Below are 66,435 nucleotides of genomic sequence, written 5' to 3'. Positions count from 1 at the left end.
AAAAAAAAAATAATAATAAAAAAGTACACAAAAAACTACTCAATTACAGTAACGCAGTACAGTAAAGTAAATTCATTCATTCATTACTCTCCACCACTGATAAAGCGTTATCCCAAACCACAATTCAAATCTTAGTCCTTTTAATTAGTCTCATTTAACCAGTTCCTCATAAATAAAAGTTCTGCCCCATTAGGATCAGGTTTTGGTCTCCATGAGGACTACTGGTCCTGACAAGGTCAATGTTTATGTCAGACAAATACACACATACGCACCTACATTAAAGTGCTGAATAACCATTGCCCTTGTGAAGGTGCTGCAGATTGAAACGCTTACGTTGCAAATTAAAGTTCAACTGAGTTCAAAGGTGAAGAGTTTTTTCTTTTTTCTTTTTGTAAATCCTCCTGCTGTAGAAGCTCAGGCTGATGAGAAGAACTGAGAGAGAAGAACTTGCCTCTGAACATGAGACGTTTGTTTTACTATGCTGCCATCTACAGGACAGAAGAGAGAATGTCCTCTCATTGGACAGATGGGGGGGGGGGGGGGGGGGGGTCCCCTGGTGCTGTTATGGACCCTATAGAAAATTTAGATAAAGATAATAATAATACTAATAACAATAATAATACATATATTACAATGAGCATTAGGCAATAAATAACAGGATCAGAGAGACAAGACATCACACATGACACATAAATGTGCTGCTGTACAGGAAAAAAAACATCTGCCCCCAGAATAGAAATTGAATCGATGGTGTTGTATTTGACTTTATGTGTCACATAATTAAATGTAAATGATTTGTGATGGAAACTCTCTCTCTCTCCCACACACACACACACACATGCTCCTTTAGTTTCCACATTTGATAGCAACATGTCGCCACTTGATGGCAGTAAGAGATTATGTGAGGTTTTATAGTGATGTTATAGTTTCTATAAAAAGAAAAAAAGATAGTGTTTCCACAATCTCTCTCTCTCTCTCTGTGTCTGTCTCTGTGTGTGTATTTTAGTATTGAACAGACAAATAATTCAAATCATTGATAAATGTGACTTCACATTGTACAGCCACGGACACTCAATGGTCGTCAAATGTCATCTGTCTGCATGTTGGTTAAAAAATGTTAAATGTGGGTTTTTTACATTGAGGGATTTAAAGTGCTAAAATACTTAATATGACTTCCTTTTCCTGTCTCTGTGGCTAATAAAAATAGCTGCACTGCTGCACATGAACTCAGTGAACAGCGGACGAATACACGCTTTGTGAAATGGTTTCAGATAAACACGGACTTAAAGGCTTCCGATGTTCTTTTTTAAAACCATTAAGCATCAGCCGTAACTCCCTCACGCTCTCTTCTGATGAACTGTGAAAAGCACAGAGGGAAAGCGAGTTGAACTTGAGCGTCTTTCAGACTTTTCCATTGACAGCAGCGTTGAGGTAACGGCAAATGACAGACAGAAGGACACAGGAGAGTCTCCAGCGATTCTACACATGACTGTGAGGTGACACACGTCAAGGTGATCACTCATAAATCAAGACCAGCTCAAACATGAGAACAGTATTCATTCAGTTCGGACTGGAGGTGAGTCACACATTAGCATAGATGGTGAAATGATTAGTTATCCTTATGTAAGGATGACTGTCGTATTCTGGATGTGATTCACACAACAATAATGAGTGCACGCAGTAAACCATCCATTTTATTTACAGTCGTTGTCGTATGACCCCGATCAAACAAGGAGAAATGTTTGCCAAGAAAATGAACAAACCAATTCATGAAGGGAATCTTTCAAAAATGCGTCTCAGGAGGTTGTTAAATATTCGTTCTTCCCTGCGTCTTGACACTTTGTCTACTCAGCACAATACGTGTTGGAAGAGGCCCAGTCACAGGCCTCAGCGGGGGTTAGAATAGTGTTTCCACTCCACACACACCTGACCCGAGAGCTCGTAACCACAAGAAAAAGCACTGACATTTTAAAACAAGAGGCGTGAAGAACGCCAGAGGGAGTCGCACAGTTATGCTGTTTTGTTTTTCTTTTTTAAATGATCCACTGTCTCTGTATCATTGGCAGAGTCGGGCGGTTTCTCCACTAAGTGAATGGCAATTCATTAACAGCAAGAGCTAATTACTGTTATTACTCTCGACTAATTCAATTAATCTAAGCTATTTTTGGAGAGTTTAGAAGTTTATTAAGTGAAAAAAGCAGATTTTGTTCTTCCTCTGTCATATCACATTAACTCTGATTAAAAGTGTTTTTATTTTTTTATAGACCTTTGAGAATGGCTTTGACTGTAATCTTTAATTTGGCAGCAGTGGCAACATTTCAGTTTGAGTAAGCGTTTTTGTCCCAGCTTCTTCTAAGAAGCACACGAGTGATTGAAGTCTCAGACTCGGTGGCGACTCGTCAGCGTCGCTTGTACAGGAACACGTGTGAGTTTGACCCGCTGCAGTTCTTTTCACACCGGATGTTTGGGAGACGTCGAAAGCTTCCTAGTTTCCTACACAGTCAGTATGACTTATGTGTTAGAATATAATACTCAATAATACTTACAGAAATACATGTTCAGTGAGTGTGAAGTACTGCACGTATGCTCAAGCTGGACAAGGTGCTCAGTGCAGGCTCCGGTGTCACCACCAGGCTTTGACCTGGAAGCAAGAGAAGAAGCTGTTGCACACACAAACAACGCAAAATCCACAGAAGTCTGAGAAGGAGACTGAATATTTGTGCTGTCAAGAGTAAAGAATTAAGCATTTCTAAGTGCATCGATGGTAGAAAGGCACAAACTGGAGCTCAACGCGCTGACAACAAGCCACCGTTTATAAAAAGGTCAACCCTGAACTGTGGTTGGTATGGAGATAAGTCTGCCTCGCCATGCAATGCAAGGTGAGTAAAATTATCTTTCTGTTTTTAGTTTACAGAATGTAATGTGCTGTAAAGACGACTGTTATAAGAGCAGAAACACACAGGGAGGAGCCGACACATTGTGTGTGTGTGTGTGTGTGTCCCACCAGCCCACGGTGAACAGCAGTGTATTTGATGCAAATGGAATAACTTGAAGGGCTGACATTTACTTTGACACTTTGGTTTACAGTATGTGTTGTTGCCCTTTATATCACTTGTGTTCATTTTGAACATGGCTTCTTTGCCCCCCCCAGGTACCACCCCCGAAAAACTGCTAATAGACTCTGTAGTAGAGGATTTGTAGCTTTGACGCCATCGATGTGAAAAAGCTGAAATAGAAATGTAGAGTTAAAAGTTTTTTTTTTTAAATGACAATACATTGAGATCAGATTGAACACACTTGCAGCAGACTCGATGAAAACATCCCTCTCCCTCTATTTGTTAGCGTGAAAAAGAAGAGACACGTTCACGTTTGTTTCCTGTTTTCACTTCTGTTCATCGCAGCTGTGCGTCCATTTCTGTCAAACCACCAGTGTCTGTATCCCCGTGTCCCGATGTCAGGTTCCTGCAGTGAACCTTCATGACAGCCACTCAAACTCGGACTCACTTCCTAGTATATTTCCACAGCTCAAGCTGATCAGCAGGTGTGTGTGTGTGTGTGTGTGTGTGTGTGTGTGTGTGTATCTATACAAAACCCCACTCTCTCTCTCTCTCTCTCTCTTTCTGTCACGTTCTCTTTCATCCTTCTCTCTCTCAGATTGTCTTTCCCACTATCTATCGTTGGGTCCAGGAAACATCTGATATGTGTGCTGATGTGCTTGCCTCTCACTGCGTTTGCTCTTCTTCTGACTTTCCCACTGTTTTTTTTCTTTTCTTCTTTTTTCTAGGGTTTGATGCAGCTGTACAGCTCTGTTCTAGGCTCAGGGGCCCCCGTTCTCTCCGTCTCTCTGTCTCTCTCTGGGTGTTTGTGTCTGTGCATGTAGTTAAACCCAGCAGCTCCTCTCCAGCACACATGACTGCATAGAGAGGGTAATCAAAGGAAGGAAAGTGGAAGTTCCCCCACAGTCCTACTTCCTCCCCACATGAAGATCGCGACCTCGCTCGCGCTCTGACCACAAACCAGCTCATTACCCAGAGGCCTTTGCAATGAGTCTTCCTCGTCAAAAAAGCTGGCCGCAGAAATCTAAACTAGCACCTTCATTTCCAGATAACTGCAAACATACTTCTCATTTGCTCAGCAACTTTGAGGGCAGTTCATTTGCATAAGCTTAAACCTTCAAAATGTGGAAGTTGCCAATATAAAAGCTGCCCCATGCACCAGCTGAACATGTTGCATCACCCTGGTGTTTTGGTAGAACAGAAAGAGCCACAGATAGCATTAGCCACCAGTGCCATGACACCACTGTTGCCCACTCATTCTCAATCCCAGCAGCAACACACACACACACACACACTGCATCACCTCCTTACACACCAATCACACAAATCTCCGACTGCATTATTTTCACCTTACGTCAAACACAGGGAGCACAAATATGGAAGAAAAACAAATACGACTGCTGTGTGATCTATAGCTCATTTCTACAACACTTCAACTGGCCTTGTTACTTTCAAAGATATGGGTGTGTAACAGAAACAATCTGTGTGAACTTTGAAGGGCCAAGCCAAACATCCACTACTACCTGGCAGGAAAAACAGGAATGGGACTTGTCACCGGGTGATTGCACAACCTTGTTGAGGATTCACACTCTGGAAGTTCTCCCCGCTGTGTAACCTGAAACCCCCGAGGACGAGCTGCTCCACTCACGGATTCAAACACGTTCATAGATTAAAGTGCCAACTGATCTTTTGTCTTTTCTTGTTTTTTTTTTTTTAAAAAGGTCGTATCCGTTTTTGCATTTGTGTTTACATGTGTATTCATCAGTATCCGTTTTGTAAGAAGGGAAAAAATGATATCCACTGCTATTAAAATTAGATTCATGGGAATAGGACAAATACAAATAAAAATACTCCTGGTTTATTGGGCTGACTGTATGTGTTATGGTAGGTGTGTTTTGTTGAACACTGCGCTAAAGTGTGGATGGCAGTAGTTTCCAATGCTTTTCACACCAACAGGATCTGTGAAAGAAGTGGCACTGGCGGTGGAAGTGAACAGAGGAAGTCTTACAAGGCGAGTTACAAAACTGCCTCAGACACAAAATTATTATTATTGTTTAAAAAAAAAACCTCAGGCTGAATTCTGCGTTGCGTGTGCTCACTTCTCAGAAAACTACTCAACACAATTTTGTGAAATTAGAAACAGTGTGGTATATTAATTAGTGAATCCACCATACATGATGGAACTCTAATTCCAAATAACGGTTTAAAACGGCTTATTGATCAGACAGGTCAGAGTGTAACGTCCTTAATTTGACTAACAATTTCTAAGTATTGAGCTCTTATTATAAATCTAAAAATAGCACGCAAAAAAAGACTTTATTTCACACTCAAAGGCAAATGGCTGTTACCGTTCACTTGTCAAAGATTTGATACTGAGGTGTTACATAATGCAGAGTGGCTCATAAATTTCATACCTTTTACCTTTTGTTATATTTAGCTCTACTTGACATGGATTGTCTATAGCGTTAAATCTTTAAGTTGAATCACTACCAGCAGTGTGCATACATTTTTTTTTTTTTATTAAGTGGTGACAAAGACGTCAGCAAGAAGAGTTTAGAAAAAACTTCACCGTAAGATACTGTAAACTGTTACAAATGGCTCAAAATGAATGCAATTCTTTGTTGTGTTGTTTCTTTTTATTTCCCCGGAATATATGCAAGCAAAGGTTTGTACCAGAAGAACACACCACAAAGTAGCAGCAGGTGTATCACTCCTGTGTTTTGAGTCAAACAGAGATATGATCTGAGGGGGGAACAAACAATCAACTGTCAGGCAGGTAAATAGAAAGAATCGGAAGATGAAAAGATACAAGGTTGGGGTCTGTTCCGGCTTTACACATCTCAGTTTTGCTTTTCCGCCCTCAGGCAGCTTTGATTTTGTGTGCATTGGCGTATGATGATGTGCGCGCTTGCGTCTGTGTGTCTGTGTGTGCGATACACAGATTAAAGGAGTAAAGAGGGAGACTGCTCTGACATTTAGAAGCGTCAACACGTTCTACAGCCCACCTGTTCATAGACTGCTGAGAAACAAACTATAGTAAGATTTAGTTTGGCAGAATCAATCACTCTGACTCTGAAAATAAAAGTTGTATTGGTTAATTAATATTCAGCAACTGACGTTTTCTTGCCTCCTTTATACGTGTAAGCAGCCGTCAGTTTGAGACTGAATTGAACATTTGCTATCTAACCTTTCCTTCCTTTCCTTCTTTACTGTTTTTCAGGGAGGAGAGCCCACGGCTGCATCTCCTGGCACATTTTCTAATATCTAATTTTATTTTATGCTGCTTGTGTGTGCAAAATAAACACTAAACTTAGCTAAACTAAACCCCAGGTCCTTCACAGGCACAGACGCGCAAATGGACCGTTACCTTTCAGGATTCATGTTTGGAATACAGACGTTCAAATGTTAGCTGTGATTGGAGGGGAAAGGATGCTGCATAATACAACACAACTGAAATATACAAAGACCTGTGGTAATAAAGACATATTTTATGATGGATCACTGAAGCGTTTCATTTTAATAAAACACATCAACTCTCATGGACATGGGTCGACAGATCTCACTCAATATTAGCTTCACCTAAACCGCTCCATCTTTATCAATGATCTCCTGTAGCAACACTAGTTAATGTTTTCTAAAAGAATTCAAAACCAAAGAAAGGTGGAGAAGTCGCAGGACACATTAGTGGTCAAGTTATTTCTGTGAAACGTTTTTTTTTTTGTTTATGTTGCTTTAATAAAAAGTTCCTGATGTGCTTTTTCCCGCATGTCGTTGACAAGATGTAAGCACTGCATTCTTCTTCGTACAATAAATTCTTTTAATTGCAAGTTTAATTAAAGATACAATTTAAATGAAGGAAACTATATAACAATATACCTCACTTACTGTTCAAATGTCACAAAACAAGAGGGGGAAGTAAAATCAGTATTTAATTAAGAGAAACCCATGCCTCCAAAATATACATTGCATTCTTCACTGCAGTGTGTCTTCATGTATCGTCACTGACGTTGGAATAAAAAATAAAAACATAAAAACAAACAAGTAAATGGGGCTGAACATTTCCAATTTCCTTCACCTTCATAGGAAAAATGAAAGAATTTCAACTAATTTGCTAACTTTTGAGATAAATAAATTACACATTGTAGGACATTAAACATTACACAACCTATGTAAATACCTGAGAGCCCTCACATCAGAGAATTGTTCTCAACATCAGAGATGATCGATCGGCACACATTTTCAAAAAAAAAAATGTCAATATTCAGTGCCAAAATATACACAATCATATATTATTTCTTAAAAAATACATTGTACCTGAACCCTGTTTTATACATTTTTTGTAAACATTTTTTTTTCCAACTTAAAAAACACACACAAAAAGTTCACAAAACTAGTTGCATTAACATCTCAGCAGAAAATAGACATTTAGCAATTTACAAAACCATCCCCATCTGCAACAATACCACTGATTTTGGTTTTCAAGTAAAATCCTCACTCAAAAGGAAAGCTGACAGAAGAGGTTTTTGCCACACTTTTTTGTTGGGCTGTTCAGGGTGACCCGACTACTATTATTATTATTATTTTCATTATTATTCTTATTATTATTATTATTATTATTGAGGGAGCACCAAAATCTTATTTTAAAACATACATAAACCCCCAAATAAGGTCAAATGAGTATTTCGGTTCACTGATTACTTGATGAGAATTAACATAATACAATTCAAACTACACTGCCTGGTCAAAAAAAAGTCACCACCTGGATTTAACTAAGCAAAGGTAAGGGGTTGCTGCAGTTGGTCAGGTCTAGGTTCAGCAACATTATGTGCCCAAAGAATGAGGTCAGCTGACTACCTGAATATAATGAATGACCAGATTATTCCATCAATGCATTTTTTTTTTCTTCCTTGATGACATGGGCATATTCCAAGATGACAATGCTAGGATTCATCAGGCTCAAATAGTGAAAGAGTGGTTCAGGGAGCATGAGACATCATTTTCACACATGGAATGGTCACCACAGAGTCCAGACCTTCACCCCAGTGAGAATATTTGGGATGTGCTGGAGAAGGCTTTGCTCAGTGGTCCAGTGGACTATCCCATCATCAATACAAGATCTTGGTGAAAAATGAATGCAACACTGGATGGAATGAAATCTTGTGACATTGCAGTAGCTTATGGAAACAATGCCACAGCGAATGAGTGCTGAAATCAAAGCTAAATGTGACCCTTTCTTTTAGGTAGAGACTTTTTTTTTGGCCAGGCAGTGTATATGGCCGGAACAGTGAGAAGATCGTAATCTATATTTTAATTCAATGTCATTCTGTCCCGTCTTATTCTTATTTCCCACAGAGTAACATTTACCATCGCATGATCAAAAGGATGTGTTGTCAAATAGACGGGGCTTTCACACGAGGAATATATATACATGGATAATATAGAAGAGGAATGTATGGAGTCAATATGGGTGTAAACAATTTTCAGTGCCAATACCTTCCAGACGGTATGTTTCTATGATAGCTGGGCACCATGTGCGCAATAAAGAAGCGATTATGTAAACGGATGAAAAGCTGCCTTTTGATATTGAACATTGACAAATATCGCTGAGTTTGACCTAAGAGGATAATCACGTGTGTATTACGTGATGAAACTGACCAGTGTGAAAGCAGGACGCCAAACTCTGAGGGCTTCAGACAAAGTAATGCCCTGTTTTCTGTCAGAGACAGTTTGGTTTTTTTTGACTCGACCTACACTTTAATGCAACGACAAACACATCATACGCAGGGCATGGACATAAACCGCGTGGCAAACTGTACAGAGCACAGTCACATCCGAGTCAGATAGTAACTGTGGAGCAGCTGCACCTGGCGTCATGAATCAGAACTTGTAATGGGTGGGGGGGGGTGGAGAGTGCCTTCAGAGTAGAACAATGCTTTAAACAAGCTTTTCCTCACTTTCCCTCCTGTTGACACTGCCCTGGTTCTTCATTTCATCTGTAAAAGGTCATACATTTACATTGCTAGTGTCATACTGAAGCAAAGAGCAGGAGGAAAAAGTAGCAAAGTGTAAGAGACAGCGTGTGCGAGTGTGTGTTTGAGCAGTGGGATTTGTACAGGATCAGGTTACATTACTGCAGCAAGGAACTCATAAGACACACATCAAAGTCTTCTCCCCAATCCCTATAATACATTTTAGGCATTCAAGCTGTGCTTAGCAAAACATTTTAAGGTGCCACGGACAAAGCACCTCTGTGATGTTGCACTGTACTTGTACTTGTAATAATGTACAAAGGATGGAAAATTGCATTTAAAGCAGACATATTTATGCGGGTGTGTGACGTGCCAGAAAATAGCACCAATACCGCAGACCCCGGCCGACCCCGTTCCCTGAAAAACGAGCGTCAACACTTTTAACACACAAAGCCGTCCAGCATAAAACATAAATATAGACCGAAAGCATAACGTGAGGTACATCAGTGGTATTCATAAATCCGCCACAAACTCCAACCACAAGTTTAACTGCTTGATTTTGAGTAAACAAACAAAAAGAAAAAAAAAAGTTTCTTTACCACCCTGTGACATTTACGGCTGACAGCGCCAAACAAACTGTGACACTCAAAGCCGTGCTGTTTAGAGATTTGTGATAACACTGTGAGCAACACAACCTACGAGTCAAGATCTAATGATTTAATACCATTTTTGGGGGGGCTTACTGACATCTACACCGTGGGAACTTTCCTTCTGCTGCTATTTTGCTTCATCGGCATCGAAGTGCAAACCCAAAAAACAGAGGCTGATTGCTATGGAGAGAAATAAGTGGTAATAAAAGCACCAAATTCTGTTTCGTGATATAAAAATTGAATGATTTACAAATGCATGTCAGGTTTTGTGTAATTAAATGCCAAATGAATGGTACTTTCAGTTAAAAAAAAGTCAATTGAAGTAAACTTTTGCTATCAGTGAGCCTAACCTAAAATATTATTTATTTTGTCTATATGAATTTCAAAATGTGTCCTCGTTCACATTCTATACAAGATACAAATTCAGATCCAAGTGACATTTTTGTGAGAGAATTAAAAAAAAAAAAGTGTGTTACAGAATAATCCAATCTTAATATAAATAGAAGGTTTGGAGGTTTTCTTTTTCTGTGATTGTAGTACATGAATATTTACTTCATCAGAAAAGCAATTGTGGTAAAAGTAATCAAAAGTGAAGGAAACAAAAACTACTATCATATCAATATAATGTCAGTGAATGTGCTAAAGTCTTTCACATTATCTGACTGATACCATGTAGTTCCTAGGAGGTAGTTGTGGCTTTCTTGACTCTCACTAAAATGTCACAACTTTGATAGGAAAGAAATATTCACTAACAATGAAAACAATCTGATTACCACAATGAATTCATGTATACTGCATATCTGTAGAAACTGGATTATTGTCTGCTTTTACCGACACGTCTCTTCATAGATTTCTTTTAAAAAAAATAGCCTCTTTATCAAAAAGCCATTCAATTGCACAGCGCCACGAATCCATACTATTAGACTGAATTTGTAGGAAATAAACTTGTGCTGATCACGGTGATGTCGTAGACAAGAAACGAGTAAAGGAATACAATGCTACATGCAATAAGCTCTCTGTGTGTGTGTGTGTGTGTGTGTGGTGCTTTTGTGAGCGCCTTTAATGGTCTCACTACGTTTAATATCCTTTCCAGTCCTATAAACTTGCATTTTAGCACACTGAGCCCACAAGGTGGTGAAGGAACAATGAGGAAATGAGGCTTTTTCAAGTAAGAATAAAAAGAAGAATGGAAGAAGAACAAATACTCATATTCATTTGATAACTGCTCTATACAAAACACACTGATATTTTGGGAGAAAAAGCATGACTCCCTTCCTTCCTCTATTTTGAATTATTAATTAAATACATAGAAAATGTGTCTTTGGCCCAAACCTTCATATGATTGTTAAACTGTTCGTTTTCACATCAAGTAGCTTAAAAAGAAGTCTTTGATTGTGCTACACTTGTATAGTGCTATTCAACTATGCAGTCTTGGAGGTGTGGGAATGAGAATGGTAACAGGCTATTGCTCCTTTCCCTTCTTCGTCTCCCTCTTAGTTCCCTACCTATCCACTTAATGGAAGGTGTGCTCACCGCGGACTATGTGAGAGGAGAACTCATAGCGATCCTTGCTGCGGTGACCACAGATGTTGCACTCCAGTGGCTCCCTGTATCCGTGGCAACCCATGTGGATGGTATACATAACGTGGTCTAGGAAGAGCACCCGACAGTGCTCGCACTGGAAGGCCCGCACCTCCTGGCCATTTCTCCCAAACACGCGCACCCCTTCTTGGTTCAGCGGCCTCTCTGGGGTCACGCGCATTAGCCCGGCTGCCATTCCCGGCCCGACTCTCGCTATAGCTCCCGTCACCTGCTCGCCTGAGCAGATCACCGCTGAACTTGCTTGAGACCTGAGGCCAGGAGGGGCGTTACTTCCATGGTAGCCCTGCCTCTCCAGGGGGCTGCTGCGTGCTGAGTCAGCAGAGTCCACTCCACTGTTGCTGGGAGATTCCTCATGTCCTGACTGGTGTGGCTTGCCCTGCCTGGTTAAAGCAGTGGGGCCATTTGAGGTGGGATGGCTGGGGAAGTCATGGCGCTGGGGCAGATGTGGTGGCAGCGAGTCACAGTTTCCTGGATGCTCCGGTCGCTGGCTTAGGGGCATGACATGGTGGTACATGGGGTTGACAATGGGCACCACCTCGGCCATAGAAAGAGGCGGACCTGGATGGTGGAGCATGGGCCGAAGGGTGTCTGATCCCAGGTATGTAACAGCATTGCTGATGGTCTGATCCATCAGGTGGGCTGGCATCAGTTCAGCCTGCTTTTCATACTTAATGCCCATCTCATATCCCATGTCAGGGTAGCTGTAGCGAACTATCTTCTCACCTAAATGAAAAGGATTGATTGATTGACTGAAAAGTGTCACAGTTCAAGTATATACATGCAAAAAAAAGAGGAAGAAAAAAAAAAGGACATACTCACTTTAAGCTACAAAAAAGGTTGCTGAATAATTCACATGGCTTGAGGTCACAAAATGTCCCTCCTAGCTTGTCAAGTGTCTACCTTTTCTGATATTTCAGTGCTTGTTTTTCACATTTTGCACGTGTTGTACTTAATGCACAAGTCAAAGAGAGTGGAAAGCCCCATCCATCTAGTGCTGCACTCTTTAACCCCTCTAGGACAGGGATGCGGTGAGCTGTTTTCTTTCAATAAGAGCAATGGCAAAGTCACAGGTGTAGCTAACCACAGAGTGAAAAAAACATTTCCTTGCCTCAGTCACGTGCACGCTCTACTTGCTCAAGCTATTTTGCTAATACTGTGGCAAATAAAACCAAATTTAGGAGACATATCTGCAAGTAAAGCACGGCTGCTGTGTAACACTTCATAAAGCTGCACGGTGTAACGGAACACTACTACAGTATGGAAGGCTTGAAACTATGTCAGAACAAAACAAGATTTTAAAAGACACATGAGTACATTTGTTTCATCACTTGAAATTATAATATCATATTCATCATACAACTTGACTTGTAAGCATAACTAAAATTGTTTGTGACTACAGGCCTATCAAGCTGCTTCACCGTGGGGTCAACTTCCCACAGTGAAGTAGATGAAGCCACAAACTGTTAAGTCTTTATTTGAAATACCCACCCACAAACTTCTGAGGTGTGGTGCTCTTCCTCTTGCCCACGTTGCTATGCAGCCTCTCAATAACGGGCGGCCGGTCAAAGGTAGCCATGTTGTTTGCCTCTGACATGGGCCGAGGCTCTTTAGGAAGTTCACCTTGACAAATATGAGTATGGAGGAAAATTAGGAAGGGAAAGGACACTTTTGGGATGTAAGATTATTAAAATAATAATAATAATAATAGCAATAATAATAATAATAATGATGATAGTAATAATAATAATAATAATAATGACAATAATAATTTGATTATATTAATCATTTAGCTTTTGGAGGCCTTTGAATTTCATTATTGTATTTTAATCATAATGAAAGTCAGACTTTCTTAATACACATTTCTGTTACTTACATTTTTTACAAAGAACAACGCAAACAAGGGTCCTAGAGACCCTGTTGTGTATGACCTAGTTTTCTCTCACCCGCCCTACCCACTCTAACACACACACAAAGCAGCGGTGTCTTCTGATGTTGTTTCTACAGTACTGTGGTAAGTTATGTGTTGAACATCGGCCGTTTAACGTAGCGTTACGGCACCTGGGAAACTTAATCGGAGCTGCTTGGTGATTGAACGTGCAGACACGCAGTCAGTCAGCTGTTCGGGGAGCATTTGACTGCTGTTGGCTGAGCACGCATTTTCAATATGACATGACCACACTCGCAAGAAGCTAAGATGGTTATCGTGACGGTGAACTCCTACTGATCGTCCAGGTTTACTTTCAGAGAGTAGACTCCACTTGTGAAACTTCTCTTGGTGCTTTCAGCCATAGCGCAACTGTAGGAAGCCGTTTATCTTTATTTGCACTGTGTGTGCTTCTTTGGCCTCGTCTGCTCAGTCATGTCACAAAATGCATCACTCTGTGTGCAGCGTGGGAAAATTTGCCCAAAGACACGAAAAACAAAACAGAAAGAATTGTGTGGAGCTGATGAATCAGTGGGTCAAATATACACATAAAAGCATAAAAGTCATTTGACAAACATTACAGCCATGATATAATTAAATGAATATAAATATATAACCTCATACACTGATATTTTCCTCTAAAATCAAATGTTAAATGCACTTAATTACACATGGTTTCAGATTTAGTCAAATGTATTTACCTGTGTAAGGGCCAGTGTGGGCAGTTGGATCTAAGCCAATACCTTGCAGGTAGCTATGGCATCGCTCTTTATGCTCCTCCAGAGACGTGCGCTGTTTGTAGCTCCGCCCACAGTAGTTGCACTTGTGTGGTTTGCCAACTAAAAGTGAAGATATTCAATGGAAAGCATATTATTCTCATTCACCGCTCGGTGCGTAGTAGTACAGTCAGTAGTACACACAAACCAAAAGTGTCTGAGAGCCTCTGAGATCATGGGTGTTCCACTATTAGTGTGAGGATTCCACACAACTTATCGCCCCATGGTGGCGGTAGGAACAGAGTTGAACTGCTATGGAGGTGGAGTGATTCATTGTGCCATTTCTATTTCATTCAAATTCTTCCTATAGGCAAGTGGAAAGATGAAGACATAATCTTTACATCTAACTCCTTTCAGCTCTCGTCTCTCCTTCCACCCGGCTTGGCTCATCATTTTATGATGCCTTTCATGAGATGACTTCATTACACAAAAAAAGAGATGAGCAAAAGATGGATGGAAATTTAAACGCAAGCATTTTTTCAAGTTGTCAAAAGACTGGTGTGAACAACTAACACTTGATCCACTACAACGACTCATTTCCACTCAAACCACTGTGGTTGAAAGATTATACAGAGCCACAGTGCAGTGAGTTGCCCAGCGGTTCAGAGAAACCCAGCATACGGTATATACAGCGCAGTTACTCAAGTCATGTACAGGTCATCAGTGTTAGCGACCTTTACACAATGAAACCACGTGTGCCATTTCCTATTCAGGTAAACGTTGAATTGAAAATGTGTAAAAAGAAAAAGACACACAGATAAGACACTATGTCCCCCTGGAGGCTGGAGTGAGTGACAATTGCAATTCAACGGAGGACAACATTAACTTGCTATTACAAAGAGTTGTCCTGATGATCCAGTGCTGTTAACACTGTGAGACCAGATAAACCAAACTTGAGATGCATGGAGACTTTGACATACAAACACACACAGCTGTTCATCTTAGGACACACCACTCACTTCCATTCTTTTGGACAGCCTAAACAAATCATTGTCCCTAACCTAACCACAATTCACATCTTAGCCCTAAACGTCACCAGTTTCTCTGAAATTAGGTTCTGCCTCATTAGGACCAGACTTAAGTCTCCCACGAGGACTACTGGTCCTGACAAGATAGTGTAAATGCTATAAAAGGTCCTACAGACACACACACACACACACAGACAGACACACACAGACAGACCCAGTGTTTTTTTCTTAGAAGAGGACATGTTGACACACTCACGCACACACACACACGAGGAAGGTAATAGTTTACACGCTGATATAAGCTTCTCCCACAAAGAGGATGTTGTGTGTTTCCAATAACACGTTTCACAAGAACACAACTTACTCAGAGCTATCTGGTTAATTCAGATATAAATGTGACATTTTCTTCCCTGGACTATGTCCTCAGACATATGAGAAATAAAAACTGTGAAATTTGTTACAGAGTGGCGAGGCCAGTCATGGTCATGTTATTTAATCTTACATCACCAGGCTTTGTTTATTTTTTATTATTTTTTATCTTTTTTGTCAAATATGTTATTCAGTAGTCACGTGGTCCATAAACGCCATTGTATCTGCAGAACTTGAGGCTAAAAAAAAAAAAAAGAAAGAAAAAACTCCTTGTGGTGGCTAATGACAAAGGGTTTCAATGTTATTAACAAAAGGTGTATCTACAAGGTCACTGCGCTAATAATCGTTCTGGGCAGAGTAACTTTTACAACATGGAGGTAATTTGCTGTGCTACTTTCCTGCAGTGCAACTCAGAGTAGGCAGGATTTATTCAAGTGTCGCTCCCTTGTTCTCAGTGGTTCACATTTTCACACTCTTGCGTGTATAGACGTAACACATTACCCTAACCTTAACCATCACAACTAAGTGTGGACCAGCCAAAATGTCCTCACTTTCCCAAAATGTCCTCACTCCATATGGTGTGGATGATCTGTGGACATCACAAAGCAACACATACAAGAACACGCACACACACACACAGGGCATCTTTCTTTTTCATATATATATTGCATGTGGCCACCCACACATGGCATTGTGCAGATGTTGGATGGGCCTGAAGAATCCACCTTTCAACTGCTATTCTTATTCATGCAAATTGCCCACACTGTGTACTCACTTGACTGATTGTATTTGGCTAATAAATGGGAACTGACATGAGTTTAGATGTTCCGTTTTTTTGAAAATGAAAACTCAATCGCGCGTCAAGTTATGACTGTCCCGCAAATGGAAGACACTTGTGTTGTGTTGTAGTAGTTCTATCTCTTATCTTACATTTTCTTCTCACATAGCCTCATGTTTTGCTTTATTTTCTCTTTTGGCTACACCTTCCATGTCTGCAGCACCCACAGACTAATGAGTCCTCAGTCCCTGCATGTAAAAGAGAGTCAGGGGAGTCAGGATGGCACAACTTTGGCGTCATGTTCCTCACTTTTGTCACTCATTGACGAGGGGTGGAATTCACCACTCACGGTTTGACACGGGCAAAACCTTATTTGGACAAACAAATTCATCTGTACAATAAAAGAGGTGAAAATTAACAAGTGCTCGCACATGACAGTGCGACACAGATGTACTGTATATCAGTGACAACTTAATCACAGAATGATTAACCCAAAAAATGAACCCATGCATGCCCAAACACACACACTCATTTCCCCTACCTAAAAAAAGAACTGTGCATGAGTAAACCCCATGGGGGCATCAAAAGTAGAACTGACTTTATTGTCCGACCTTAATTTCAAACGTAACACAAAGGGGGAGAGGAGAGAGGAGCGAGGTGGGTTACAGTTGACAGACACAGCACTTGCGTTTCTCAACAGACAGATAGTTTCCTCTTCAGTGAATCAAGCAACTAAGCAACAGAATGTCTTTGGTACCTAAAACACTCACTGTCTATAACACACTATTGCACCTTATCTAGCAAAACAGTAACCAACCATAATCAAGGGGACAACTTTCTTTTTCAGGAGAAAGAATTATTTGAGGGGTACTTACAAGCCTATATAAATTAAAAAATGACTACATCCATCAGGTAAGAGGCAAGGCAGGCAAGAGCTTTTATGTGTCCTAACGTTACATGGCTTGCCTTTATGCGAGTATACTTTAGTCCTGACATCAAAGAAACCAAATAGGTTTCATAGTACCAGTAATGCCAGGACCAGACTGGGATGATGAAGTATGCATAGCAATTGAAGAATGTGGAACGTAACAAGTACATTTATTAAGGATAGTAATGACAAGGGTCTGACTCATCAATTCACTAAAAATAAAACAGGTTCCGTCCCAAGCACTACACGCATTATGGCTCGATCACTGGAGCACTTCTGATTAATGGAGTCTCATCTGGGTAAGAGAAATGGATGAGTAAAAACAGAAGGTAAGAGGGTGAGGAGGAGTCTTACCAGCATGTGTGCGCAAATGTCCAGTTAGAGCATCGCGCCTCCGACAGGCGTAGCTACAGAACGGGCATTTGAAGGGTTTTTCGCCCGTGTGCAGCTTGATGTGTCGCAGTAGATTTCCCTTCTGGGTGAACGAGACACCACACTGGGGGCAGTGGAATGGCCTGTCACCTAGTAGAGGAAGGCATTACCAAGTCAATACCACCCACCTGGTGAAGACGATTTAACAGACTCTTCCCTTTGCCCCATTTTCTTTAACAGCTGAGTGAATTATAACGCCTATCAGATTGTCCTCACATCACAACTGACTTTTCATCGTGGGACGGTGTAGCTCGGTACACTTGTGCTTTATATGCAGTTACTGTTGTAATGCAATAGCAAATCATTTGATCTGCAGGCAGATGGAAGGGAGAAATGTGATCCTAACGCTGTGACAACGACAGCAGCCGTGGCGTCAGTTGGAACAGGTTGCGGGGGATTCCTAGGATATTTTTTCCTGATAATAATTCCATGGCTAAACTATTGTCTTTCAACAAAAAACAAAACAAAAACAGAGAGCAGTCCACACCCATTGTTGAGGATAGCAAAATGGTTTAGGAGTTACTCAGAGGGGAAAACCACTGTGGCTTTAATTGTTAATGGCAACAATTATACCAGGCAGCTTCTACACTTTGAATGGCAGTTTGAAAAATACTCATAGGTACCACTTGGTTGTCGACTTCCTGCATCAGCTGTCACATTTGGTCCAGATAATCCATCCTGTATGTTGCTTGGGCTGCCAGTCATAGATTCCTCCATTACTCCTCCTTCCTCCACTGTTTGGTGTATTTCTTCTGGGGCTGGGCTTCTTTTGTCACCTACATCTGCTGTTTCTTCCTCTTGTTTAATTTTCAGTTCTGTTAAAAAAAAGAAAAGAAACACAGAGTCGCTTAGTTTACAGCGTCAAATGCAGAAGTTGGAACAGCTTTTACCTTCATACTGCTAAGGTTGCATGATGGAGGTGAACTAGGTCGGAGCATGAGTTCCCTCTGTATAATTGAGTGGAACAGCAAAGGCCCAAGAAGAACTGTGCTAGTCTCAGTATGTACTAGACTGACTGGAGGACGACAGGTTTGAAGTGCAATGGACAGGGATTGTGGGGAATGTATCACTAATGGACATGTGGGGGGGAGGCATTCTAGCAATTTTAGCTACTCGCCTCACAGAGAGATAGATTTATGGATGGATGGAAATGGTGAAGAGAGAGAGAAAGAGAAACAGGCTAGTCTGGTTCCTGGCTGTCCCCGGGTAGAAAGGGAGTGTCAGAGGCCCTGTAGCTTAGTCTATCCGACTAGCAATGGGAGACTGGCTGGATGACAAGGACAAAGGATTCTATAATGTTGTGCATGAGCATGTGTGTTCGAGGGTGTGTGTGTGTGTGGGGGGGGGGTGGTTGGCGGGAAAAAACTGGAGTTTCTAGGTGCCAGGCAGTAGTACTCACAAAATACACAAAAATGATAGTCCGGCAAAAAAGCATGCAAACATAACACAGATACACCTAGTTTCATTCACACTCAGTCTCTTACTAATAATCACTTGGGTTGTTCATTGCAAATACTTTTCCAGTCAAGTGGCAAAATGACTAATTGAAGCTCCTTCAGTGAATTATCCTGTAGTTTGACTATTATGTATCAATCACATGAGATAAAAGTTGAATATTGATTTTTGTGTTACGATAGGAATTTTTATCAAAAACAGCAAAATCTTGTCTTCCAAAATAAAGAAAACAATTCCTTGGTGATGATTTTTATCTAATTTATGCATGCATGCAAAAATAAAATATAACAGTTTTTTCCCAAAAAAATCTTGGGGAGGAGATGCCACATTTCAAACAAAAAACAACAACTACTTGACGATAAATTTGATGATGATGAATGGAAAGAAAAATTCAGTATGTCGTGAAGGTCTTTCTACAAATGATGTAGCATAAAGAATATTGCGATCCTACAGACTCGGATCTGCAGCAGCAACTAAGAAAGTTTGGAGCTGAGAGAGAGCGAGAGAGTGTGTGTGTGAGAGAGAGAGAGAGAGAGAGAGAGAGCAGGTGCAGGGGTGTGTGAACCGATGAGAGCTTTGTGATATCTCGAGGATCTTATTCAGATTATTCATTGCCGGAATAACAACTTATTCGGGTAATTCAGAAGTTGCCTTCTCTTGTCTGCATTGTTCATGAGGGCTGCGTCCTAGTGCCCCCTATTGTCGAGCCACCACTGCTCAGGTCACTAATTGGGTGAACACGGTCCAAATCCAGACCAAGACACCGTCTCATCCAAACCCAGACTTATTATTATAAATCATTGATGACTGCCACATTTTGACAGAGCATTTGTGTTTTAACTGGTGCAGCTTTTCTAGACTTTACGGCACTAGAGTTTTCAGGAAATCCAGACCAATTACATGTGTTGTAAATGACCATGTGGCAAAACTCAGCCGAGCGTCTGCTTTGCTGAATGTCTTGCTTTTTATTTTGGGACGGCCACACTGCCAACCTGAGATATATGAGTGAGCTGTGCTGCTTTTGTTCTTGAGAATAGAACTCATGTCTATTTTCACCAGGAGCAAGAAAATGACAGAGAAAATGATATTTCACCACAGTTTCAATGTCTCTATCTTTTGCATGTGCTACAAAGACAACACATCCTGTTTCAAAGTAAAAGCACTCTGCAGTTTCAGTTCCCTCAATCCATTCAGTTTCTCAACAGGCTTTTATTGTGAAATATTTGCAGGGCCAACAGATGCGCAACTTTGTACTTGAGCAGTCCCGACATAGGGTTGACTATGGAGCAGCATTTCAAAGTATATTATGGCATTATCAAAAGCAAACCCTGTGTTTTCTCAGGGTAATAGACTCTCACTCTCTGTGTGAACAACAGTGAGTGAGACACACATCCAGGGATAGATGAGGAATCAGGAAATAAAGACAGATAAACAGAGAAAACGTCTCTTGCACATGGTGTGATCTGAGAAGAGAAAAGTAGACTGCACAGTCTTAATCAAAAGAAGACTTTTCAAAAATAGATTTGAGTAAAGTCAAAGAAAAATTGTTGACCTAATTTAAGGTAATTCTTTTACATTAATATTTTAGTTCCTAACATTAGTTTTTTTTCACAAGGGTGGTTTTGTTTATCTCTTTCTTTTGCAGGCTTCTTTTATTTTTCAACTGACATGAGAAAACATGTTTTGTGTATTTTATTTTTATCATATTCAATGTTCAAATTAACAACAGTCAAAATAGTATTTCATTATACTAGTCAGTTGTTGACTACGCACACTGATGCACACATTTAAATATGCAGTATATTGGACATACTCTAGAATATACTTAACCAACAATACTTGTTCGACATTATGATGTGCTCGACCTTTTCTTGAATAAAATGTGTCTACCTGGACTACTCCTGCTTTATAGTTTTGTTTTTTCCTACAAAGCAATATCATGCTGAACACTGAGATTTAGCTGCTTTATGTGTCTGACATTGTTACTTTGTTCCCTAAGACATAGATATTTGTAAGAATAATGTTTTTTTCAGAATGTCTTACACCAAAAATGTATATTGTAGTTTTGTTAATGGTTGTTAAGGTTGCACATGGAAGGTTATCTAGACAAAGTCTGGTACTATCCACGCAAAACTTACTGAACCTGATGAACTTGTTTCGGGATTTACAGGGACAATAATCACATGGCGTGCATATGTGATTGTTTTACTAAAACCTGCAATCTGATTGCATCCATCACCTGTCCCCTCAGGCACTGGAGCCGCATCCGGCTCCAGAAGCCAGGAAAAAAGAAGCAGAAATTCAGGCGACATATGTTTTTTTTATAGACCAAACCGCAAAATCTCCACAAAGCAACTGCATTCTTCAACTGTATGCTGTATGTTTCCAATGCCACGGTTTGTGCACAACACTTAGACCAATACTCATGTCTTCAACAGCTGTATCCTGGCAACGCAGAGCAGACCTGAATGTCCTTGCAATTCAGCATTGCATCTTTACATCCATCTCTCCAGTGAAGCATAGTTGGAAGCATAGAGTGGTCAGAAGAGGATACACTTCAAAGGGCTGAAAAGCAGTATTTGGTTTTTAATTCTACCGCTCTTTAAAATACAGCATTTTTTATTTAACTGGGTTTTTCATAATCAATAAGAGAAACTTGATAGAGTTTGTGAATGATTAAAAGCTTTTTGGAAGTGGAAGCAATAATTCTTTATGAAGAAGAAAACATTCTATCACCCCAAAGCATTAACCTGATCCAAAGTGTTGCAAGTCTCCCCCCTTTTTAATTTTTATTACCAGAGTGCAAAATATCAGGACAACTGGTGTACAGTTTATGTTTTAACTAGCAATCATTTGAAATTTGACAGCACTCTGTGCTCACTGTCAACATATGATATGATGCAGCCCTTCTTTTGTAACAAAACCTCAAATGGCAAATCATGTTAAGCAACATTCAGAATGACAACAGGTCTTATCGGTGAAGAGTATCTCCCTGTGAAACTGTCACCCTGTCTGCCTCCCTGTGTCTCTTAACTTGTGGGAACCAAGCTTCCCTATTTCTCTCTCATTGCTGTTCTCTCGCTGAGTTTCCCCTTTTCTTACATTGCTACTTCATAGTGACATAGCTAAAGCTAATCTATGGCATGACAGTAATAAATAAGAAAAACTGATACGGGGCGAGACACCAAGTAAGGCACTGATCAAACCATCCGAATAACTGATTCATTAATAACTGATGTGCCCACATGATGCAACTAATGTGAACGCATCATACACTGTAAATACAATAATCATTTTGCAGTGAACAAGGAAAAAGAAGAGCATAGTACAATGAGTTCAGTGTTTTTCGGAGATATTCATTTAAATAGGTTTTCTATTTTATTAACTTTTTTCAAATAAAAAAAAAAATCCACTCCTTGGGCATCCTACATCCCCCACCTCAACTTTTTTTTGTGCCACAGTTACGACAGCTTACATGGCAGATGCCAGACTAGTGGTTATCAATACTGTAATCACAATGGCTCACCCTTAGGGGCGTCAGACACTGAAGTCTGAAGCAAAACAGTGTGGGTCAATCCGAAACGGAATTATCTGAATTCATCAATGCCCAAAGTGACCCTCTGAGCTCCAACCAAAAACACAATGACCACATTAACATGTTTATATTTATTGTTCACTCACCATCTGGGGAATTAGGACCCTGAAGAACTGTCTGCCCATTAGGTGTTGACATATCCACCAAACGTCTTGAGTTCTCCTTTCCAGGAGAGCACTGGCCATTACCTGGGAGACAAATAGAAACACAGTGTTCACAGTTAGCTACAATACTGTAGAAACAGTTGTGTAAAGCAAAACTAACCATGAATGATATAACTCAACCTTGTTACAGGCCTTCAACTCTGAATGGTCTCCATGTGACTACGTAAACAGTCTCTTCATTCACCTATGGGATGCTAATGTCCAGCAAATGTGGATCAAGTTGCATCCTCTCAGCAGTCTGTACAGAGCCCAGGCTATGGATAGCCCCGTGTCCACTCAGAGGGAGAGCAAATCAATCCCTTATCCCCTTACACCCCAGCCCGGTCAGGGTCACTAGAACAATACAGCAGCAACAGGCTAACACCCCTGCTGACCCAGGTGTCACATCCCTAAGGAACCACAGTAAGCCATCTTTCGCCAAGAACAGAGACAACTATGAAAGACTGTGAAGGAGGCATTGAGATAACTCTACTGTACATAACTTGTGTTATTTTAAGTACAAATTAAAAGGCTGCAGTAAACTGGCAGTGCTAAATATGTCTGCTATTATCTCTCATACATGAAAAACACATATCTGTTAGATCTTGTGTTGTTGTGACAGCTTCTTTAAACTTGACAACCTCATGTGTGGTATTGTTCTATTGTAGTGGCAGTGCTACTGAGTATGGCATACTGGGAGATGCTGTCCATGACACAATCCCTGGGCCTGGGCTCAGGTTGCACAAGTTGGGTTTGGAGGAAATCTCAGGTGACCGGCACTGGCTATCCCTTGGCAATGCTGTCCTGGAGACAGGAGTGGCCCAGATTTGTCATGAAGGATTTTCCATTACTGTAGCAGACGCTGACAGCTGCCTAGCAGCACCATAGCTAGGACTGACTCAAACATACACTAAACCATTTTTTTTCTCCGGGGGAGGTGATTTTTAAGTGTCACTTGCAAGATTCATTATAATATGGCTTAAATATTAAAATGTCACTAATGAAGTGTATTTGTTGTTGTCTTTTTAACCACAAAGAAATAGCACCTGAGGAAGACTTTTGTTCTCAAATGCTAAGGGTCATGGTCCTTGCTGACCCTGGACAAATAAAACCACATTATGTTAAGGTACATGCTTTTTACCCACAGCATTTTGATGATAGAAAAACACGACTGATACTGGCTTGCGTTGGCTGACCTGAAATTTTGCATCACTGTCCTGCATTTGCTGAGTCAATCTCGTATGAACATTAATTTCAGGATATTAAGCAGTCAAGATTTGCTGGGGGAAGGATACTTTGAATAACATGTCACACTGGGATCATTCAGGGTGCTGACAAATGGAAAGGAACAAATGCGCACACATGAAACTTAGGTAGGTGATATAAATGCTGACTTCATCGCTGGCTCCAAATGAATGTAGTCCTTCTAAGGTACAGTCATCTTCTCAGAAATCTAGTGAGTCTGGTGTTAAAATGTATTCAAAAAAAACCACTAGTATCTAGGTACAGGAAAAAAACAAGCTATGACAAGGCGCTCAAATAACCAAAAGAAATCAAGGTCAAGAGCTGTCTGCCTTGCTTTCGATGGTAGAAGCAAAATTATTGACTGAAAAACACCAACAGCATTGATGTCATACTGTTTGAGGAACTGGATTATTTTCCGGAGTGACAAGGTCCTCCTTTCTGGCTTGCTGGATACACACTGTGTGGGAGCTGGTTTTTCCTGTCAAACCCTGAACCTTCCTTAAGACACAGATTGAGAACACACAGATATGCACGCATACATAAGCAAACAAAAAACAGAGTTGGACAAATGACAGCATTCATTCACTACATGTTACATGCACGACATGGACCTTCAGAAACATTACAGAAGCACCTGCTGCTGCCAAGCCAAAGAGTGTCGTACAGTATGGTGTGTTCCATTTGTGGTAATCTACCGTGAGGCTGACCGAGAGAAGACCAAACTTGGTACTATGTAGATAACTCATTATGTCTGGAGAGTGGATTCCAAGAATTAGGTTAAAACTGTAAAAAAAAAATAATGGTGAACTTTGCCATATGCATTACTGGTGCAGCAGTTCTGTACATGAATAATACTCTTAGGCACACATCTCAGTCATACACCACTCTCCTAATTACAATCACGCTCATGCTGTACATGTGTTCACATACTGTCAGATTAGCTAATGTAACTTTTAAGATAAAACTAGCTAAAATAACAATTGTTACCAGCAAGTTTTAGAAACTAAGACTTATCGCTCTTACTACTATGGATGCTGTTAAATGTATATACTCATGTGGCTGTTGTTTTACTCTAGGAATGGAATTTGGTTGAAAATGCCTATTTTTGAGGCATTAAAATACTGTTTTAGAATGATAGGACTATGTTTTTCCCTCACATTATTGTGCAGGTTCCGTTGTGTGCCTTTAATGTGGTCTTGTTATTTTTTTAATTTGCTTTTACACAGGATACGTTTGCACCTGTCTGTACGACAATGTAAGCGATAAATGATCTGTATTTATATAGCGCTTTTCTAGACATGACGGCGACTCAAAGATGACGCTACAGTTTTATCATTCACCCATTCACACAGGACATCTATGTACGGTGCTTTTTCCAATTACATTTCTAATTCATACCCGTTCACACACTTCTGTTAAAAGAGGACTGGCTCTACCACTGATCCACCATCATGTTACCACCAACAAATTAGAGCAAGAAACATAAAAGTAGACTTTTCACATTCCTGTTTAATGAAGAAACTCTTTATTTTGTAGGAGTATTACCTTTATTAAATTGTCTGAGTGCAGACAAGTATTTAGCTGAGGATGAATGATTAAGTGATTAACAGACGGTTTAAATTGACTTTTAAAGCAAATCAAACCTTCAGGATTGTGGGTATAATGTACTAGGTTGTATGGGAAATTGGTCATGCGTGTGAGAGTGGTACAATCTACATGAGAGAATAAATGTAACAGCTCATACCGATGATGAGAAATGTGTTGTGTTTGAGGACGTAGTGATACCCCAGGTGGGAGAGAAAGATTGACAAAGATAGAGCTGATGTGGTAATAAATAATCATACATAAATGGATGGTTGGTTAGGTGAACGGATAGGCAACATTAGTACATGATATCTGATTTCCGAAAACAATTCAAAGAATGACGCTTGTACCTGATGCTTTCAAGGCCTCAAATTATGTCAGCAGCATTAACCAGGTTATCATGATTCTCCTGAAGTGGAAATATCGTTGCTGTCTCTTACATAGACAATTGACTGTATACACATTTTTTTGTGAACTTCTACACCAGATTTGGTGCAAAACCCATCCGTCAAAATAATTAACTACACAAAGATTTACATTAAGTTTAGTTCAACAACAGTTTTTTCACTGCTATGTATCCCACAAATATGCCCCCCCCCCTTTCTTTGAATCATTTTGAATAATTTCCTCTTTCATACACAATAAATAAATAGCAATCAAGTATAAAACTTTATTTATGTATGAGAAACTATTACTATAGGATTCATGCTCATCATAAATATTTGAGTGCTATATGATAGTGAGTAGAGCAACATGTTTTCATATTCAAGGGGCTGAAGGAGCCTATACTAGTGTATGTACAAGATGATGTCTGATACAACGGGTGCAACGTTTGACCTAAACAGCAGTTTCTTGTATCGAACAGCAAAACTATTACATTTCACAAACACGTGTGTTTTCCAGTTTCATGCTAACGCAACACACTGTTACTAGTTCCAAAACTGTCATGTCAGAAGCGACCCACAGATGGACAAAGAAAGGAACAACTTCCACTCCTTCCTCCGCCACCTCCCCAAACCCGCCTGCCAAGTGTTCCTACAAGAACAAACCCCCAATGGAGACCTAAAAGTCCCCATCGGTGTCATAAACAACACACTACCTTTTTTTTTTTTATGAATACTCAAGCAAATACAGCAAGTACATGGGGGGCAGGGAAGTTATTCAAGAGACCTGCCCAAAGGAAGCCAGCAAAGGGCATGGAGCACCACAAACTGCATATCCAGTATCTGCTGCATTCAACAGGATGTTGTTAATGCATCGTTTTCTCTCTCTTTAAGAGTTAAACAGGAAAAGGTCTAACCAGGGGAAAATCCCTCGAAATGTTTATTTTGCTGTGATTGCAATTTCTTCTCCTTTTGTATCAACATAATATCAATAAGGTAAAAACTCTGCTTATGTCGAAATGAGTTTCAATCAATGAAGCCACAAAAACATCATGATCTGCAGAGGCAGTCATTACAGTCGTCAACATCATCATCATCATCATCATCTTTAAAACAAAAACAACAAAGATGATTATGTGAAAACTGTCCAGGCTCAATGATTGTAAAGCGAAAGATGAGGACTTACGAGCACAGTGGCCATCAGGAGCCTCCATTTCAACTGCAATGGGAGCACTGAATTAAACAAAAAAAACAAAACGTCATTGTCAGTTTTCAAACAGTAAAGATTTCATGTAGATTAAGCATTCACAATCCATTCATCTGAAAAATACCAACGACTTTAAAATCACATTAAATGTACAACTGCTATGTAGCTTTAGATGCATAAACTTAGATTCATTTAAACCGAAACACCGGTCTGTGCAATGTCTTATTACATAGGACAATATATTTACAAAATAAAACTATTTTAAACACGTGAATAACTACGTCCGCCACAGAACTTAAAAATTATAGGTTTGAGAGAGACAGGTACATTTCCACTTTGTGTATCTTCTGAACATTTATGGGTAACGTGTTAAATGTCTCCTGCAACCTGTGAAGTTGTAAATAAGTTGTGCATCACTTGTATGCTGTAAGTGTTACTTTAATGAATAACACTCCTCAAAGTCTGATCTATCTTTATCTCTCAAGCCATAATAATAATAATAATACTAGCAATTTCATAAACAAATCTCAGGAAAGATGTTTGTTAATCGTCGATTCTGATCACACAACAAATCTTACTATAGCACAGATGCTGGTTTCCTTGAAGAACATAAGACGAATGAGCACATATCAAACATATATGCTTCTGGTTTCACGGTTTCTAATTGTGTGTCAAGATGATGTATTCTATATTAAGAAAACTGCATTTGGCCTCAGTTCATGACTGTGTCTCCTTCAGCAACCGCATGGAGAAAACTTCTCACTACTGTACAGTGACAGACGTTTTAACAGAAGTCTGTCGTTGTGTATTATGTAAATAAAATGTGAAGCAGAGTAAAGCAAATTTGACTTGAAATACATGTATAGGAAAAAAAAATGTGGATTCAAGTAATTACCTTCAAGAGTCTCCCCTGCGCAAAGGACTTGGTAAATTCAGTTAAGGACGAAGGGAGGGGGGTAGTAAGCTGTCTCCACCTCCCTTGAAAGAAATTAAAAAGTCAAAATTACCTATTTCGTTTAGTGATCTCGTTCAATGAAAGTAAACAAAAACCTTCTTAGGTGGGCAAGTTTCAACAACAGTCCGCAAAAAAAAAAGAAACATGAAAACCAACTGGACAAGTTCAGAGAGGCAGAACAAGGTTTAGGAAGAGCGCATCTACTGTGTCCTACAGGTGGCTGTCGCTGCGTCAAAGGCTCCTCTGCGCGCTTCCCGTTGAGTTTCCACTTCACAATCGCCACCGTCCCATCGAGCTGTGCACTCACTTTCCCCAAACTTTTGACATTTCATTACAAAGTCAAAAAGCTGTCATGCCGAGCCGCATTCAGTGCGCAGTGAACTTTTAGAGCAGGAGCACTGAGGGGGGGGGGCAGACTCAACAAGTTGGTAAGGGAAAGAAAGAATGAAAGAAAGAAAGAGAGGGATGGATCAAACTGGATCCACCGGTTCCAAGGAATTAGCCATAGCGGCAGGGAGCAGCCAAGCTATTTTCAACAGTCGAGGGAACTGGAAATCCGAGGGCAGACGTTGTCAAAAAAAAAGGCTGTGGTTTCGGCACAGCTTTACGCGCAGGTTGTGGAACGAAATGTACGTGTGATGACACATGAGTGGGTAAACTGCAGCGTGGATGGCCACCAGTCAAACACAAATGTCCCATTAGACATTTAAGGAAGAAATATAAAACAACTCCCCAATTTTTCACCTATTTTTTTCAGTCACGTTTGACACAACTTACTCTGATGTCTATATCCATATTTTATAATCCAATCTTTCTTAATGCCGGCTGCAATAAAAGGAGGGAGAAGTCGGTTGCAGATGCCCAGGCAAATGAAACAGGGAGCACAGGGAGCGTTTTACCTGAGCATCTCTGGATATAACCATTAGCTGCACAGGGGAATAAATCGACTTTTGTTGTTATTGTGTGCACTGGCACGCTGTGTTTCTTGTGTTTGAAGTGCTTTCTCCTCGCCTGCGTTGCCTCTGCGTGGCTTGACGTTGACTGACAGCTGCAATTCAACAGGTTATCCGATCACCGCAGTCTGTACAGCAGAGCCCGTCTGGTTTTCATTCATCACCAGACAGACGCTCCTCGTCTGCCTCTGCCGCTGCAGACATGCGCCCCGAGCCAGTCTGAAGCGTCTCTAGCATATTATTCGCACTCGAATGGTGCTGAATATCCGTGTAACGAAACAGCGATAGAATGATTAGTTAACGCAGGAAACAGATGCATGCACCCGTGCGTCTTCCGCTTCTCTTTTATTATTTACCTTAAACACGCCGGAGTTAAGATGTTCCCATGAACTTGCACACTGATCCAGACTGAATGTCTCGGCTTGAAAGAGACTTCATTCTAGCTCGACATGCGCCACGCAGCGCCGAGTGAAAGCTAGTTTGGTTCCGCAGCAGCAGCAGCAGCAGCAGCGAAAGCAACAGTTGTTAAATCCACCTCTGACTTCCTCCTCCATCTCTCCTCTAGAGCAGCAGTGGCTATTCTATTCTAGGTAGCTGGTCTGACACACACAGTCGTATCACAGTGAGTGTGGACCCGGTCTGTCTCTCTGCTTCTCAATCGATTAGGTTACATGAGGCCTCTTATTTCTGAGGCTGCAGCCAGGTTACATGCGGTGACAGAAACACAAGCGGCTCTCTACAAGTATTTCTGCAGGGAGTGTTTTCAGGAGCAGACAGCTTGAATGTGTGTTTTTTTTCCTTCCCTTTAATGCATTAAAGTGCAGCTGTAGTCTATTGTGCAACAACATCTTTACATTTCAATGCTTATTGTCAGTTATGTCAACTATAGTGTGACTATTAGCAGAGGGATGCACAGGCATTTTAGGGGACAGGGGCTCAAGTGAAAAAGGGCACCCCTTGTTATTGCTAATTGGGAAAAAACAAATAATTGCATGCAAGTTTGGCATTATTGCACACTTTTACTTGAGAATTGATGCTATGGACCATATAAACGTAAAATAAAAAATAAAATAATGGAAAAATAAGGAGCAGGTAATTCATTCATAATTATTCCCTCATTATTATGTATTAAGTAATTGAAACCTCTAAATTAATTAGGGATTAATTAGGGATGCACAATAATGGACTTTTTGCAGATATTCGACATGCTGATACCGTTTATATAAACATACATATAAATATAAATGTAGATATACATTTTATTCATTGAGCAAAACAAGTAGCATAACATACAAAGTAATAGTTCTAGAGGGCAAGGAGGTCATTAGTGAAATCGGCTTTAACATATTTTACATTCAGTACATTTTAAAGCCAATATCTGGAGTTTGCATGTTCTCCCCATGTGTGCGTGGGTTTTCTTGGGATTGGGATTAGGTGAAATTGGTCACTGTAAATTGACCGTAAGTGTGAATGTGAGAGTGAATGGTTGTTTGCCCTGTGATGGACTGGCAAACTGTCCAGGGTGTGACCCCGCCTATCGCCCTATGTCAGCTGAGATTGGCACAACACCCCCCGCGACCCTCCTGTGGAGGAGAAAGCGGTAGAAAATGGATGGATTGCGTTTGTTTTATTTATTCATCCCTATAAAATGAGGTTTTCATTCAATTCCAGTCTCTAGGATTTTCAATGTAGGTGAAAGGGTGAATTTTCAATCCTAAAGCAGAAGATGAGTAGCGGCACTGCTCTCCTGGTTTCAGTGGGGAGTTCATTCACTCAGGGAGTCAGGACAGAGAGTGGTCTTCACCGAGACATTTAGCTGAATTTAGCAGCTTAGAATGTGAACAATCAATTCGGAACAGGACTAGACGGTCCTTGGTTGGAGGACGTGTTAAACTAGAAGAAAACATGTACTGTCCCCATTTTTTCTTCTGTCTTTTTGTAGTTGAGTCAGTTTGGGTTTGGAAGAAATAATAAACATATTTTAAGTAGACCAAAAACTAACAGCATTAAGTGGTCCCTTCATTATTTTTGATGTGATGATATACATCTAATGTGACAGGCCCTGTCTATATTGTCTCAATATATACTGTAACTATGTTGATTGGGAGTTGTTTTCAATGTGTCACTCTAATCTTACCTTCTTCTTTTTATGAATACCAGCTTCAAATATTTGATCACATTAGAAGAAAAATTTAACAATATCCTCAAGCCACCAAAATCACATTTCCTCTTTGTTAAAAAAAATAAAACTTTAGCTCTTCTTATGTTGCAAAATATCACAAATGTATGTATCCCTGCTGTCTCCTTTAAATTACAGTTTAAATCTCAAAGAACTCAACTGGATGTCCCCTAAAAAAAAGGGCTGAGATGTGATATATATATAACCGCTGGAGTATAGTCATGTACATTTCTAAGACCGTGCCGAATTGAACATGTATTGTAGTGTAGTGGTGGCTATGGGGTTCATTGCAGTGAAACTGTAAAACATAATTAAAAGGTAAAACACAGTAAAAGTCAGAACTAATAGAGGCGATATACATGTGCATTTATACAATGGTTTTTGGACGGTCAGTTCACCTGAAGTACAACATCCCACTCGTCAGTTCCTCCTATTGTTTAGTTTCCCAGTGTTGTATGATGTCATGCTGTACATTGCTGGAGATCACCGCTTTCATTTTTGCTGCAGCTCCCCCATGTGGTAAACAAGGTGAAGTGACTCAACCAACAGGTTAAAGAGAGGTGAACAGAGCTGACAATGTTTTACAATATTTTGCATCTCTTTAATGTGATGCAGACTTTAACGTCTTCATGTTCATAATGTTGTTCACATGTTCTGTTTAATCACATTGGTGATTTTAAAACCCATTTAAATGTGTAGTGTACAATCACCTATGACCGATGGCATGTTATACTGAGACTAACACAAAGCAACTGACACTTTTAAATCCAATTTTTAATTATTTTAATGTTCTGTGGAGCCTCGACCATATGACAATAATCACTGTACATGCCTGTAAGTGGCTGAATAGTTCCCTCTGGTGTCTGTTTGCTGTCAACGTATTAAACAGTATACTATACATGGTAACAGTACTGCATAAAGCCAACATCAGACTCATTTCTCAGACCTTCTCCAAGGTTTAGAGAGTCAAAAAAGGGCATTGTGAGACCATATTAAAGAGGTGGGAGTTTGTAAAGACACAAAAAATATATTCAAAGTTCTCTCTTCTTTCTCTTTACTTTTTCTCATACCCACTCATCCACCCACAACGAGAAGCACCACCATTACATTTGGCACATTTGCACTAAAGCATGTGATCAACAAATAAAATACCCATCAAAAATATTAATACTGTGTGGTCACTTAGCAGCCTTATAATAACATGTTTTTTTTACTGACTTAACAGGAACACCTAAAACACAGTATTTGCAGCAGTGTAGTCACATTTTAATGGGATGTTTTTCTTCCACTTCCTAAAAGGACTTTTCATAAAATAATTTGCCAGAGCAAACATTAATAATAAGCATGTTGCATTTCTCTCATTATATTTAGAGAAGGAGAGAGCAGACTATGAACTATGAACAACCACTTTATTGGGTACATAGGAAACGTAATAAAGTAACTGCAGTGCTACCCGGTGTGATCCTCTGCTGCTGTACACCAATGTATGGAATTATCTTGTGCATACATTGGTTGTAAAGAGTGGTTATTTATGTAACTCTTTCCTTTCTCTCATTTCAAACCAGTAAGACCATTCTCTACTGTCCTACTGTAACAAACAATGGTCATTTCTTATATTTTCTTTTTTTGGACATTACCGGTAAACCCTAGATATAGTAGTGCATGAAAATCCTGTTTAAATCAGCAGTTTTTGAAATCGTCAGACCAACAACCAAGTCACGTTTATTAAAGTAACCAGAATCACTTTCATTTTCACTCTTGCTCACATCCTGTTTTTAAATGTAATATCAGCACTGTCCATGCAAGATACAACCTTTTTCAATGTGTTTGACTATTATTTTAATTGGTATACCTTTCATTATTTACTCTAGCTTTAAAAAAAACAAAAAAACAAACATTTTTTAAATTGTACCCGTAATATAAACTCAATTTAGTCAAAAGTGTCTACGCCACGCTCGACAGTAGAGTAGACAAAGAGTCTGCGGCACGGTGCTTGTTCCTTTTCCACAATCAATTTTCAGTTTCACACACAAGAACAAACACTAAAAGCAGCCTCAAGACCTTTTCACCTCAAAAATCACAGGTTCATTTACTGCACAAATCTGTAGTAATTGGTCATATTCTCACACCTACATGTTCAATTTTAACCCCCCTTTTTTTTTGTCTTACTGTATAAATTCACTGATTTTGTGTGAAGGGCATTTAAAATAAAATTTAGAGAATGGATTGGATCCATTTACCTTCTACATTGAAGAATAACAGAATTATAGTATTAAACACAATGTGCAGATTGAAATATTATGAAATCCTTTTGTATTCTGTTATCAAATATCAAACATTATTTCCGGCAACCCAACAAGATTAGAATAACTGATGTTAGGACGGACAAAACATGCTTCTGAAAGTGTTTCACTTTCAGCAGCAGAGACAGCAAATCTGCAATAAACCGAGAGTGAAATGCAAAGACCTTTAAGGGTCAAACAGCATCTCTGGTGGAATATCAAGGAAAACACAAATCAACCTACAGGAGGAAAACATGTAATGTGTGAAATGCTGGCTGAGGCTGACAGATGGCACTGGTGTTCTATCAAATGCTCTGTAAAAAAACAACAACATTTAACTGTGCATAACTTACAAAGGCTGTAACACCCCCACAAGCATATTTAAAATCTTGCAGTGCAAAGCATTTAAGAAATAGTACAAGCACATTAAGGCTCCAGGGTTTGAGATTGTAACTGTGGGATACTGAACACTAATATAAGATGTCTTTGTTTGGGCCTGCAGTGTCAGAGGAGGACATTTAAAGGTGGTTTGTATATATAGTTCTGACTTTTGTAGGCATTCTTTTAACATTAGGACAGGATGGTGGTGTGGTATGGAAACTGTGACTTCAATTGTTCTACTGCTTTATCACCATAATGTGGTTTTGTCCCACATAAATTAGCGTTAGACTGCAGGCTGAGGACCCTATAGCGTAAATTGTATGTTCCAAAAATATCACCACGGTCCATATGTAGCAACTGGGGAGTGAGACTGAACTATGCAACTCAGATTAATAAAAATAACCAACACTGTGGAAGTCAAACAGATGCTTTAACGTATAAGACTGTTCACAGGGTTGAGACTTTAGAGTAAACTGTACTAAGTTGTTGTTTTTAAACAACGACTGATTGCTATTTGAGGATCAAAAAGCCTCAGCTGTAATCCCGACTCATCAAACGAGGCTACATTTTTCCAGTCTTCAGCTGTCAAGTGTTGGTGAGTGCCCAGTGCAGCCTCGGAAGGCCTGTTCTTGACAGGAGCACTGTTACATCCCATTCGCCTCATGTTTGCACTTGTTTTTCATGAGATGCCTCTCTTCTCAGATCTTAAGGGTGGTTATCGGAGTTGCAGCATCTCTGTCAGCTCCAACTCTGACATCTCTCTTTAACAAGGTGTTTCCTTTTGTGGAGCTGCTGCTCACAGGATATTTTTAGTTTTTGGCTCCTTCGGTTTAAGAAAATCCGAGGAGATCAGCAGTTTCCAAGTCACAGAGATCACATTTCTATAGTCTAACATTTGTTTGGAACATTAACTGGAGCTCTTGATTTACGTCTACATGATTTTATGCAGAATTGCTGGTGCGTGAATTAGCAACATATGTTCCCTGCAAGGGAATGTGTGCTCAAGGTAGAGACGAGTAAACATCTGAGCATCACTGCAGCATTCCACTGCATTATCACTAAAACTATGAGGCTGAATTTGGAAAAAGTACAAGAGCCAAGGACTTCTTTTAATACCTTTATTGCTCGTCCACTGTTGAATGAACTTGACATTTGGTGCAGACATTCATCTCCCCCCTAAGGTCAAGTCCATCCAACGGTGCACAAGCAATTTAACTATTTAAATCCTTGACTCATATACATTTTCAAATTTTGCTTCACAGTTTTAGAGATATTTTAGCAAAGTAAAGGACTGGCAAAAAGTTTGTATAAATGTATGTTACAATAAATGCATTCCATAACTGAAAGAAGACAGGGTTGTTGTTGCCTGCAATTACAAACAGTGTTTCCCACGAGTGCAAAGTAGCAACACCTGTATGTGTTAGTCAACTGTTCCTGCTGCTGCAAGTCAGAAACACGTCACACTCAGTCCCAACACCTACACCACATTTTGGTCCTGATCTGGCCCTTCCGACAGTCGCGTGTGCCTTTCGATTTGAGGCTGGTTTGAACAGATTATCTGGTCAAATGATCCTGGAGTGTGAGGGACTAACATACGTGATTTTAACATCATTGGATGCATCAGATTCTTCCGGATTTCAAATTGTAAGTATTAAATGTTTCATATTTACAACTGAACAGCGACTGGGGCGTGAGCACAACACCGCAATAACCAATGAGAGCGAGTTGACCGGGAAGTTCGATGTGTCTGTGGTCTCCCACGTTTTTAAAATCAAGTCAAATTTGAGAATCCTCTAGAGTGGGGGCAGGCTTAAGTCTATTAAACAAAAACTGACAAAACCAATTGACAGTAAAGTGTTCATCAGACCACTGCAATATACCAACACAACTCAAACATCTGTTATTTTAGCAACACACTGTATGTGGTAGTTTGTGTTTGTGAGCTACATTTCAGTCTCCAGGTTCTGTGGTAGGGCAGAGCAGTTTATAAGGATCTATTCTCCTAGCCTTTATGAGTTAAAAGCAGATATTTTCACAAGCTTACTGCGCTTTTGTTCATAAATCTTTATTTAATGGAACTGAATGCAAAAGTATTTAACATCAGACAGTGCAGATGTCCAAGAGAAGCCCACTTGGACTGCTTTTTCGTTGGCAGACCAATTATTCTGTTCTATATTCCTTATATCCATATTTTTTATCACGCTGTTCACCAATATACAACAGATGCTGTAAGTGGAAGCCATGAACATGCATTAAGAAGAAAATGTTCAGACTGTTTATCAGTATTATGTAGAACTCAATTTATAACTTAAATCTTTGCATCAAGAATCCGTCCTTTGACAAAAAACAATCGGCGCTCTCTTCCTTTAGTGCGACGCGTTGTATAGTTGGATGCAGACAAAATAAGCTCAATGGACTGTTTAATTTATTTTCACCATGTAGACACTGAGCTGTGAAATTGCAGAACAGCAACCGAGGCAATACAGAGACTAAGAGAACATTCACAGCACAGAGGGTCTGCCCTCAGAGCGTACCTGCGCCACTCTTTTCCCTTTCATTTATGCTGTTTGTTGTTGTTGTGTGTGTGTTGATGTGTGACTTGTGAGTGGGCCACTAAATTTTAACTACACACACACACACACACGTACAGACATAAGTCAGCCTTCCTTGACCTTGCTTCACATATTAGAGAAGGGAATTACCGAAAACATTACACATTACACATGTGCGACATCTGCATCCAATCGCACATGGTCTCATAGCGCAATAATTAATTGGATCTCCTTTTGCTGATTTGACGATCACATTTACATAGAAGTGAATTCAATGCCCAGCAAAGGCTCAGCAGATGCAGCCAGAGGCTTCGACAGCAAACAAACCGAATTGCCATGCAAAGGCAGATAGCAGGCAGTAAATCACGGGCCAAGGTCAAGAAGCTCTTCCAATTTTTAAAAACATGAAGCGCCTACCCACATATGTCACAACCTTTTTCTTTTTGTTTGCTGGCAGACCTTGGATTCCAGCCACGGCAGAGGATCTCACCTCACCTCTCCGTCATACATCTCTGGCAGTATTCATTACTCTGTCCCAGATTCATCGGAGCTCCCTGTTGACAGTACACCCATTTCATTTCCAATGATCACTGCTTTTCACCTCAAAGAGCATGGGCTGTAATGGCCCTCCAGCAGCACAGCAGAGCAGAGCAGAGCAGTGCACTAATATGATTCAGGAGTTTAAAGACACATTTATGCTGCTGCATTCCCCGTCACAAGGTGAAGATGACAGCTTGTGACCAATTAACCTCCGAAGAAGAAGATTTTGGCACATGAAACAAAACATGCATGTAATATGGGACTTTAATTGCGCAACAATTACAGACAAACAGTACGTGTTTAAAAAAGATCAAGGGGACCAGACGGAAAATGACTTCCATAATGATATCAGATTTGGGACACAGTGGAGGGAAAACATATTTCAAAAGGTTTGGAGAAAATCTCATTTGGCATGCTCAAGTCAGTGGCAGTATCGCTCAAGGGCATAGGATGAACGATGTCATTACACCAGCATAGTGAATTTGATTGGTCACAGCTCAGAGCAAAACGACCTCAGAGTACCTCCCTGGTTTGTGGTGGGACTGAATTAGATCAATGAATTATTTAAATGAGAACATTACCAAGGGGATAGCATACTATCGTAAGGTAAAAAAAAATAAAATGTATATATAGTATAGTATAATGAAATCATAGTGCATGCAGGATATCAATGAATATAGAATAAAGAAAAGTAAACAAATGTGCTTCCACGTTAAATGGTACAATTAGTGTGCCAACATGCTGATATGCTGTAATCATTGCCATTTGGATTGCACTGTAATTTGGTCAATGAATTTAACTCATAGAGTTATTTTTGTGTTATTTTTAAACTACCATCCATGTTTTCTGGATGTGTTCCAATAAAGTGATTGATAAATAATTGTACTGTATGGTCATTATACGAAAACAGCAAATCTAATGGTGGCCTAATCTTTGCATACTGTAGCTGCAGATGAAACAAAAATGTGTGTATTGTGTTAGAATAATAAAAATAATACTTAAGATTTCAAATTCATAATAAAAATAGCAATTGGAAGTCATGAACATGCCTTAAGAGGGGAAGGTGCCCTACCATTAATGTTCAGACTGTAACAATAAAATGTACAAGTCAATTTATAACTTGAATTTTTGCATCAAGAATCTGCCCTTTGGCATACATTTAATAAAGAGTTACACATTACACAATTTAGAAGCAGTTTTATAAAACAATACAATTGGGAATTTCATATGTGCAAATGCTACTCTTGTGCAGTCACACCTTTCTGCATACAGTACAAGAATTAACACGGGCTGGTTTCTGGGTTAAAAGTTGATAACGTATTTGCATGTCTTTGTTTGGAGAATTCACACTTAGAGTTGTGCATGCAATAACCACTGAAACCCTTTTGGAAATTCTGTTAAGTGGGGGTGTTTACTATCGGTGGACCACCATTTCCCACACAGGAAATGACAGGTTTCCCTGCCACACAACTGGCACATATACTGTTATCACAAGTGAAACCTACCCACATTCTTTTCTTGACTCTCCTTGCAGCGTCTGCAGCGTGTGTGTGTGTGTGTGTGTGAGAGAGAGTGTGAGAGTGTGAGTGTGTGTGCCAAACACCTAACACATGCTGAATTACCAGAATGTTCTAAACAACTGTCTGTTTCTGTTTCCTCATTAAAATCATTTCACATACTTAATAAAATAGAGTTAAGCCATCCTTTTACAATGAAACAATATCTCAAATGAATGACACATACAGTATGTAATTTTATTCTTTAATAAATAAGTCACTTAACAAAAGTTTTAGCTTTGTCACACTACAGGTGTGGTAGGCTTGAATGTCGGTGGACATTTTTGTGCCGTGCTGCATTTGGACGCGCTGAACTCTGAAAGATTAGCAGGTGATTTTGTATGTCTCTGGATAATCTTATAAATGGTTTAGAAATCCAGGTGCCCGCATAATCTGTTCATCAAATTACACTAATCTTAATCCTGCTGCGATAATTCCTCAACTGCAGCATGCTAATCGGATCACTGTCACATTTATATTTTTAAATAAAGATTATTTTAATGCAGAGCATAAGAATAGTTGTGCTTGCAGTCATTAAAAAGGGCCAGTAACAATGGTTTCCAAAATTCAGGTTAGACTCCCACTAAAATGAGAACATATATCACTATATATATATAGATATATATAGATATATATATATATCTATATATATATATATATATATATATATATATGTACGTATATATATATATATATATATATATATATATATATGTACATACATATATACGTACGTATATATATATATATATATATATATATATATATCTTGTACGGCATTTGAAAACCACAGGATCCCTTCGACCATTTTTATTTAAGAAATAATCAGCCAAAGCTCCCAGACCTTATTGTAACTGCAGCATCTCACTATAAAAACATACACATATTCTGACCGGTTGCTACAGAATATAAATAAAGCAATGCATATGCGTTTGTCATTAAAAACAAGCGTATCTGCTTGCATCGTAGCTGACTGCATAATGCTGAGACTCACAGTTAATTAGACCTCAGGAAACAGTAGAATAACTTGTCCCATCGTTGTCAAACAGTACTGCAGGAATTCCAGCGACACGCCATCCAGATGAGTGCACTGTTTTTGTGTGCAGCAACACATTCAATGTCTTTGTGGGTCAAGTCATTGGCTTTGTGACATGAGATAACTGTATGAATACATCACATGCGACTTTTAATTTTGTTGTGCAATGCCTCGTTGTCACAATGACAATAACGATTGTGAATAAAATAGAAGTTCTAAGGCAAGATGGAAACATTTGTTGCACTCTGTTGCAGCCTGAATGGGTTCCAAGCAGTTGGTGACAATGATGTCAGTGATCCATGAAAAGTAACACCTGCTCCTTTCACAGACAGTTGTCTCCAGAAATTGGAAGTGATGTTTTGAGAACAGTAAAGGGCTCGTCTGACAGAATGGGCATTGGTCGCTAATAGACCATAATGATGTGCTCTTGCAACTTTAGCATAAGCTAGACTAAGTGCTCTGAAACCAGACATAATTATGGATGCATTAGCACAGTGTTGCCTTGCAAAGTGCCACTGAAGCATATGTGAAAACAATTAAGAGGTGTTTTCTTGGCACAACAAAGGACAACCAATCATAAGCAGTGTGACAATAGGTGTCTCTTGGTGCTTTGTAAATTTGAATAGCATAATAATAATAACAATAATAATTACAATAGGTCCTCGCACCACTGTGTGAGTGCTCGAGCCCTAATAAAAAAAGAAACCTGAATGAGACACCAGTTTTGCACAAACACAAAGCCAATGCATCATGACACTTTTGTTGTCAGTAATAAAATAACAGTGCTGTGGTCCTGTGGACTATTTTTATATCTTTCATCCAGATAAATGGTTGGATGTTCACTGAGGATTTGCTGAAACGATGTCAGTGTGACCAGCCACAGCCATGTGTCACGTTCACATTCCTGTCCGAGAGCACAGAGAATGAAGACCTCATGAATCATATTCTGCCAACTGTGATGGGAGAAAAATGAACCAAGGGCTCTCAGGAACGTCTTTGATTAAAACGATGCCGTGTGTTAAATCACTGACATGCTTTGTCTGGCCTATGAAACACCTGCTCGCTCATGTTCACCCCTGAAAGCCTGTAACGTGTCATAGGACAAATGCAACATTTGGATAACAAGAATGAATGATTTTATCTGTGATATAATTAGAAGTGATGCTACATCACTATGAGATAATTGCATTCGCTGACAGAAATGGCCATACGTTACCGACTTCCCCTTATGTGCGCTCACAAGGAAATATGCTACAGCTGTCACCGTTACCACGAGGTGAGAAATGTAGCATGTTGGTCTCACATTAGCACACACCCTCTGTCGACTTTATCCTGCTCAGACAGATTGCTACAGTGCGTCTGGTGTACCTTTCTCTCCGCTGCACTGTTAGCTTCGGTAATTGACTCTTGCAGTCTCCACTGAGCCGTCCACTATATGGCCTGTAAGGCTCCTTTCCCAATTACAGACTACAGCTCCTTGACAGGCTGAGGTGGATGACCACAGGGGGAAGCAGGGTGTGATGGTGAAGTGCAGTATTATTAGTCTTTAGATATGAAATGGAGTGTGAGCTGAATATGGACACTCATCCACACATCAGTGGCCTTCTCCTGTAAAAGTACAAAGTTGGTGTACAGGTGCCACAGCTTTGAGACAGGCATGGGGATCTGCTGCGCCCAGAATGCAGTGTTGACGTATTTGTAGTTTAATCAGTTAGGTGAGTCATTGTTGTACAAGTTTAATGTGAAGGCAGAGGCACTATCTGTCCTGCTCCATTTGTCTGCCGTGCAAGGCAACTGATTTGTGTGGAGAGAGAAAGGTGTTTCTTTTTTGGCCACCAGGTACAGCTCAGACAGACGATGATAGGGCGCGCATTGGTCAGTGGCAGCCTGTCAAAGATAATGACCGTCACTGTTATAGCTGTGTTTGCCAGAGGGACCGCCTGAGTAATAGACTTTGTGTTTTGTATGCATGTGGCTCACTTGTCTACTTCCAATAAAGCCATTTGTATCCTTTTCAACCTAAACCGCAGCCTTATGTGAAAGTGAAGGATGACTACGAGATGTGTCGTCTTATTTAAGTTCTGGCCACTGTCTCCTGTGGACAACTGGGGAAGTTGTTAAGAAAGATGAAGAAATGATCACCCAAAAACGCTCTATTAGCCCGATTAAAATTCATAATACATGGATCCAACATCCTAGTTCACAATTGCTATAAATATGGAAATTGAACATTTAACAGTTTAATTTAAATGTATTTTAACTCCTCAGCAATCGCCTTGTCCACCTTGAGTATACGCATAGAGACAATGAGATGTGTCATTTTTCAGCAGCTTGTGTTTTCTCCGATGCCAATTGAGTTTGTTGCTGGTGAGAACAAAATGTAGGAAAGGTTTTCAGTAAAACACTTCTAGCAACGCCTTTGTCATCTGCGAACTCAAGGTAGCTGCTCGCACGGCAACTGCATCACGGTGAATCAAAGACGGTGACTTTTCAGTTGTATTTCTATTCCTATATCAGTCACAAGCCAAGGTGAAATACAAGGAGAACCACAAACAGGTAGATGTAAAGCCCCAGCACAGTGTACGACACAATGAATTAAAGTATGGAAACAGTTACTGTGTGGGTGCTATAATTAGAGCATGATACACCCCACAAATGTAGTGATATCACTGTGTGGATTCCTATATAAATCCAGGCCTATACAGTGCAGCTTAGGAATCACTCCTCGCATCATGTATAAAACCAGCTTCACGCTCATTTATAGCCACCCAAATCCAACCCCAGTCCACAAGACTACACTCCCGGTTAGCCTCCGAGATAATAATGAGAAAAAGCAGAAACATTTTAGCTTACAACATATGTGAGCCACAGATTGCTCTGGACGTTATTACTTCTTGGATGGACCGTAATCACCGCCTCCATCAGCCACCCTCAAAAAGAGAGTGTGAGAGAGAGATGAATGTTTTTAGTTTAGCGCGTGTGAAGCCCTAATGGTACATCTAAGATGTGCGCAAACCAATTAGGCTGGCTGACCTTACAGATGGTGTGTCAGCTTGTCAATCTCGAGGAGAGGGGAATGAGAGGCAGCTCTTATCACCGCCTACCTGTTAAAGGGGTCGGGCGACTGGATGAGGAGGATGGAGGGAATGATGGGGAGAGGTTATTAACGGCAGAGGAAGGGGACGGTCAACCAGGAACATGTGGCCATCAGGACAAAAAGGTCCAATATTATATCAGTATGTCGGGAACTAAATCACTACTAAGTCCTGCAGTACCGTTTTGATCTTGAAAGTTCATTATCGCCACTGCAGCAGTGAAATGTTAAAGGTCTGCCAGCTATTTCTAGCTTGAACACAAGGTTACGAAGGGCTTAAGATTATAAAGTACATAAGTACTTTTTGTTTTTTTTCTTTTTCAACAACTTTCAGACCAATTTGTCAGTTAAACGGGTCCATAACCATACTTTAAAATGTAGTCTCAAATAATAGTCGGGGGTTATCTGCTCAATACGAAAGGTTCACGTGACTCCATTTGTCCAGAGGAATAACTCATTCTAAAGACTGTAAAACTCTATTCTAAGGATTTTAACAACACTTTCTCTGCAAACTGTTTTGTTCAAATCTATGATGGGCATAGTAAAAGGGGTTAAGGCACTAAACCCCTTGACAATTTTTATTTAAAAAAACGTTTTTCCTATATTTTGGTTTAGATGGATGTAAAGAAACATGACTGCCACATCTTATATCACCCTGCCTCGTGATTATTGTTTAGTTTGATGATGATGTCAAACAGGGATCATTAAAAGGTTTTGCATTATTCAAAATAATTATCAAGGGAAGCCTGCTTCCATAATGTGCCATGAGACAATAAAAATCAACAGATATTCTGACCTCCATAATTTCAGATGACTTTTAATCTGTAAAAAAGTTACATATATAAATCAAAGCACAAGCTTTTGTTGCTTGTATGTTCCTGGAGTGGCTGATCTCTACACTGCATGTTAAGTTATTATTAAGGGTTTGACTTGTTGAATTACTGATATATTTTAATTAAAGCTGACATTTGTAACTTGCATGCTCAGTGCCCGGGTTTTTTCTCTCCGTTCAGGCCCATAAAAGCCTCCGAGACACATTAATAGCATTTATACGTTATTTGGTGGTGACACTGATGACATCATTAAAATAAAACAGAAATATTGACCCAATCAACACACCACTACATCAGGCTTATTGCAGCTCACTAGAGAATGCCTCGCTCGACTCTCCCACTTCCCCCTTTTCCTTTTAAGTGCATTCTGTCCCCGGGGGCCCCGTATAGACTTTTCTTTACTCCTTGACCATGATTCTTGTCAAAACTAGACGAGAAGATAGATCATTGTTAAGACCAGGTGGTGACAGAGTCATCTTCCCTGTCCTGGTTGTTAGCACATAATGTATCACTGTTGTCATGCTCTTTCTGGATCTGGTGCTTCACGTGTCGGCAGCACCTGGACACTGCCATAACTATATCACCAAGGACACAGTGCAGCAGAAACATTCAAAAATATTAAATGTAAACTGCCAAAGTGCAAAAAGTCACGACACTGTGGACTTCAACTGTTATCCATTCCTAACTTTTAAAATTAGAACAGCTAAAATGATTTTCCCATTTTACTGCTTTGGGGAAATCTTTTTGGCCGATATAATTTAAAATAATAAAGTAGCACATGATTCAGTGGCCATATTATGGTCATTCTGCCTTGTAAGAAATGGTACTAGTGGCTCTAATGACTGGCACGTTATTAGCTTTGGTGCGCCTCATGACCAGATGAACGGATAGCTGTAGAGGGTTGTGCCCTTGCTTTTATTTTATCTCAAAGTCACTCAGTCCACTGGAGTACCAAATGGCAATAATTACAAAGAATCTTGCCATAAATCACACAAACATGGTTGGAAATTTGAACATGTGGCTCAACCTAAAATTAAGAAACATTATTTAAAGGCATGGCTGTGGCTAATAAAAATGGAAGTGCAAGAGGCGAGCATCTTTCTAATGTGTCAGTAGGGGGCAAAATTGATCTAGAATCTGGGAGTTAATGACCTCACACCAGCTGTGAAAAATGCCCTTTTGCATTTGGAGGCTTTACAGAAAAAGGACAAAACAAGCAAATGCAGGGATTCCATGTATTGCAGTGATGCACGGCTACGGTACCTTTTGAAACACAATGTCACAACAACCTGGGTTCCTGGGTTGCTAAGTTACTGTGATTTTCTTATTCATGTCTAAAAACAGCGCAGATATCACATCAGCATCTCACGAACATGCCAGGCAGAATCCATCGCACTGTGTTGAAGGAAGAAAAAAATCAAAGCTTTAATCAATAAGATATACCTAACAAAGAAAAGTCATTGTGCAGAATGAAGACAATAAGGGAATAACAAATACTCAAAGACAAAGGAAGTACATTTTGTCTCTTACAAAAACGGTCTGCGGCACTTGACTCATGCAAGTAGTCTTTGTAAAAGAGAAAGAAAAAGTGACCCCTACTGTTAAATAATAAAAAACATTAGTTATGCACACAAATGGCAAATCACCAATGGATTTGTCTTACTTGACTTGTAGAATTTGTATATAATATAAAGTATATATTTAATAATAAAATAAAAACAAAGAATAATGATTGATGATGACAATGATTTTTTTGAATGGCACTTTTGGGCATATAGATGACTTGTGATACAGAGGTCTTGACTTTGAACTGAAATACTTTTAAAAACATTAGAAAACTCCGTCAAAAGACAAAATACATAAAGCTCACATACATCTAAACAAATCACAACAATACCTGATGACACTGTTGCTTTGCTATAACTCAGGAAAATTATGAATTATGAAAAAAAAGTTCTCTTTTACAAATTGCACAACATATGTTGGACATTTTTTTTGATTTGTGAGTTTGAGACTCTGCACCTGATATTACTGCTAGTAAAAATAAATAATGGGCAATCCATGCTAAATACTTGATATTAATTTAAAGATGTGTGGCCCTGCAATGAACATTTGGTGAGTCTTCGTTAAGAGTAATATCTCAAAAATGTAAATGCAACTGTGCTTTTCACGGCCCTCCTTTTATTTTCACCTTAATCACAATCCTGTTTTGGTTAATTTGGTTAACCTATAGTTACACAAGGCAATTTAATGCACACATTTTCAATTCTTATCACTGCTATAGTTGCATGCAACTGAATTCTTGCTCCCTGGCTGTTTATTGCTTATGCATGAGAAATGGTCAGCTAGTAAACTGAGCTGACACCGAGTCACTACATTTTAAAGGCAGCTGGAGTCCAGCCAGGAGAAAATGTAGAGGTCAAACACCCATATAGTCAGCCCACAGGCGAGAATACACTGCAAGTAACATCTGGTTTTAATTAGTGAATATTTGTGTGGGGGTAATGTATGCAAAAGCACAATAAAAAAAATATTTTTTATTTTTAATTAATTGTTTGCCAGGTACTTTGGCCCACCTTACTGCACTGCCGATTTTATTGCTGTACTTTGATATTGCTGCAGCCAAGAGAAGAGGGTCAGAGGAGACGTCAGGAGGAGGAAAAATAGACATTTTCCACCACCCACAACAGCTTTCCCAAAATGATGAAGCGGCCGTCTCTGGGACTTCATAAAGGTGAGGAGGCCTGCCCACTGTGTTCTCAGTGGCTCTGTGCTGTGTGGCCGTCAGACTAAAAGTGGGATGGAGTTCAAGACGATTTTGCGTTAACTCAAACAAACATCGCTTTCTTAGCGTCCTACTACTGTCCATTGTTAGTGCAAAATACAAAAGGTTAATGACATGAAAATGCTAACGATAACGTCTGTGACTTGCAGTGTACTTTTATGTTAGTGGAAAACATAATGAGCAATGTTTATTGATGATCACTGGGTTCCTCGTGGATGTGCTCTATATGCTCTCATTTCTTTTCTGTTTGTTGCACTGGAGTCACACTGCTTAGTGTCTGATTCACCACACACTCTAACACAAGATGAAGGTTTCAAGACCTCTGTGCCCCTGGGCTACGAATCTGCAAATGAGAGTGCTTACTTATACTTAAGAAGATGGAGGAACTGTTGGACAAACACGTGTCCAAGCATCAGCAACGAGCAAAGAAATATCTGCTGGAGATTCACAACAATACTCGTGTCCTTTTATCCATACCTCGCTTACTTTTTGTTACTTCACTAGACTTGCTCTTTTATTCTATTTTGACTTTTCCTATTTTGCTTTATTTCTATAATAAGTAGTTTGCTGCGTTTTCTATTCTGTTGTGCAGTAAACGACACAGAGCACCCTCCTCATCTCACTGCATGTTTTACTCTGCATCCCAGTGACAAATAAAAATCCTTGAATCCTACTTAACTGAATCCATACAGCTCTGATTAATTGCCTGTCATGTAACGTTACGTGGATGTGAAGCCACAAAGGTTTAAATACCTTGGAAGTTTTCGACAAATCACTTGACGAAACAAGACTTAAAAGAGCAGATCCCGCTGCCTTTTGCTGAATGTTTTTAATCTATCGTGCTAATGACACTCAGCACACCTTATTGCTCGCTCCTGTGAGTCTGATATTTCCAAGACCTTCTTGGTCAACATTTCCTGCTGATACCAGTTTCGCCCAGTTACAATGCTGCAGTATTAAAATGACAGAGGAGCAGAGATAACCATCTCACACCATCTGGAGAGCTACAAGAAAATTATAGGCTACAACTTTGCCTGGGGAAAAAAAGATTAAATGTCCTTGTCATTTAACATTTGCCAGTTTCCTTCTTGCATCCTTTAAGTTAATCTGCTGCACATGGAGTAGAGCAAAAAAAAAATAAAAAATTTAACCAGTGTTAAATCTTATATAAAACATTGACATTAAATCAAGTTTTCCTTACAGTACATGAAGCTTTATCTCATCGAGGTCTCTTCATTCTGGAAGAATGACTAATAACTCTGCCCTTGACTGCACTTAAAAAAATTATTGTCATCGCTTCCACATAAATAGGTGAAGATGACAAAGACCAGTGGCAGATTCAGAGGAGATCCATGCTACATAACCCTGAAGCCTGGGGCAATTATTATTTAAGTAAGCATTGACAAACGTTCATTAATTAAGTGTTATATCACCAGGAACCAAAGGCAAAGGTTTGATTTTGACATCGGTGGGAATAATAAAAGCTGTCTGCAAAGACCCTTAGGAGGTGTGGACTTTTAGATTCTTTTAGATTCAGACTATAAAACAGCTGCATTATTTTGCAGTCCATAAAGGTCAACAAATATGATGAAAAAAGTGCTGGAAAAAAAGTGCACTTAGGAACCAAAGCTGGCTACAACTGCTTCATTTGGGCAATGATTGTTTCTGATTTGACAGTTTTAACTGATCATCGACTGTGCTTTTGAGTCACTACATTTTGAAGAACAAATGACCAATTCAAAGAGTGTGTGATTTTTACCTTGTATTTATAACTTAAATAACAAAAATACATGATTACATAACACAACTCTCATTAAAACTGTTGACAATTCCAGGATGGTACTCAGGTTGGATCCCAGAAAGGTCAACACATAGGTTTATCTCTGAATATTCTGCGGGTGCTATAGTGTCGTGTGTATAGATTAAAAGAAATGTCATGTTCTTGTACATTTTGTTCCATACTGTATATCTCAGCGCATGCTTAACTATGTATACCTGGAATTTTCCTATATCATTTGATGTTTAGTTTGACGTGAATATATGATGTGCCTGTAAAAAGACTGACTAAGGATTACCCAAAAGAACTTGTACAAAGAAGATTATCCAAAATTTAGTATATATACAGTATGGCTGATACTCCATTACAGACAAATGTATGGAAGAACAGATATAAGCCCAGCTAAGCTCACAATATGCACCTAATTTGAGCCATGCCTGTATTTCTTCAGTGTTGAAGAGACTCTGCTCAAAGAATTCACTGTTTTTCAAATGTCTGCAGAAAGAAGATCCTGTGGCTTTGTATGGTGTGTACTTGTTGCCGCTATGTCTTTCATAATAGCATCAAGAGAAGTGTCTTTTATGAGACATGCGGGAAAATCTCTTAAGGCAATACACTTATTCTTTCAATATGTGCCAGCAAGGAGAACTTCAGCTCAGTAACTAAGTCCACGCTCTGCCAATTTCCACTTTGAGGACACAGATGAATTGAGAATCCCAGTGCATCAGAGGAAGACACGAAAATGTAACTTTACCTCCTGGGGTCTGTGATTGGAGTGTAAGTATGCAATGCAGAAAAAGTTTTGTATGACTTATTGGTGTCTCACAGTCGTATCTTATACTGCTCCGGAAAGGTTCTCATCTTGAACAAGCTCACTTTTAGTTATGGTTATCAGTTTGAACCTGCTACGATCTTCAGGGGCGATATTGCAGAAAATCACAAATACTGCACATTTTCTCCACAGATCTCCTGTACCAACTCCTCTATTTGCACTCAATAAGCTTGCTACTTGTGCCAAGTATCCGGTTATGGGTGAAATGCTGAAGTTTTGCAATGGACAAAAAATAAATACATTTCACATCTACCAAGTGCATAAATTTGGAATGCAAAACTCTCGTCCATAAAAAAAATCTCATATGGAAACACAGTTCCTGCCTCACTCCACCAGTGGTTTGAAGATATTCCAAAAGCTGCTGTGTGTTCTGTTCAGTCTCCCCTCTTCTAGCTGTTTTCATGTCCGTTTCTCATCGCAGAATCACAGAATCTTAATCTCCTCACACTATTCTGGTTCAAAACAATATGGTTCAACCGTCATTCCAGATAAACTTTTTTTTATTCACTGATTATCTTTACTGTGTACTGTGATCTTTACAGAAGGAAGGAAGCAAGAAAGCAAGAAAGAAAGCCAGAAAGCAAGGAAGCAAGAAAGCAAGAACAAAAGCAAGCAAGAAAGAAAGAAAGAAAGAAAGAGAAACCAACTAATTTAAGTGGTAATGAACCATATAAATGTTGGACTGAATTGCCTGACCTCTCCTCAGTTAGATTAATTCATCTTCATGCATTGTCAAGAAATCAAAAAGCTGGCTTTGAATAGCCTCATTTATTATTTCAGAGGGACATCGGGAATTATTGTGTGATTCAGCAGGAGCGCTGCTGGCTACCAAGTAAAATGTAGCACCTATGAAAAGTGCTAAAAGAAGAATCATCTTGTGATTAAACTCACATTGTATTTCACAGGGGATTGACTGTCTCAAGCTCTGTAACCCTTTCATGACAAAGTGACTGGGCATGCTGGACATTGACGAGGAAGACTTTAGAGAGAAATAAATGTGATGCAAAATATGGTGAGTATGAGTTGTATGACAACCAATCTGTTTATTTTTTTCATTTTCACCACCACAGTCATCAGCAAGGTCATGATAAAAACAGGCTGTTAAACAATCAGCAACCCAAACGTGCCACGGAAATAAAACAACAATATCGGTCAGTATTGGTCCGATACTGGTCAAAATCACTGGATTGGATATCGGACAGATGAAAATGTAAAATCCAAAAATCTTATGTCACATGCTTCACGATACACAGACTGTAAAAAATGTAAATACAAATCAGCAAAAGTATTTTAGCTGAGTCATGGTTGGGCTGTTTATTTCTTCTTTTTGGGAGAACAACGTTTGTTACACAATTGAAGATATATGTCTTTGAAAGGACTCAGCAGAAATGTGTAACAGATTCATAGTCGTGACCGTATCGGACTAATATTAGTTTGTGATATAGGTGTAGTCATCCATCCACCCTTCTATGCAACCAACCAGTAAACTAACCTCTACTGTACACTCCGATATCTCTGAAGAATTCAATTAGAGGGAAATATTGAATTACGCTATAACAACCTAATGTGGGCTAATGCTCCGCTTTAATTAGAATTGAGTGAAATAGAATTACTAAAAAAAACTCTTTAATTAGCCATCTTTACTCGCCAACCATCCCGCCAGATGCCTCTCATCAGCCCCATACTAACGTGGCAGATGTAGCTTAATTATAATTAGTTTCCCCAGTTGTCTTCAAGTGGAAAACCTTTTCACCTCCTACCTTTCCCTCACCATCTACCAACTTATAAAGCTGATGAATAGACAGAAATCTGTACCGTGGATCCTAAGGGGAGGGAATAATCATGAGAAACTGGAAACTTTTTACTTCATGTGTTTGTTTTTTTTCTCATCTTAAACTGATTAGAAAAAAAGCTAAAATGACAAAGTTACAAAAACCCATTTGGAGGGAGGTGTGCCATCTTTCAAAACACCGTCTCTCATTTTGCAAAGACTTCACAGGACAAAACAGCACATTAATATTCAGTGGCCACATCGCCGTCTTAACCAAACCATGAAGTGATCAAATCTCTCTCAAACCGAGGACGAAGAAGGGTATGGGAGGTTGACAGCGTATACGAGGAGGCCTTGTAGAAATCTCTCTGTGAAGAGAGATAAAAGGGGAAAGTAAAGCATCGGATGTTCTTTGGGTTAATTGCATTTGACATCTATCCTTGTCGTGTGTGTGCCTCCTTTGTGGTTGCACTCTGTAAGACAGGACAAAGTGTGGGATTGGGTGCAGATGAAGAGAGTGCATTGTCAAGGTGTGTGTCAGAAAAGGGCTATTGTAAAGGATGTGTAGATCTCACTTTGATTGTGATGAATGGATCCTGTGCATATGTAAGTGTGCATACGTGAGACAGAAACTTCTTTTTGAGGAAGTGGTTAGGTTAGGTTAGGGTTATTCTCTCTTGCTCTTACCCAATTTATTTAAAAAAAAAAAAAAGCAGTAATGTAAATTATATAATATTATATAATATTACAGTCCAACAATGGTCCAAAAAAAGGTGCTACTTTGTTACTTAAAAACCTAAAGGCAGTGTAAAATATGATATAGAGTTTAAAATAGTTTGACAACTACATCATTTTAATTAAAGTGTGGTGAATATATGTGTTATTTCTTTACATCCTTAAACACAGCAAATATTGTCCAATATGCTTTGCATTTTAATAACCAGCAGATGTCACAAATAGACTATATTTAGCTGGGCTGAAATGTACATGGTGGAAAGGTTGTGTGTGCTTTAACATGTGTAGCATTTTCAATACAACTAAACAAACAAATCAATCTTCAGCAAAAGGTAAGCCAGGGTAGCTAAAGGGAGTGATACTTAATCCCAGTCTGATAGTGACGAAGAGATGAAAGATTATGTGACATTATGGCAGTTAGTAGGCTTTAAAGGCATCACTGTAATATCAAAATGTCAACCCACGTTGGTGCTGTTGGACTCTTTTTCTCTCACTGTATTCTGATCTCCTACAGCCATAGTATGTATACTGTAGATGTATATAGGTTCAGTCTTGAGCAAGCAGGAAGAAAACTGTGCAGAGCAACTGTTTAAATGTTAATTAAAACACTATTAGTATGTTTTTTCACAAATACATATTTCACTTAATTTCCTTCACAGCAATGATATTCCATGTTGATATGGTCTCAGTTAGTGTGTGATTTCATCATTTCATTTTAGTGGTTTAACCCCCACATCTTCAACTGCTTTATCCCCCACGTGAGGGGGCACTGTTCCAATCTTAGCTGACATAAGGCGAAAGGCCGGCGGGGGGGGGGGGGGAACCCTGGACAGATTGCCAGTTCATCACAGGGCCACGTATAGAGAAAAACAACCATCCACTCACACCTACAGTCAATTTAGAGTATCCAATTTACTTAATCCCCATATTGCATGTTTTTGGACAGTGGGAGAAAACACACTCACACACAGGGAGAACATGCAAACTCAATGCACAGGAGAAGGATGGGTTTGCAGGTTGGGAGGAGGCTTGAACTGGTAGCTCTGAGACAGGGATTTAGGTATAGAGGCATTTAGTGGCCGGAGCAGCACAGAGTGAAGTCCAAGGGAACTGGGTCATTAATGGATCCACAGTAGAGCAGCAGGGTGTAGGAAACACTAACCTGTGTCTATATTTGGCAAAGTGAAAGTGGCAAGGCTGAGAATGTGTGGAGGTTGTTATGGAAGTAGTCTGTACAAGTGTGTTTGGCTCAAACTCACCTGTCTCCACTCCCATAACCCACACCACTCACCTGCACAATGAGGGAGAGAATACTATAATTAAGGGAATGGCAATCGGTGAGCGGGTTATAGGAGATGAAGGGCATGACAGCGGCATTAAAGCCAGTGCATTAGCAGCACTCAACAAGTTCCACCTAAGTACCCTTAATGGAATATCATTTCTTGTGTTTTAAGTGTGTTTTAATGACATGCTAGCTACATGCATGTTCACAATTAAAGGTTTTCCAACGTCAAGGATAATGTGTTTTTGTTCCAGCTGTCGCATTTTGAGGTAATGCAAAGTGATAATGCATTAAGGGCTGCAGAACCGAGAGCAACAGACCGATGGCAGGGAAGAGATAAAGAAAAATAAAGCACAGCACATAAAGCACGTACTAATCACCTATTTTAATTCAAAATAAAAAGCCTTGCTATTTTCTTTCAAAACCAACAATTGGTTTAATGTCTCTGTATAAATTCAACCCTTGGCCAAAAACAATAGAAGCCCCCCCCCCCTCTTCTGGTGATGCTTTCTATATTCTGTTACCTATATTCGCATAAGATTTTATTGTCCAAGTCATTTATGTGGTCCCATTTGCATCAAAATGATATTGGCATCCGTGGCTGGACAGCTGGACATTGCTGTTACCCACAAATCCCTGCAATATATCCTGCTGAGGGAGCAATAATACTTTCAGTTTCCTCAGAATTATTTTCAGGCAGAATAAGTCTGACTCCCTCAAGCAAGGCACATGGCAGATCAGACTGCAAATGAAACTGAATGCAGATCTGTTCGTTCACGGAGCTGCGAGGCAGCAATGCACAATATTTAATGTTTTCACAGAGAGACTGAGACACTAAGCGCTGCATTGAAGTCAGCCAGACCGAATTTCTTTTTCTGTCTCATCAAACCACTCTCCGTCCCTCACTCATTCTCTCAAATAACCTCGCAGTCACTCACTCGGTCCCGCTGTCGATCCAACAGTTACACTGGCTCACTTATTCAGAGCAGCACATTCACCAATTTGTGAATCTCATCATTTTCTCACTCACTCCCCCATGTACTCCTTCACTCCTACCTGCATACTTTCATAAATAAACCAGTATTTAATAAAACCTGGGTCCCTGACTTTTTTTTACAACAATAATTAGATTTGGGTACAAATGGAGTGTAATAAATGCTCCGAAAGTGATTAGGTGGTGGACTTTCCATTTTAGCCCACTTGGAACTGAATTTTTTCATCTTTTTAATGTGGCAAGAATTTATATGCTGAGTCACTGGAGTCATATTCAAAACTTCCTCAACACTGGATCTGAATTAACTGCAAAACCTTCACATGCAGCTCACAAACACGATAAATAGTGGCTAATATGCATGTCTGTGTTTTATTTTATTTTTATTTTATATCTTTTATATCACTCCCAAAAACAATTTTGGTGTCTATACAGTCCACTTAGGAAGTGTCATTAAGCTAACACTGATCAATGACTTCATAAGCAGAACTGAATGACTGCAGTGCTTCCATATCTGCGCACTTTTCAGAGCATACACACTGTGCTCATCCATCCAGTGAGCTGTCGATTAGAGATGTCAGGCCAAAGCAAATCTGTTTCTTTACAACAGACAAGCAGCAGAAATTACTCTTTTGGATGAAGGAATTATTTATTTATTTATTTATATTGTGCCAGTGAGGAAGACTTTCTGCTGGTTGAAATCATTGCAGATTAACGCAAGCTTCCACTGGTGGTACTTGGAGGAAAAATCCGAAATACTGTTCTTCTGTTTGTATCAGGTTATGTGATCGGAGTGCGTAGAAAAAGACCTCGCACTCCATCTTAATCTAATTTCTCTACACCAGTGTGTGAGGTATATGTGAGGAAGAGGAGGATGATGAGAGAGAAAATGACCTTATTGAGAACAAATCTGCCTCCTGTGAAAAGTCCATAGCTGACTCTGCTGTATTCTAACGTTGGCGATAATGGTGTTATTTCGAGAGCTCAATATTTTCTCAGGTGGTACTTGGTATAACAATTTTGAAAAGCACTGACTTAGATGAATCTGAACGAGGGATACCAATCTCCAAAATAACACATTTAATCTCACAGATGAAGGCAGTAACTCATGTGCGCTGTGATGTAAAATTGCAGATTTTCTCTAAGGATTTAAATCCAAGGAGTGAGTGGTTTACAAAATGTCACAAATTTCAGTTTCCGCTTGGAAAAGCCTGGAACCGCAAGATTAAGCTTAGTTAAGTGTTAAGTGGCTAAAAATAGTTTGTTTTTTTCACGTGGCACACACACACACACACACATAAACATTCACACATACACGCGTCAGTGTTTTCACAAGACATTCATGTATATGCTCTAGTTTCACAAACACATAGTGTTCAATGGAGGAGCTCTGTCCTTTCTTCCTGATGCTCTGCACCACACACACACACATATACGCTTTAGTAGGGACCAAAGCAGGTAAATGTCACTGTTGTACATTAATATAAATGTACGCGCTCAAGCCACATATTTAACGATCATGTATTCACGAGACATATTCGCCATATTCTTCGCAGTATAAGAGCATGCTGTACACAAGCACAGAGTTGATTTAGTGACAGTACTGCCCCCACTCTTTCTCTGCCCCCCCCCCCCCCCCCCCCCTTTCTATCAGCAATACCTGCAGCCTCACAGTAGGAGTTCTGTTCATCTTCCGTAATTCTTTTTCCTTTTCAAGGAAATTTTGCATCAAGATGAGACACGTTTTCAGGACAAAGAAATCTCAGTGAGGTAGCATTCTAAAGGCAGAAGTGTAGGAGCAGGTGCATTTAAGTAAACCACAGATGAAGCATGCTGAGTAGGAGTCATGCTAATTATGGCTCTGGTGCTTCATCAAGCTCATTTTTAAAACACCCTGCAGAGAAGAGAAACTGGACAGAAAACTGTTTTCAGTCTTGACTCTTTAATTCTTTACTCCACAGTCATTTTTTTCAGTCCTCAGCCACTATTTTGTTACATATAATGTGTGAAGATGAGAAACCCTAGTTATAGTTTTATAATGCTTAAACTATAGTTGCACATTATTGTTGTCAACATGAGGCTATTACACCACTGTGCATATGTTGTCTCCCTGAATTAAAACACAGTATATAATCCTCTTAAGTGTCAGCTTTCAAATTTGGAAATGCATTAACATGTTTTCACTCAATATAATAAGTTTAAAACTTTGACACATAACTTATTTTTTCATTAAAAAATCAATTTTGCTTATTTTGTTATTACCCGTTTCATTTTTTTTAATTATTGTTATGTTTATTTGGGACACCGTGGTACAGTGGTAGCACAAAGGTCAGCCGTTAGGATCCCGGTTTGACTGAGGGCTTTTCAGATTGCATGTTCTCCCCGTGTGCGTGGCGCTTTTCTCCAGTTCCTCCAGCTTCCTCCCAAAGTCCAAAAACACACAGAGGTAAATTGGACACTCTTAATTGACAGGAGGTGTGAGTGTGAGAGTACAAGCTTGTTCGTCTCCGATTGTTGGTGCTGTGATGGACAGGCGACCTGTCCAGAATGTAGCCCGTCTTTCTCCCTATATCAGCTGGGATTGGCTCCAGCTCCCCGCAACCCTCGGGTGAGAATAAAGCACTAAAGGGGAAAATGAAATCATTTTCATTTAACATTGAGTGCTGCAGTGCAAAATGCAAAATATACAAAGAGTGGTGTTCAGTAAATATTTATTTTCCTGGAAACACCCCTTCAGGCATGAAAGAAAAGCACAACTGTTGTGTGTGCAAGTGGCGCCTTAGGGCTGGGAATTTATTTGTAGTTACCAAGGCAATAGCTTAACCCATACAACTGAATATGCAAAACATAACCTCTGCAATCACAAAGTAGATTTTATACTATGATGATGTAATGAATCAAGCCCAGGTTGAAATTGTTGATTTGATCCTGTTTAGACAAATGAACTGCCATCATTTGCAGCGGTTCAATTAAATTTATTGTTTTGATTTAGATATTTGCCATAAGCGTATTCCACTCCCGCTTGGGGACGAGAGTGTTACTGTATTGCTTCTTTACATGTTGCTATAATGACACATTTCAGGACTCCACATCTGCGTGAAGTGAAATTACATTACAGCTGCGTAATGAATCAAAAACACCTCATCATACAGTATAGCTCTGACTAATAGGACTCATCAGGGGGACAGGGTGCATTTGTAATACCCAGGTTAAACATCAGCTTGTGAAATTAGAAATGTGAAATGTATCTAAAGAGGCAGGGCTATTGCATATCAAACTCTGGCTTTCTCATTCATTCATTCATTCATTTGATTTATCCAAAGATTAAATCCCAGTGGGAGGGAAGAACAGAGGAATCACTACTAGCCAGAGGACAAGAAGATGTACAGCACGTTGCCGTTTCAAGGGTAATCATATTTTCTTTAGTTTTACAGTGCCAAGGAATGTTTTATCGCTCTATAACTTTTTTACTGGTCTCTTTAGAGTGCCATCATATCTCACCTTTGAAAACTATGTTGTGCCTACAGTGCAAGCAACAGCAGGGGCAGAGGTATTTCACTAGTGAGTCAATCTACTTTCTCCCAGCAGTTTACGCAAATGACTTATGCTATTTTTTATTTTTTTTTAATTCATATTGAAGAGTCGCTGAATATTTAAAGAACTCGGGTGAAGCAGGCAACTTGTCTGTATATTAAATCATCCAGTACGGATAAAAATGCCAAAAGCAGGCTTTCACTAGATACAAGTCCTCCAAACTGAGATTTTTACTACACGGTGACATAAGAAGACACTGTGGCACTGAGACACTGTATTAAAAAGTGGCCATTAAATGTGGTGCTGCCAACCTTGGCGTATATAATCAGGAGATGGACCAAGGAGACTTGATGGTGGGCGATGTCCTGCGAGTTGTGAGTGATTATCATTCATTTTACTGAATGTAAGGGAAACACTGGTGCTAAAATGATATGAATCCAAAACAATAATATATATATATATATATATATATATATATATATTATTATTTCACTCTGCACACAACACATTACCCACTACATTTAGACGACGATAGATGGTCTGCGTGACATTCAATATACATGTAAAACATGTTAGTTCAACTGTAAGTGAATTGGTCAAAGTTGGACTAAAAGTCGAGTTGTTTTAGTCATAGGAGACAATGAAGAAGATGGTTACCACGGAAACTTGCTCACCAGTGCTTAACAAATACAAGGAAAGGTAATGACAATCGCACAGTCTTTAAACAGCATTGTTTAAAAGTTGTTTTAAAAGTGGAAGTAGGTTCAAGTGCATGTTTTTAATGGTTGAAGTTTCTGAATCGGACTTGATAAAATGTCTTCATTTGCAAAGGTTCAACGGGCAGAACTAATTGCTGGTCTGCAGAGGAAGCACACAAACAAACATATAGCATCTACTCCACAACACCACCAAAGTTTATACTGTACGTGGTATAACAAATGTGGCCTCATCAGAGCCACAATTCTCTTCTATTCCATAATGGTATGGAGGGACTTTCATGTGAAAAATGTATTCACAGTTCATCATGAAATATAAAGGCCTTCATACGGACGGGCTGAACTCCGTATAAATGATTCCTGTCTGAATAAGACATCACCAGGTCACTGAGAGCAAGGTCACGGTCTGGGTGATCCATTACTATTTTCTGCATTATGTTTCATTTATAACATTGTAGCTAAAATGTCAAAATGTTGAATTAAATATTTCTACATTAGGTAAAAAAAATATATCTGCTCCTGTTCTGCTGTCTTTTGAAAAATTATAACTTCTTTCCTGTTAGGGACGCCCTTGTGTTTTGGGCATTTCACGACAACAAATAGTGACCACAAACAGAAAGAAAACAACAGGGTGTGTTCAAGGCTCGCTCAGTATTTCTACAAACAAAAATGTACCAGAACAAAATAAAGAATTAATGGAAGAAATATTGTTTAAAATAGACTGACAATGACTCTTGCCTTTGCAGCAAGACCCAAGGTTCACAACTCGGTCGGAACAAGGGTCTTTTTGCATGGAGTTTGCATGTTCTCCCCGTGTGTGTGTGTGGGTTTTCTCCGGGTTCTCTGGTTTCCTCCCACAGTCTCTATATGTGACCCTGTGATGGACCAGTGATCTGTCCAGGGTGTTCCCCCACCTTTCGCCCCATGTCAGCTAGGATTGGCACAGCCCCCCGCGACCCTCATGTGGAGGAAAAAGCCGTAGACGATGGACAGATGGATAACTGACAATGGTCCCTGACTGCAAATGCTTCAAAGTAGGTCAAAATTAAATGCTCTCTCATGTGGCACATCCAGTAAAAGGCTCTGGCTTGTCCACACTATTGTGACACGCCAGTCTTCTCTGGTGCACATTACCTCATGTTAACTTCCAGTATGTTTCAGGCCTTGGAGAGTTGCCACAAAATGCCTCCTTGTTCTCAAACGCAGTCAGAGTGGCTGATAAAAGGCTTTTCTAGCTGTGAAGTGTGCCGGCCTCTGCATCAAAACCCTGCCCTCCCAGAGGAATCGCTGCTGGTTTGAAGTGAGGCACAGCGCGTCCACGGTGTCCTATCGCATTTTCTTTCAGTCACTGAGCCCAGGCCGTCATCTTCAGCTAAAATATGAATTTTCTAAAAAGGTACCATTCATTTACTTTCTGTAGTTTTGATGAAGATGTTTTTTTTTTTTAAACCTACCCTTCATATTATAAAGATGTATTAAATAAAAGAGAGAACATGCACACTTGTGTGTAGTCTTCATAGAAAGGCTGATTACAATGTAAACGTTGGCTTTCAGCCATTTGACTCTATGTTGAGGACTTGAATAGTATCAGGATGCTTTCCTCAACGCAGCAGTGGCTAATGGATTGGCCGGACTAATAAATTGCATTACCAATTAATGTATGCTCTTGAAAGCACGCTTAAGACTTTTCCACGCGATAAAAGGAGCCCTGCATGGGGTTTCAAACACTGAACACTGAAGGAAAGAGTTGAGATGATCCATTTCTGTGCAACCACCCTTCATCTACAACTGAAACCTATCATGTTCAAAAAAAGTTGGGGTTTTTACACACCTTATGTTGCATGTAGAAAATAGTTTGATGAGACATACATCACAGTCCTAAGCAGGAAATTGGTCATCAAACCAAAGTAAATTAGCAGAACAAGTTGTTTGAGCAGAGGAGTATTACAAAAGGGTAAGTAAACATGGAGAAAAAAAACCAAACATTATTACATTTTTAGCAATGCATTAATGGATTAGCAAACGCCTGAGATTTGAACAAGGCTGCTTGACTTTTCACCACTGAGAATAATCTCATTTCATGGTGTGCTACAGAACAGGTTCAGTTCAGAGGATCATAGTGGTCTGGTAAAAAAAAAAGAAGAAAAGATTCTCACCTGAATTACATTAATCCTTAAAATGGAGTAGATCATGCATGAAAAAGGTTCTAAAAATAAAAGTTGAAAAACACAATAGCTGAATACGTTAGCTTTTATGGTGAGCCACAGGCTGATAAAGTGACATAAACACTTTTCTTAATTATTGTTGAGGCCTAAAAAAACCATGTGTGTATTTGTAGCATATGTCTTTTATTTTCTTCTCAATTAGTAAAGCTTGAATCAGAAACTAGCTGAAAAACATATTTTCTATAGCCATGGTTCTCGAACCGTGGTATGTGTACTACCAGTGGTATGTGAGCTTCCTCTGGCGGTACTTGGAAGGCATGTGATCAGAGTGGAGCTGAGGAATTTTAACCAGAATGTGTAGAAAATTAAACAAATAACAAGTAATTATTATAACAATAATAAAAAAGAATAATAATAATGCATTAAATAACAATAATTACAGTTACCTTGTCTCTCGCTCCACTTTAATCTAATTTCACTATACCAGTGTGTGAAGTATATGTGAGAAAGAGGAGGATGATGAGAGAGCAAATGATCTTATTGGGAATAAATCTGCCTCCAGTGAAAAGTGTTTTATCGTTAATGGTGACACTGGTGTTACTTCGAGAGTGCAATATTTTATCAGGTGGTACTTAATATGGTATAAAAAGAGAGCCACTGTCCAATAGCATTTCATCACAACACACACAAAAAAAGCTTGGGGTATATTACCACATGCTGCGGTCTTTCTCAGATTTTTGCATTTACTGTAATTTCATCTCATGGATGAAATAAATGATAAATTATACATTTTTAATCATTTATAAATAGGAAATGTAAAGGCGTTCTTCTCAAAGCGTCCTTTTATCACTTAGTGAGGAAATGTGTTGTTGACAGGTTTCCTAAGTACACATCAGTATAGACATAACCCCGAGTGCAGCCAGATAGCATCATTCAGCAATACACCATTATCCCTCTTTACCATTCTTTCCCCCCCGACTCTACTAGACTTTAATCATTTATTAATTTCCCTTGTGGTCTTAGTGAAGGCATCATGGACTGAATTCAAACTGTCAAGATCAGAGGATTGCAGTGTCACTTTCGCATATGAGACAGAATATAGAATGTGCAGCTTTCATCCTAGCAATCAGCCCAATCCACCGTGGACAAGCACAGCAATATAGCAGTGAGTGATTGCTTCAGAGAAAGTGTATAGAAAAACTGACAAAGAGGACAGAGATAACTCACAGGCTGACAGGAGAGGAAATATAGCCTATACAGTAACATGTCGTTCATTTATGTGGAGAACACGTCTGCATATTGTGGTGGTGTACTGGTGGTATAACGTCCGCCTTCACCTAGAATTGTGTGTTTATTTAATATGTATTAAAGGCAGTGAGACGTGGATTCATGGTGGCCCATGCAGGCGAGATCCACAGCCACAAGAGGTCTCATCATAATAAGCTATGCTCTGGAGATTTACCAAAAGAGAAAACAGCAGCGGAGGTGCTGTGTGAATGCAATAGGTCAAACCATTAAGAAGAAGTGCTCTGATCGCAAAGATGTGTCAGATAAGGTGTTAAACACACACAGAAGGAACATGATGAAGCAGGCAGAAAAAGATCCCACATGGCCCAAGTGTACCAACAGATCACATATCACTCTGGACTGGTCTTTAATTTATTATAATTCATGAAAGAAATTAAAGCAAAGACACGCTATGTATTTAAGTCCACACATGCAACATGCAGCGGTTTCCCTTCCTTTTGTGCAAAGCAAAATGGTCCTAGTTGCAGCTACATTAGTATGCTGGGGTGTCGTGGGTAAATTAGCAACCCAAAGCTTCACCATCTGCATGTGCTATAATATTCAAGCTAAGCAAAAAAAAAATCACCCTTTTACTGAACTTTCCTTAGCGGAGATGCAGCAAAGTATTCCTGCCTCCTAATCTTATATTTATTGATGATTTATTCATTGCTGTCATACCTGGAAATTGTTGCAGCTCTGTATGCATTTTACATGAGTTGCCTTAGGCCATTATCTGGCATTTATAGAGAATCCATGCATCCAGGCCTGCATACACATATACAGTATATATATATATATATATATATGTATATATATATATATATATATATATATATATATATATATATATATATATATATATATAGCACACAGTTCCATCCTAACTTTTCTTATACAACTAATGACAGGTACTCCTATCAAAATGTTACCTTAAATTTGTGGTGAACTGAACTTAACAGCCAGTTCAACAGTTTATCCATTTCTGTTTATAATTCCAAACTAGTCTCCCTCCACACCGCTACTAGTGAAATTCAGACCTGATTTTAAAAGTTCAAGGCTAGTTTCTAGGTGTCACCCCCAAACTGTATGTGTGAACTCTATATATCTTGTATTCTGTTTGTGAATCTCAGAATAACTCCCTCCCCGTATTCACATTAGGCCAACTTGTATATTTAGATTGTCCTGTTATTATGCTGTCCTCCAGGACACAAATGTGTCCAGAACTCAGTGAATGTAACTAAACATCAGAGAAACATTTTAAACACTTCCAATAGATATTGTTTTTGTTTTAACATAAATAATAAAAACTCAAGACACAACAAAAAGGGCTAGATTATAGAAAACCGACATGAAAACATTGATATTATTACTGTAGCTCTTTATAGTCTTTGTGATGGCAACAGGGACTGTGCAATGGGTCGGATGGACAGTGCATTTTAGAAGAAACACCGGCGGCATTCTGGTACACAAAGAAAAAAGTGGCATAGCAACAATGAGTGAATGATTCTTACATTGGAAAATAATGTCTGTTCTAAAGTGCTGCTTGAATTAACTTGTCGTGAGGCCAGTAGTTACTGATGAACATCTGCATGTACCAAAGCCTTTTCAAGTCCTTCCAAATGGAACCATGACAGAGCCAAGCAGGTTTTTACAACAAGTGCATTCACAAACACACAAGAGGCTTAAACACACAGTAGCTCACACACACACACACACACACAGAAATCTCAAAAGCCTTACTCGGATAAAATGTTTCCTCTACCAAAGCAATAAATCATTAATCTAAAACCGCAAAGTAAAAATGAATGAGAATTTCCTATAATCCAAACAAAACAGAAACAAAACCTCTGCAGCATAGTGTGAGTAATTTATAAATCACACTGTAATATTTGATGAAACCATATCTATTTACAAAAACATAACATTTCATTCATCTGCTTTTCATCCGCCATTCTGTCAACGGTTACTTTACAAGCTGAGGGAGCCCACCGACAGACATTTTAATATTAATCCCAACCTTTTCACAAAATGCAGCTCTGTTCATCCATCCATTATCTACAGTATATCACTTATCCTTTAAGGGTTGTTCCTTTAGAGCTCCACTTCTACATAGAAAACAAATACAGTTTTCAAACAGATCATATGTGATGTTTTTGGTTCATTTTTGTGTTCATGTCTCTAAATTGCAGTCATGTTGATTATCTCCGATTATCATTTATAGATCTTATTCTCCAATAACCGAGTCTTTCACACTTTGTACACCATTAACTATAACAAAAAGGTTTTTACATTATATATTTTATAACACATTTTAAAATAAATTTTTAAGAAAATCTAAGGTAATGTGATAAAAGGAAATGAGACAGTGCAGAGAGATAAGAACGTGAGTCACTAAAAGATATATTGGATGTAGATGGCGCTAATAAATAATGTCCTCCATGAGGGAGAAGACAGATGCATTAGTTTGATTCACTCATATAATAGCAGAAACGCTGCTGTTTGTGTAGCATCAAAATAAACGAGGTAAGCCTTCCTTGTTACAGAAATCCATCCCCGAAACATCTCGACTTGACAACATTACAAATGCTAAGCGTGGATGTACTGTATACTCTGCTTAATGCACGACAACTAATTAAATTCTGTCCTGATAAAATGGTCTTAAGGATGTAAGTATGTAGACGCGCAGAGAAGTGATCTACACACAAGATTATTCCAACATGCGACACCCCACCAATGAGGAGAATGTAATAAACCTCTCTGCTGTGTCAGTCAGTTTGAGTTTGTCAAATAGCAGATGTCGCAGAAAACAGGATGTCCTTGGTGTTGCATTGTGATTGATGACGGCGACTCTGTGAAAGTAAATGTGTGTCTCAGAGACTGAGTGCCTTGGCCTCCATAAATCTGAGAACAAGGCTTGGGTGCATCCAAGGACAAAAACCCCTTGCATGTATCCCGACCTTATTCTCAGATTTATGGTTTGAATGAGTAACATTTACACATTTTATAGTCAATAGTCAGTTTTCTTCGACTGTTGCTCGGATCGCATGAGCGCCGGTCACTCCATATTCATCTATGTCATGCTGTGCACGGGAGTGATGCGGCGCTCACCAAGGAGAGGGAGAAATTGAACCTGAAAATGAGGTGCAATCCACTTAATGACTTGCCACTTTAATTGCTATTTCCTTTGTAAAACACAGTTTCTGCCTTTAAAAGCGACAGGACAGTTAAATCGACATGCAACACCCACATGTTTCATTTTCAGATCCATTCGGGTTGTCAGTCCATCTGTGTTTTCATTCATCTATCCGCCTGCCCTCAAATTGGAAAGTAATTGGACGGGTCTGAATGGCAGCTGACAAGGCTTGCTTGGCAGATGTGACCAGGAAACATGAGCACAAAAAGTCCAATTGAATAGACACTGGGGGGCTTTTTTTTTTACAGCCACAGATGGACCCCTATACAGAAAAAGGAAATTATACAACATAACGGATGAGGGAAAAAGATTACCATTTCACAAATGGCTTCTTGCTTGGATGCATTTCAAGAGTCAACAACCTAAGTATCCCGTATAGCCGAAAATCAGAGTCTTTGACACAATGAAAATGGTATTTGCAGCCGACACAGTAGCCTGACTCACAACTGTTAGAACTGCATAATTGGCGTATGTAATACTGCACAACACCCAATATGAGTTACTTTTTATATCTTCACGGTAGAGCTGCACGATAAATCGTTTTTAAAAAAGAAAAATAGCACTCTGGATTCACGACTACACGTGATCTCATTTCTAAATGACAACGGATAGGAGAAAGTGCGTATGACTGGAATCACACAACCATCCGACCCAAGCTTGTGCCGATCGCAGGCTTGCAGCAGTGCTGTCGCTTAATACACCAGACTCCTCTGTTAAATGATGAGATGAACCGACGTTATCAGGACTGTTAAGTCTTTTTAACTGATCTACAGTTCACGATTGTTCACTTTGATCCTTGTGCCTTTTCCTGTGACGGCACTCGAGCTAGTGGATACGCACCATTTGTCACTTAAGCCACTACAATAATATCAACAACAACACTAATAACACAATAAGCCCATTATGCAGGGCCTAAAGAGACCTTTACTTGAACGCCTAATTTAATATTTCTAATCTTTTGTTCATGAGTGCAAAAGATTTCACATTTTTTCCAGAATTGTGCAGCCTTTGTTTCAGACTAACATTGACTTTACCTTTAACTTTACCTGATTCCTCTCCGCTCCGATGTTTTGCTGCTCCCACAACTTTTGACATAAATTTGACGCCATACATTCAGTCCTTTGACTGGAATTATATTAGACTAAAGCTGTGGCTGAATTTTGCATTTAACATGGCCAGTTAAAACATACACAAGATAAATGGGAAAAATTGTGTATTTCAGATCAACTATTTTGTTTTTAACATGGGCATTTGTGCTCATACACGGAAGGCAATCACAAATAAGATGGAGGAGGCAATGTTTCTTCTGCACTGATGCTACTTGTAATTAATTCATTTCAAGCTAAATGTATTCAAAATACAAATTAAGCACTCCAGTTAAAGGTTAGGGAATGTCAATTAATGTTAGTAGCCGTTTTGAATTAAGTGTAGACCATAATGTTTCTCTCACCTTATCTAAGTGCTGTCACAGTGCCTAAAACTTGCTATAAATACCATCACACCCATGACTTTAATGCAGGGAGAGCATTTTATCTCTCTGTTATTGGTGTTGCACTATGCTGTTGCCTTTTTTAAGGAAGTGTAGGTCACGAGTGTGGATCACTGGTGACAGTAATTTTAAAAAGCTGCTGGAGTGAAGAGACCATTGCAAAGCAAATCCTGAGGCAAACTGTAAAATGATATTTTAAGATATCAATTTTTGATTAAATTCCCCATCCCAATCAAATTACGTGCATTATGAAGCTATTTTATAAATTCAAAGAGAGAATGTGATCCACAGTTACAAATGAAAAATCCCCGATGTAGTGTGCTATGTGCCTGTGATTGAGGAAAAGCATTGATATTCTACTGTATTTGCCTCAAATCTGATTGTTTTAGGCAAGATTATGCTACAATATATTATTTATCAACTATATTTATTGAATTTCCATTTCCGGTTTAC

The 66,435-nt window shown here is 39.4% G+C and overlaps 1 protein-coding gene across 4 annotated transcripts; it reads right to left on the bottom strand.

Annotated features, from left to right (window-relative positions):
* Positions 1 to 6,967: 6,967 nt before the first annotated feature.
* ikzf2 (IKAROS family zinc finger 2) lies at positions 6,968 to 29,564 on the bottom strand. Of its 4 annotated transcripts, none has more exons than XM_058623051.1 (9): positions 29,329 to 29,564; positions 27,960 to 28,042; positions 27,044 to 27,090; positions 22,589 to 22,690; positions 18,076 to 18,267; positions 17,375 to 17,542; positions 13,903 to 14,040; positions 12,766 to 12,897; positions 6,968 to 12,000 (listed from the first exon to the last, which is right to left on the bottom strand). In XM_058623051.1, the coding sequence occupies exons 3-9, from the start codon at positions 27,069 to 27,071 to the stop codon at positions 11,189 to 11,191; spliced, it is 1,572 nt and encodes a 523-aa protein (XP_058479034.1). In that variant the 5' UTR covers positions 27,072 to 27,090; positions 27,960 to 28,042; positions 29,329 to 29,564; the 3' UTR covers positions 6,968 to 11,188. The 4 variants fall into 4 exon arrangements, with proteins under 4 accessions (XP_058479034.1, XP_058479033.1, XP_058479032.1 ...); XM_058623050.1 differs by lacking the exon at positions 29,329 to 29,564 and adding an exon at positions 28,234 to 28,993; XM_058623049.1 differs by lacking the exon at positions 29,329 to 29,564 and having other exon boundaries at positions 27,960 to 28,993.
* Between the last annotated feature and the right edge of the window lie 36,871 nt (positions 29,565 to 66,435).

This window comes from Solea solea, chromosome 2 (assembly GCF_958295425.1).
Source record: "Solea solea chromosome 2, fSolSol10.1, whole genome shotgun sequence".
NCBI classification, from domain to species: domain Eukaryota; kingdom Metazoa; phylum Chordata; class Actinopteri; order Pleuronectiformes; family Soleidae; genus Solea; species Solea solea.
The sequence above is the reverse complement of the archived record's forward strand: the minus strand, read 5'-3'. Positions and strand labels throughout refer to the sequence as shown.

Coding starts and splice junctions, on each gene's coding strand:
- ikzf2 (XM_058623051.1), bottom strand. CDS start 27,071: ATGGAGGCTCCTGATGGCCACTGTGCTC. Junction 17,543..18,075: donor AGGAAGTCGACAACCAAGTG/GTACCTATGAGT, acceptor TTCCTCTACTAG/GTGACAGGCCATTCCACTGC. Junction 12,001..12,765: donor CACACCTCAGAAGTTTGTGG/GTGGGTATTTCA, acceptor CTTTTCATTTAG/GTGAGAAGATAGTTCGCTAC.